This window comes from Anopheles marshallii, chromosome X, assembly GCF_943734725.1.
Source record: "Anopheles marshallii chromosome X, idAnoMarsDA_429_01, whole genome shotgun sequence".
NCBI classification, from domain to species: Eukaryota; Metazoa; Arthropoda; class Insecta; order Diptera; family Culicidae; genus Anopheles; species Anopheles marshallii.
Window position 1 is genome coordinate 12,160,246 of NC_071325.1, and position 60,948 is coordinate 12,221,193.

Consider the following 60,948-nt stretch of genomic DNA (forward strand, 5'->3'; position numbering starts at 1 on the left):
ATTTTTTTGGGGGAGAAAAGATCAGAAAAAAGACACTCATCCTATCCTGAACTATTCGGCTTCGGTGGTGAGAATTGAATAGCTGGAGAGACCTGATCAACTGGTGTTTTAAAAACTGCCTTCTACACGTCTAATACATCCGGTCTCGTATATATGTGCGTAATACTAACAAAAAAAAAGGTATCGACGACAAACGTGTAGTTTTCCTTTCCTTTAAAGAACAAACAACATCAAATCAACACGTGCTTAAGTACTACTCTACAGAAAAGAACTGTTTTTTTTGTTTCTTACTCGGAATCATTCGTTAACCTTTGCAACGTTTTCCAATGTTCGTCCATGTGCATGTGTTTCGTTCATATATATTCAGATAAAAGTAGATTATCCGTATTCGATTTGGAATCGAACTGCTGCAGGTTATGGTTTGCCATTACCACTGTTGGTGATAACCTTTAAGTAGTAGCCCTATTGTTGCCCATCGCTGTGGGTGTTTCGTCGGTAACATATTACGACTACTGACCGAGCAGTAAGTAGCATGTCTGGTATGCATTTACAACTTTCGTCCGAAATGTATCGCTTGAGCGGCAAACCTTGCGCATATACGGTGGCTAATAGAGTATGGACAGTAAAACCCTCTCTGCTCCTTTTTATGTCTTTTTGCTTTTTGTTCTATACACCTGATCCGTACACATATTTTCTTTAAAAGCACTATACACACATACGCTACTTAGTTTTGTTATATACACTTAATCACATCGCACTCAATCGAAAACATCCTACTGCCTGAAGCGGGCTTATGACAGGGATGAGTAAAATTTGTACGCGAAATAAAGAAATCAAGTTTAAAACGAAAGAGTAAAGTAGGCAGATGAAAGTACCAAACAAATAAGTGATGTCTAAGCTATGATGCTAGGATCTATTGATCTGCTAGAATCGGCAACTGTTACATTTGTTACAAGTTTGACGTGATGACCCGCCTATGCCTTTCAAAGCCTGTCACAGGCGGGTATACAAGACTTAAATTCTTCAGGTCTCGGACCATATGCAGGGCCCAACGACATGGCAGTGCATTGGGACCCGAACGCAGCTTCGTACGGCACTATGGGACCGCCATCGCTTTCGCGGGTTTGGATAGTCACGACATTCGCAACGGTCGTCGGACGTTGGCTTATGTACATTTGGATTTAATCGTGCCAATTTATGTCTACCTTTTGTGACGTACAACCTTTGCCCGGTGCACTGAATATCTAGACGACAGAACACGCGCAACAACGCAGCAAAGTCACTATTATTAACATTTCTTGTTCTTGTATCTGTGACGTTGCTTTTTATGCAGTTTCTGTAACCTCCTAGTTAATTTTGCTTTTTCTTCTCATTATCTTGAGTTATCTTAGTATTTTAAGTTTTTTTTTTGTTTGTTTTTCTCTCTCTTATTCTCTTATTCGCTGCCTTACCCTCTATTTCCTAACTTTTTCTTTGTATCGTTATTGATATTTTGTAATGTATTACATATTTCTTATTGTTAGAGCACAATTAAAAAGCGTTCGTAAAACAGAGAAAAATGTATATCGGCAAAATAATATGCCTCCCCCTTACTCTTTTGTTCACTGCCTTACACTCTATTACCAAACTTTTTCTTTATATCATTATTGATAATTTGTAATGTTTTACATACTTCTTATTATAAGGGTATAATTAAAAAGCGCTCGTAAAACAGAAAAAAATGTATACCGGCAGAGTAATATGCAACTGTTGTTGAAATGTTTACAGTAAATAATTCGATCTATTAACTGCTAATGTTACTGACGTAATGACTCATGAAATAGGCATGTCTTGCTATCCTAGTAGTGTAAACAAAACATCACTGTCTCCTTATTGGTAAAAGGTTAAAAACTATGCAAACGTTTTACAAAATTTGTTTCCTCTTTCATGATTCCCAGTGCTATTACTTTTTAGTACCTGTTATAACGACCACCAGATTAGCTTGTTGACGGTCACATCCAACACACTGCCTGCCTCATGCGTTTCAACACTAAAAACTATAACATATTTAAGTTACAACTCATCTGCCTAGGGATACGATATTTACGTATAGAAGCATATGGGGTTTGTTTGCGTTTTGTAAACATATTTCCACTAAAGGTGCTATATCTATTGAGATGTCTTTAGGAAAAGAAATTTTTCCGACAGACAACATCGCTCACCTTATGGTACACAAACTGTGGTTCAAATATTTGCTTAAGGTAACCCGTAATGTGTTTTAGTTGCGTTTGGGAAAATACCTGCTCTGCTACTTGCAAATTGGAAACAAAATCACAGTGAGAAGCACTTTGCAACGGGTGACAGGATCTACAACTGCAACACGAACCGACGGACACTAGCCGCAAGCAAACACCCTTTGTTCACCCTGCACTCGGCTTCACTGGTAACACCCAAGACGACACTTCGTACCGTGTTCGTATTGGCTGCGGAAAACATTTGCTTTGCATTCGCCACGATACAGTATGGCGCAAAAAGGAGGTGTGCTATTTTACTCAAATGTGTATGGAGATCATTTGTTACTCTCTTGCTACCTAACATGCTAGATAAGAAACATTGAAGCCTTCAATTTATGAAATATGGATGAATGAGGAAAACAGTGGCTTTACACTTAATTTGCATTGTCCGGAGTTGAAATAGCGAACCATTTCCCTGGGAAGGGAGAGAGTATATAGTTATAAGGATGCGTTGCTAATATCCAAACACCCGCGCACTTGAATATTCACAAAGAGCAGCATCCTTTTAAGACTAGCGCTATTTGTATTCTAATGTGATGATCGATTCGCTTGGGGCTCGTGTTCTGGAGACTCCGTAGTCTGAGAAATCGAACAACACAAAGCACGAAGGTATGCATACGCGATCCTAATTATACATAAAACTACTTGTCTGCAATTTGTATCCGCCTTACAAGCTATTTTGATTTTCTATGAGCGTTTTTGTATGATTTTCTATGAGCGTTGAGAACGGGTTGAAATATCAGTTTGCCTCGCTTTCTGTTTACATTTACTATCATTAAATAGTACATTTGTGGTTTTTGTCTGTTGGTACATTGTCACACCGGCATTATTTTTTCTATACAAAACAACAACTAACATGTAGTGTGCGGATATCGGTTCCCTTTTATAGAAGATTCAGTAACACGTTACACGTTACATATCTATTTCGAGGCATAACTGCTGGAGCGTGCCTATTTATCCCGCTTTACGTAGTAGTGACCGTATATCTGTGTGCCAATGCGTGAATCGTTGCACTAACAGCCAGCAAGTAGAAGCTTGCAGAGGCCTATCGAATAAGTTTATATGAATAAGTTGTGGGTGTACAAACATATTCCTACTAATCTATATTACCGTCTTAAAAAAAAGCTATCCACAAAGATTTTCACATAATGACGCCATTTACATAGTCAGTTTCGACAAGCAATCTTTATCGCGAACAAAGGACAGCTAAAATATAGTCTTCACAAGACCGGATCATATTCCCATTGTGGACAGGACTCAATATCCAGCTATGGGCAAATAAACATAAGAAAAGGCAGAAAATAGGCAGAAAACTTGAAGTTCTAGTAGCACAACATAAAAAATATGCTGCAAAATAGCAATTATCGCTATGCACACTAACTAATAATCTCTACGTTCGTGTACGGTACTCTTTATATTTAGGTGATTGTAAATATTGGCGACACTATCCAAAGTTTCATTCTGCAGTATGCTTTGATGACATAATTTAATTCATTTTCCTTCAGTTTTAGTATTTTAGTACTTGTTGTTTTAAGTCGAAGGCGAAGACAAATTGATGAAACATATAAAAAAGGATATACAAATAAAGCAAAGATGTTGGTCGTAAACATTTTTCGCACGGTCTAACATTACTAAAACGATGATTTTTTTTCTGGTCTTACTTCACTATATTTAACAACGGCGCGATGTAAATTGAGCAAAAACATAGAAATCTAATAAAAAAATGAAGGTTCAATAAATCTTACATACCCGATTTTAAACATAGGCATGTCATTCACCAAACCCTACTTTAAATATTCGTTCCCAATGTATGTTGACTTTTCGCTTCACGACACAATTCTAACAAGTTTAAAGCTAAGAAAAACAAAATGTCACACCCTGAATAATGTGTCTCAAACAGGATAGAGAGTACAGGACAGAGAGTGGGAGAAGACAGACGAACAGTGTGAAAACAGAGAAAATAGATATCATCGCTTCACCAGCTGCATAATACCGTCAATCGTACTCCATACCGGTGACCTATTAGTCACAATGAAACATTCAACGTTTCCTTGAACAGCTTCTTCACCGTGTTGCTCACGGACGAACCGCTCGGGCCGGCTGTACTAAACTTGAACTGAAACAGGTACGGCTGAACGTCCGGGTATGTCGTGTCAAACACCATGTCGAGCTCGGTCTGGTTCGGTATTTTCGGCACGTAATCGTGCCGGTTCATAATCTCGGTGATGCAGAATATTTTGTCCGTCAGCATATCGCTAACCCGCTCCCGGCACACTAACCAATCGTCCTCGTTCGTGAGGGTTAGCAGCTCGAGACGTATCGTCCACACCTCCCACGGTATGCAGTCCGTCTGGAACGGCCAGCGCGTTTTCTTTCGCTGGAAAAACTCCAAACTAATCTGACCGGTGCCGCCACTATCGTTGCTACGCAGCTGCCGGCTAAAGTTGCTAATTTCACGCCGAAGCGTTTCCTCCAACCGAGGCGATGTGCAACAAACGTAGGTAAAGTCAAAAAAATCACAATCCACATCCCGGTAACCGATCGTACCGACCGAATACATCGCTTCCTCGGTGTACATGAACTTGCCGAGGCTGCGATGGAACAGAATCGTGTGGAAGATGCTCAGGACGGCCTCATCCACCTGGCGGCCCTCCATGCGCAGATCAAACGTTTGTGAACGGGCATTCATGGTGCTGACGCTATGTACTTAATCCCTCAAAAAACCGACGCTATCCAGAGCTGTACTGTGTAATTTTGAGCCCGGCGATCGCTTAATCAAGCTAGTAGTTGTATCGGAACCAACAGAATCGTGCATGCTAACGTTCGCACCTAAATGTATCATCGTCTTCCAATTGCACCTGACGTGGATTCAAGCTGCAATAAAAGACGGCTTTCACTAGAAGCTCATAGCAATATTTACATTTCACTGCCTATCTGGGCAACACATCATATCAAATTGTACATTATTGTGTAGCCATGAATAAAAAGCTCGGATGCCACATTTTTAACATTCGTATGTCCATTTGCACTGTTACTTCGGTTACTACTACGTAGACTAGTACACGTTAGACATTAAACATAGACGGCTACGGGTGTTGCACGAACGAACAGATTGACTAACCCTAAAAGTATTAATATTGCTATTTGTTGTAGTACGTATGCTTCGTTACCCATATACTGTATCGTGCCGCAGAGCGTTGTAGTTCGATCGCCAATGCTAAGCCACTTGCTGAGCCCGAAGTCAATCAGTTTGATGTGAAACTGATCATCAAGTAGTATGTTTTCCGGCTTCAAATCACGGTAGATGATACCAGCGTTGTGGAGGAAATCTAAAAGAAATTTACGATACGAATTAGAATACAAGAAAAACATTTAAAATTAGCAACATTTACATAAGACTGACGTTCTGAAGTTGCTAGCCTCGAAGTAATAATAATTTAAATTGATAATAAAACACAAAAAAAAAACCAACACACAAAAATAGTAAAAAAAACTATCAGTTAAAAATAAAATATGCATCCATACCAAGGGCTAAGGCTAGCTCCGCCACATATAACTGAACCAACTGAACAGTGAAGGACTTTAGACGGTGAAATATTTCTCCATTGCTGTAGAATTCGCACACTGTAAGAAAGAAGAGCAAACATATACATTTTTTTACCGGCACACCAATATTAACATGTTTAATTCTATCTTTTCTGGATTTCTTTTACTTTATTTACACGTAACAGGATAGTCAATCATGCGTACGGGGGATAGGTCCAGATGGCATTTTGGACCGGTCTTGTCACCAACAGACCACCCCGCAACACATATAATAATATGGTTAATTTGACTGTTCAAAGATCGTAACAATTACAGGGATATTTAGATATGTGATTGATTGAACGTTGATTGTTCAAAATGATTATGTGTGTGCACAAGGGATTTTCACCAAAAATAATAATACTTTTATCAAACTGTAGATATAAAAAAACATTGCAACATCTGCATAACTTCATTAAATAAATATCAGCCATTAAACCAAAATATCTTTAAACCACTTTTTGAATAAACTTGAAAATAACTATATACTTACACAAAAATATGCTGGTACGATTTTGCCAATAATCGACACAGGGTACTATAAAGGGATGATGTCCACAGATTGTCTGTATCTTGACTTCGTCCCTTACCTGTCCAGCTGAATCGGACAGAACGATCTGTTGCAGACATAAATATATGATATTAACTTCCCGTACATCCTTAAATCGCTACGGTAACACTTACGTTGGATTTTTGTAAAATCTTCAAAGCGTACCAATGGGGACTGGCGTCTACAGTCGCATTATGACACGCGTCCTGTACGCGGTACACCCGACCGAATGCACCATCCGCGAGATGGGACCGCTCAACGTAACGCTCGGAGCGACGCTCATCCACCGGAAATGTGGGTAGAAACAGGCGTTCGGTTTGCGGTACCGGCCAACAGCTCTTCAGCAGCTGTGTCTCACTGTCCAATGTCGTTTGGTGCCACCTAAAACCAGCAGAAAAAAAAACAAAAGCGTCACGTCTCTCTCATAGTTGTTAGATAATCTTTACTGAACCATACCGTCTTCGGGATATGCGTGCTAGTGGCCGTATCCGGTGAGTACCGTTTTTCCTGTAGTTTTGCCGTAAGGTGCGCAGTACATTCGCGACCCTCACGACAACACCGTGCAGCCGGACGATGTAACTGCGATGTGCTAATGTTTCATGGTACCACCGTCCAACGCGGCCCAAATTCGCACCGTCAGCAGATTGTGGTAGCTGATAAGTAGCGGAACCATAATTGATCACACATATTAACCATGTTGAAACGAAGAATGCAGTTGACGTGAAAGAAAACAAAAAAGTAAATATCATATTAAAAAGTATACATAATTACAACAAAATATATTAACTCCCAACTTCTGTGAGATTTTACATTCAGAAGCGCACAGTTAAATCAACCGTTATTTAAACAAAAGAGATGCTCGTTGGTTACAATGTAACGTCTTGCAGATGCGCAATTGCCTTTGTGTTAAGCCACTTGTTGCACTTCGTTATTTCAATTGTTGACATGTTTTATTACTAGTACGTGCTTGCTTTGAATACGTTTTTAATGCTGTTGTAAGCTAATTGCTTTACTGTAAAGTAAGTATTGTGTTTTGTATACTAATTAATTTGATGAATAAATTTCTTATCCGAAATAAGGGACATGTTTCCCAAAAATATATATTTTTAAGGAATTCAAACCATTTAAATTACAATCCAATTGCATTTTACCAACTATAACAGTTTGCTCATGCTATTATCCTTCATATACATATGTCATTTATCTCCTTCCCTCTTTTATTACTCGCCAAACGTACCTGAAACGACACGACCCGATTGTCCTTGCGACGTTCCTTTCGTCCCGGTACCTTCTCCGGTACGTCCTGATAATGACTGCTTTGTGGTTGCTCGTCTAGTGCGGGATTGCTGTCACAGCTTATCGCAGGCTCGATAGCCCGGATGTCTGCGTTGCCCATACAGGCCGGAACCGTCAAAGAAAACGCTCCTTAACGATGGTCACCAAAAATCGGTCTTACTACTGGGTGGGAAATGATGAGCGCTAAAAGACATTAGACGAAATTATTAAAGTTTGTATATATGCACACAGTATTCGTGATGATCTTTAACGTTGTGTTGATGTGCTTTATTGTTTTGACTAGATTGACACCAATTATTGTAACATTGATTGAATGCGTGATGCTGCTGATTGGGGTTGATCGCATCGTATGCACCTGCAACTGTGTATGGAAAGTCTTTGGTGGATCGGCACGAAAAAGGTTATCACCTTCGATGTATGAAAGCGCGATCTCCAAACCCCCCAACTCCTCCCTATTTCACATACAAACACACTTACATGATGTGAATTGTTATTGATTGTGCGGGAATGATTGACTTTTGTTTCACACATCGTCATCGCGGCAAATTGAGCCCTTCATATGAACACGCCACCCCAAACAGAGTTGGGAAAAGGGATTCTTGTAAGCGCAGAGATAAAACATAAACACACACGAAACGCGCATACACACAAGGACACTAGCAAATCGTAAACACACCTAATGGCGAGCGTAACACTGCCATTCTTACGCAGCGTTTTATGCAATCCTCAAAACCACAGCTGGGAGGGTGAAGGGGATGTACAGCTTATTGCAAAACGTCACGGTGTCATCTTGCAGAGCAATACAGATGGCAGCTACACAGGAACCATGACATCGAATATTGGACTAGTTAAAATATTAAATTGTTCTTGAACAAAAGCACTGCACGTTTACGATGCGAGTGATGCGTGACAGCTTTCGTTTTGGAACAATAACAATTAAAACAACAAACCTTCTACCCTTGTTCTCCTTCTGTACACCAAGCGTACATGAGAAACCCCCTTTTTATACGTAATTGGCAGCAACAACATTTAGCGACATGATACTACGATGCACTTTAGATGACGATTGCGTAGTGTAGTCTTTGTTTTCGTTCATGGCTTTCACTGTACGCTGTTATTTTACCTGTCAAAGAAAACGATCAGCATACGCAGGCTCTCGCTGGTACGGACAGTCTGAAGCGCTCCTGTTCCGATGCACGGAATGGACAAAATGACATAGCACGAACGGTCCCCTCCCAGGACACCAGGAAAGGATGTTTCCTCCCGTATAGTGTTTAACGCACCGTCATCCGCCACAACACCCGAAGGCCAGCTGGAAACGGCTGACGAGATATCCGTCAATGACAGGTAAAGCTTTGGCGCTATCGCAGGTGATGTCGAATCTCTGGTCTGTACGTCGAAATACTGTCACAGCCGTTTCACATTCAAATCCTGTATCGACGGGACGAAATCGAATTCAAATGCATAGCTTTCTATATTGCATGCTTATTTCAGTTAAAATCATCCAAAGTTCAAAACAACAGAATGATTTTGGTTTTGACAAAGTTGTGCCAAATAACTGAAATTCGTACTGAAAAACAGACCAGTCAATGTAATGCAAATAAGATTACATACCTGCACGTTTTATTACATATCTTCTTCATAGAGTAGTGTAATAGTTACATTTAATGTACGCTCATTTGGAATTTAGAATCAGCTTTGAAAAAAAAACTTAAAAAGACCTTCGGTAACTATTAGAACACAAACGGTTGTGGAAGCAAACAATCACAGAAAATCGACAGATTCACATTATATCGAAAGGTCACGCAGGTTTATAAGAGTTGTCATGAAACAACTTGCTTAATCAGTTTTCCTAAGTAACACTCATAATTTAAATATTAGCGTAAATTTGGGAAAGTATCTCAACATCAATATTTCAATTCACGGACCACATTTCTGATGTTTTGATTATGATAAATAATAACAATACAAATTTTGACAGTTGACAGTTAAGTCGATGAAAAAACACAGCCATCTCCTGTTTCGTCGATATGTCGACGAAACAAACTGAACAGTGACGTTCACATCTGCATTTCGTTCATTTAAATACTCTATTATTTTGAAAAAACTCACTTTGTCTATACATACATAATGTTTCTAAATTTGTATTGATGTATATTGTTAAATTGAAATTAGTTTTAGCAATTATTCCCGAACCCCACCCTTCAAAATGTCATATTTCAAATCTGTACCAGGTTGTGCCTCCGAAACGTGTACGTAAATTACAGTCAAGGACAATTTTTGATTCACATAATTATACTTTGAAAAACAGAGTAGAACGCCGATAATCCGTGCACATCCGCACTTGACTTGAGTTACTCAATAACTGTATAACACAATTAATAACAAAAAAAACAAAAACTAAATGAAACAAAAATATCACGACATACTTAAATGGGTATCATCTCAACCGAAGTTAAGAGCGTGTACGAAATGATACAGATGGCATATGGCGAACATGTTGTAAAGGTAGAAATACTTCTAGCTTCAAGGTGATCGTCTTTTTCAAAATGATATTGTGTACGCGATTAGCGAAGTTAGATAAAATGTACTTCTTCCATCAGATATTTCCTCTACCGGGACAGATACTTCTCAAGGCAGCAATACACGCTTGCAATTGAGTTTTGAACATACAAACACGCATAGACACGGTCGCATATATTTTCAAGAAACGGCTGTAAGCCTCGTAAACCAACCAGTGACCAACATACAATGACCTTTTCCATTTCTGATGATGCATTGCCGATGCTTCTCGTTTTGGATCCAACGTTCTGAGTAATGCCTTTTAAATCAATCGTCCTAGATTAGCTATGTTGGGAGCTTCGAGCATCCTTCAAACATGTATCTATCGTACGTCGTGAGAATTGAAGGATGAATCATGTACTGTAAAACTATTATCGGACGGTTGTCGAGATTTCGTTGGGGTTAGATGTGCAATATTAATTCTATTGATTAGACGTCATCTTAACGTTGCGCGATAGATGATACTGAGTATGAGGGTTGATATATGCTGACCAAAGAGATCAGAAAGTATTAATCAAGGGAAATACCCAAAATACAAACAGTCTGATTGGCGGTTGTCTTATAATGTACTGAGCTCGTTTATTAGATAGCATAACAAGTCATGCTCGGAGTGACCGGGTGACTAAGTCTTCACAGATTTAATGCAGTTATTGCGTGTTGCAGTCTTATGTCCACAATTTTGGGATTTACATTTACTCCTTCGTACTCTTTGGAATTTCTTGAACCGATATTGACCAGTTCCTTGTTCACGTTGGTACCTCGCAATTGATACTTTAATGAGTTTATTTCCGCACATTTTATCATCACCAACTGCCATGTCGGTACGGAACGTACCAGACAGAATTGATAGATTGTCCCTATTCTACCCCTCATCAGGAGAATGGTGTTAAAGTAGAATATAGCAACAAACCCTCCAAACACGTTGTTCCTTTGTGCATTATCACACACAGACACGAAGCAACGAGTAAAACCGGACAACGGAAACTTATCCAACTGTTCAATTTATGGTATGAAGGTTAGGCAAGGAATAGAACCAACCGAAGCAACACACCAACCCCCATTACGATCAATAATTCAATCAGGTACACCGACGGTTTCTTCAACCGGGTTGCTAGACGCGGGCCTGTTGCATTGTAGCGTAAACGGAAGGTAAGGTAATAACGGTCAGTCAACTACAACTACGGCTGAAGAATGAAATCACCACCGAAAAAACGAGTACCCATCCATTCGTATCCGTAACTAGGATGAGTGGCGAGCCACCGCCCGGCAAAAAAGCCAGCACTTTGCGCATGAATGCACCCGGCAACCTTAGGAACCCTTTACAACGACAAACCAACCTGGTCAGTGGGGAGGGAAGCCTGCAGGGATGTAGAAGAAAGTCTTCGCGAGTGTGAATCTGTGACAGGTGCTGGTGAACTCCCCGGTAACGAGGGACAACAGAAGAAAGCGAGATAGCGAGCACGAGAAAGAAATGCGTACCAGGCAAAGAGGGAGAAGACTCGTCCAAGGTTTGCCACATGCGCTTCTTGAATGCACATGCACTCGTTTCCTCTGTAGGGCGCCCACTTTGCCTCACGCCTTGGTGGACAAGATTCCCCAAAATATATCGCGCGGCGGGCGGCACGCGAGGAAAAACGTGTGGTATGTTCTGACGTTTGGCGTTTATTCTACGCCAGCTCAAGCTGCATTAGATGACTCAACATGGGCTTCTTGTCTGTTCTAACTGCAGAAGGCAGTAGGTATAACTGCAAAAGGTATTAACGCTAAAATCTAATACCTTACTGCAGCCGTAAGAATTGGGCTTGACTCCAACGAAAAGCGATGCACCGGCTTTCGAACACTCCCACACGATGTTCTTCTGACTTTTTTGAACTGTTGTTCCACGTAAGACGTTGAGAACTGTCTGCTGAGCATTTCCATAACATCTCCACTAAGCAGAGTGCAGTAGCGGGTGCATTGAACTGGGCAATTTAAAACATGTGCGTACATGTTGCGACGACCAAACCGCACAACTATCGAACGTCAAGAGATGCAGAATCAAAACATTGTGGAAAATACACACAAAAAAAAACCTCTTCCATCTCCCAAGAGTAAAATCGGCTCGGTGGAGTTGCAGCAGGGGAGAATAAAAAAAAACACACACACACAATGTCTCGCTATGGTAGAGACAGCGAAGAAGGCATAAGTTAGGGCCGATTGCATTTTACTCCTACCACCTCCTCCCCTCCTTCCCCTCGACCCCCTTGATAATGCCCTAAATTATTTCTCCCTCATCAAAAATCTCGTATTTGGTACCATCATGGTTAGCCGGTTTAGCCGCACCGTTGACCGTTTTTGGAAAACGAAACACATTAAGCATTGGAGAACAAGGAAAGGCAAACACAAATTGATGCTGTGTGTCTCCGTGCGCTCTCGCCTTCTCTCTTTCTCTCTATCTCTCGTGCGCTTCTTTTCCATACATCAAATTAGCTGAAACTTCCAATTTACACTCGACGAACCCAATCCCCCATGGTCGCCATGTTTGTTCAGCTTCCGAAAGTCGAACGTTACCATCAAGGCTGGAGGATTGCATGCACACACACCCACACACACACACACAAGTAAAACTCACGCACACCAGCAAAATGTAGACGCACTCCCTGCATACAAACACGCGCAGCAGACTGTGTCGGACCGGTGTTACACTGTAGCACAGGGTGTATCGAACGCTGCTGGAGCAAAAAAAAGCAAAGCATTGCAAGCGGCGCCCATATGTGTCCGGTGGTGTGCTTGTGGTGGTACCGTCTGTCAACCGCTATGTATTCGACGGTCCGGCACGCGTCGCTTACCATTTGCAGTCGTGCTTCCGTGCAGTGTGGTTCGTAGTGAACAGAGTGATACAATCCCTGTGCTTTAAGTGTACATCACCCACCCGATATCCGGCAATTCAACTTTCAACTAGTCCTCTCAACAAAGCAAGGTGAATCTTCGCAGCAACTTACCAAATTTAATTTACCCTACCTTACCTACGGTGAGAAGTGTTCTCGTTTTTTTTAAATGTGAAATTACCGTACTACGTATTACCGTTCATTGCGAACATCAGATTATTTCCGCTGTTTTTCCATTTCCTAAACGTTAGAACTATCGGGTTTCTATTTCTGCATTGTTTCCGTGCTACGAATTCGCATTAAACTTTCAGAGGCATAAAGTATGATTTCCTTGAAAATTGTCAGCAGTTTTTGCCTTCTCATTCCATAACTCGCAGTGATTAAATTAAGTTATGTTTCTTAAGAAATTACGAGAATTGAGGAAAAGTCTTGTTTCGTGTAAGTCTTGGAGCAGAAGAACCAGAGCTTCTCTAGCGCTATAACAAAGTAGCAATTTTAGTTTTTCCCTTTGCGGACATTATAGTTGTATGTTCCCTCCCTTCAAACCAGTGAAACTTTAGGACGCCATCTTTATTGTCGATTATTAATCGCGACTGATGTTTCACTTTTATACAACAGTACATCTGTATATTTTAAATCAAAAATAGTTATTTTTTTGTCTCACAGAAAGAGTAGTAACTATTTGTACTTGTACCTCTGCTGGCATTATTTTCCCGGTAGCAAACCGTTTGCTTCTTCTCACAATCGCACACTCTTTTAGCCGGCTTTTTCGCTGAACTGTTTCCGTTGTATACGCGCACAAGCGTGCGCCCGTTTCGTTGTGTGCGTGTATTGCAATGTGTGCCGGAAGGAAAAGCTAGAAGAATTTGCGCACACACCGTTAATCTCAGAATGATTTCACTGTATTCCTCTTTCGCCGATTTATTACTCATCGAATGTTGGGTATTGGAAAGAGAGATAAATAGAGAGAGAGAGAGAGAGAGAGAGAGAGAGAGTGCATTCACCAAAGTGTGTGTTTTAATGTCATTACGCTTTCGGTGCACAGTTTTCGCCACAAAACTTTATGCGTACAGATGCGTGAAACAGAAAGCAAAGGCAATAATAGGAAAAGAATAATAATATGGCTGCACACATGTGGCGAAACATGTGTGCGTGTTGCAGAGTCTTTTAGCCATAAAGAAACCTCTTATTGCGAAGGTATTCCTTTTGTTGTTGTTCCTTTGTCTCTTCTATGCCGGTTCAAACTTTGCATGTGTATGTGCGGATGCATTTGCAACATGACTCATACTGCTTCTGAAGTAAAAAGAGAGAGCTGAGGTTGACACAAAGCAAGATGAGTCACTTTTAAAACTAGTAATTAAAAAAAAAACAAAATGCAGTATAAAAAAGGACTTTCTTCAATTGATTATACTATACTCGTTTGTTAATTCATTTACATTCTTCATTATATCGCGACAAAAGTTAGAGGTGTTGAGGTGTGACTCGACATCAACTTTCCCTTTTTGGCATTGCAATGCTACTCGTCACTTGGATAATAGAGTGATGGAGATGTCTGTGGTATATTGTAGCTATTGGAAATAAGAAATTCACAAGCCATGTTACTTATAAATGGAATAATAAGACCCCTATTGCTAATAATCGCCAATGTTAAGTGAGTTCCTGCGGAAATTCGTAACCATTCTTTATTTTTTTCTTACTGCAAGTGGGAACGTGTCATACGTCCGTCTGATTGACTTCCGGTGTACTTCTTTTGTTGATATTGCGTGATGTGTCAATTTTGAGGTATAAAATTTTTAATGTTAATTGGACACTTTTACAATATTTTAGGTACAAAATTTCTAAATGGAATATGCTTTCCGGACGACCAAAACGATAATAGGGGGAGAGCGAAACTGGCTTCACACCCGCTTTTGGGCGTGGTGGGTAAGGTTATGATGAGTCAACGAATTCATTACGCCCATGGCAAACACACAAAAAAACCCTCCCCATACGTCTGTATCGGTTTCGAGTTTTTGCCGGCGATTAATTTGGTTATTGTATTCGGGTGTGTGTAACCTTCCTGCTCTCTTCCCCATTTCGCTCAGCCCTTCGCCACAGTAGGCTTGTTTCCAACTTTCAACTTCACGATCGCTGGGATGCATGTGTGTGGTGTGGAGCACATCGTGACCCAATCTAAGGGCGTTCTTCATGCGGTGTGTGTTGCGTAAAAAAGGGTTAAAGTGGCGATACCAAACAATAACAACAAAACAGTAAACAAACCATTTTGGCACACCATACATATACGCCGTTGTCAGGCGACATTCCACACTGCTTAGCCTTTATCTGCCGGTTTTCCGGACGTAGCAACATATGTATGTTGCATCGATATATGTTTATTCTTCACTGTTCTCTCCTGCTTTACATATCTCTCTTTCTCCGGATGTGAACACTTCAAAGATTGGGGATCGTACGATATTAAAGCAAAAAAGAAATCAAACGGGCTATGGAGTGCATTGCTCATAGAACACCGACAAAAGTACGCTTGTTGTAGTAAACAGAATCTTTTTCCGGTTTGCAACATTTCAATTTGGGTGCGTTTCTCACTTGCCCTGGGTGAGGGTTTTAAAAGCGCATTGAAGTTTTTAGTTTTTCCTATAGCCCGTACAACGCATTGTATTGTGTACTTCTAGTAATTTGGGAAGTACCATTCTTCCCACCTTAACATCGCACGACAACATTTGCTGTCATGAATTAAATTGAAATTAGGTCTGAATAGAGGGGGAGGGATGACAATTTGACATTTTTTAAATATTTCTTTTTTAAGAAAAATATTTCTAAAATTTGCTTGATTTCTAAATCCGGATCATCACGATGGAAAAAATGTAATCAATTTGATTAAAAATAGATTATACATTGCTAAGCGTTGCATGGACTAAATTTTGGTGCTCTCTATCAAATGGGGTTTAGTGCGCATTATAAATTGATACCTTGATACTACGTATAACATCGCACACAACGGAAGTGTGTCACAAAATGCGCGAGAGATAAGCAACAAAATCCACAAAACACAAAATACGGACATGCATTTGCAATTGCTTTGTTTCCCTTTTCTTTTGTGGTGTATAATGTCTTATCGCCAAAACCGATATGTCTGGTGCAGTCATTTCAGAAGTAACAAAAAAAAACACAGTCACATTCATTATTAAACGTAATTGAAGCAAAAGACGGAAACGTTTTCGGAACACGTCACGCAGCGATAAGAAAGTGTATTTACTGTTCACCGTTTTGGTAACGGATCGAAATGACATTAGCGAACCGATTGAACGTGCAATTAATTAAAAAAAAAAACAGTGCAAAAATTTTAAAGTACTCCATAAAATATGCTACATAACCGTCGAAGAAATTGGAAGACGAAATTCTGTGGCGCATGTGTCATTCTCCTTTCTTTTTCGTTTGCTTATTGCAAGTAGATTTATACTCATTAAATGCAACACACTCTCCGGCAGTAGTGTATTTAGCAAAACTGAAATAAACCAAAGAGAAAGAAGCATTCTTCACCAACCGAAACCATCTGGTGTTTAATACAACGTCGATTGTGTATGTGGTGTGCCGGTTTGCATCGTTGACGTTAACGTTTGAATTTTACGACTGTTCATGAATTTTAACACAAAACTGGAAGGAATGGGCTCTGAAATTGGAACGGCATCGAAGTGAAACGGCTCGGAAACACTCGCCCATCCTTTTGGGCTGTTGTGCGGGAAAGGTGTAGGGATGGCGTGTGGAATTGCCTCTTCTTAGTATGCTTTCCATGGTTCTGGATATATTTTCTGTTCTATTTTCACTCTATTTTCATTCCGGTTGCTTTCCGCAAAGGGAAAATCTGATTGAAAATCCCCAAATTATAGTCTTGGGGGTTTCTTTTTTTTTGTTCATCTTTTTTCCTCAAAAGAAGAATACAGAAAAGCTACGGAATCCATTGACCTCCTGAGAGTTATACCTTCGTTTTCTTATTATTAGGCGTTGTTGCTATGTTGAGGAATGAAAAGTCGAAATTTAATTCGTGTTCAATGCAATTGAATACCTATATTTCCACCAGGGGAACTCTGTGGTGCATTTCGGGTAAAGAAAGCCCCAAGAAGAACTGATATAGAATCCTATAGGAGAGTTGCTCCGGGTAGCATGTTTGCGTGGATACAATAAAGTAATTAAAATTTGTATTATTAATGTGATAAAACGATATACTCCTGCAAGGCAATAAGAAATACGGTACAATTTTGATACACACAACACCTGCGTGCGGAATTCCATTTGCAATACATCTGCTAGTGGCAACAAGTGGCGTAGAATAATCATTGACACATTCCACCTTTGGGGTTTTTTTTAAGTGCTTCAAGAAAAAAAAACTGAACTGAACCTCCCTGGTATAATGTATGATCGATTCTTCTTTACCTCGCACACGGCCAACGCTCATGTTCAGCGAGGCTCAAAATGAGCTTCAAATTTGGCGATGGTAGAATTGTGCATCAAAGAAGATTAACTCACCGGTTGCTGTAAGAAAAAAAAAGGCACGAACGATTGGTCCAACGAGTCGATCGCAATCAATCGGAAAGCAGGAATATCACGAAGAGGAACGAACGAAATAGACAGACCTCAAGCTTCTGCAGTGTGCTGTACCCGTTCCGAATGTCTATCTTCAAAGAAAAAAAAAGGTCACTGCTTCGCCTTCTGGTACAGCCAGCCACCCTCAACGCCGTTTGCATCCACGCTTAGCGTGGAGCCGCCGAACATTAACGCTGCTCCATGGATTATAAAGTAGCGTTAACCAGCCACTCACCCAATACGGCCCATCTGCCCCAGCACACCGCCCAAAAATCCCTGAAGATGGTTTTTTTTGGTACCGAACTCTACGGCCCCCTTGCAGGAAAGAAATGCAGAAAACGATGTGAAACATATAGCGATGGAAGAGGCGCAAAGCATGATTAAGCGGCTTTTTCTACCGTGCGAAGGAGCCCCAAGTCGCTTGCACAGCATAAGTAAGCGTGCGCGCGCTCCCCCAGATACACTCTTCTGCTTCGATCGGGCTTGAAGTCAAGCTTCAATTCAGCTCTATCTCTCACCCCCACACCTCCCACCCACCCACAATCCTTCCATTCAGCTGTTCCGGTTCGATTCCGCTGATACATGGCAAGACAGTGCGCCCCGGTAGGGAAAGAACAGGAAGAACAGGGCACGGACAGCGGACACACTCACGCGTACAGGGGGTGTGGAATCTTGCACACGTATTTGCTGAATTATTATTCGGACCAAGAGTTGCCGGTCGCGCGTACGGGGTGAACGCGTTTCTGGCCACGAAGGAGCAGAAGCAACAGCGAAGAATTGGTGTGTATGTTTGCGTGAACGTGTGTACGTCTTATGCACAGGGGTTCGGGAAAGACCCGAAGAAGCCCAAGGATGGGAACGATAGACGCGGAGGTTCATCAGAAATTCTTGTTGTTTGTTAGTGTTGTTACTATTTCTGTTGCTTTATACATCCCGTCTCTGTATTAAGCTTCTTTTTTGTACTTTTAGATGGATGAAGTTGTGTTCGGTTGCTCATCTCATCGACCATGAACATGAAGCACATAAGCATTGGAAGGAATTGGCCTGACAGGTGAATTGCTGGCTTATGCGCATCCCCAGCCATATCGAATGGAAGTCAAATTAAGAGTAAAAGAATACGCGCTCATTCCAACACACCTTCGTAATCCAAGCTGTTTGGAATGCTGTACGTTGGGTAGGCGCAATTTGTAGCACGGTTGCCTTGCTGCCCGCCCGATAATCGAATTCTGCGTTGAAGAGCGGTGTTCTGCAAATTGAGTTTTAACCTACCGCCTAGACACTTTGGAATGAACCTGTGGAGGTTCTTTTTTGCATGCACATGAGGATCTGCTGGAGGTTTTTAAGCCTCTGTAGCTTGTTTTTTCTTGAATGTTATTGCTCGTTATTGCTGAAGATGTTATCTTATTGTCTGATTAAGCTGATTAGCTCCAAGGCTCTTGTTTGTACGCGCGAATAGAGTTGTATATTTTTTAAATTGTCTACCCCTGTTGAATTGGTTGAAGTTAGCCTAGGGTTATTTCTTTAGCATTCTATTGCTTCCCACTGCAAAAAAAAGATGATGAATGTGAAACTTCCATGATTTAACCATAGGATAGGATGTTTGCTTTCGTCAGATGAATGTTGTTAAATAGTTATCTGAGATATGCATCCCATCAGTGGAGCTGAGAACTTATGTCGGGTATACATTAACAACTTGCAGGTAATACCACTGCCGGATCACTCCATATGCGGTCTACAACGACACTTAGCCAGCCCATGTACCCAACCGCTCTAGTGCCCGCCAATACGCTGGCACGTTGTGCTAATTCTCCAAGTATGGTAAACGCGCTCACCAAATCTCATCTCCTACATTAAAATCTTATGCTCGGAACCTGTAAGAAAAGGGTGGTGCAGCAGAGCGGGTGCGACACTCCTTTCGTTGGTTGACCAACTCACTTTAAAATATCGCAAAACGGCACAACAAGTCTGTGTTTTAACGCCGCATAACCTCTAAAGAGGATGGTCATATAAAATGATGATGAGGGGAGGGAGGGAAGAAGGCGGGGGAAGGGAGGGGGGGTGGGGGGGGGGGTAGCAGCACACGACAGACGACAAGAGAAAGATGGCGTCGAAAAGAAAGACCTGAAAACCATGTGTGCGTATGGATGTCCGTGCGTGTGTGTGTGTGCAGACTATAAACGAAAACAACCACCCGTCGGCAGATGACCATATAAGGAATAAATCAAAGGAAACGGGGTGTCCACAATCCCCAACCGCGACAGCGACAGACTCTGTTGCCCATTACCCTATGGCCTGACCGAGTTTCTATCTATCTGTCCCTCTGCTACTCTCCCTCTCTCACTCTCGACCAACAGAGTCCCCCGCATCAACCCTCCTCATTCGTATCTCCAGTCCTTTTTTGTAACCGTTGTCCGCGATACCGCTTTTGGGGTTTGGCGGTGTACGAATGCAGCGGTAATATATAGTAATCGTCGCCGTAACCGATTGCCATATTTGTGCGCATCAGGTTCAGCGAGCGGGAGTCGGTGACGCCTGTCCGTTTGTGCCCCGGCCATTCGTTCGCTCTCTTCAGCTGCTCGCTACAATTTGCCTTTTTTTATTTATCTTTGGAACGCTTTCGTTTGGATTATTCCATTTTTTAAGGGTTGTCTCGAAGGGTGATTTTGCTTGCAGGCGCGACTGTACGGGTAGTGTGTTTCATTGGTCGTGTACAACAGACGACACGATGATGAAGTGTAGACCTTGACCAACATCCTGAACGTGGCCGGAAAGGAAGAGGGAAGGGGGGATGGTGGTGTGGGTAAGAGCGTGAGATCTTTCTGGAGGTGAATACATGGCGAACCCACCGTCCGCGCAACTGTTTCTATTTTAAATACTTTGCAGCGAGGTTAAAGTTTGAAAAACGGTTGGATAACATTCAAACGTGTTGTTGATGGATAACATAACTCTGTATGAATAAGTCTTCTTTTGGAGATACACGAGGACGATGCTTATGTCTTTGATCGTTTGACTCATGCGATTGATTAGGAAAGGTTGGCGTGAAGATATCTCTCTCGAGCCACAGTGTTCTTAATGATGTCAATGTCAAATTGTGATGGTTCATTAAAGCAGTATCAAAATCACACACCATCCTATGATCAAATATCTTGTTGAAGACTTATTTAAAATGGAAGAGACAAATGAAATACGTTCATCGCCATCTAATATTTGACCATTTAATGTAACATTATTAAATATTAATGGTTTCCATTTTGTTTTAATCATTTTTTTACAGAGACCAACAAACAGTTGTCCGCGACATCACCAAGCAGGGACTCGTTTTGATTTGTTCACCAACCTTTTCGTCAGCTAACAAGCGTAATACAGGAAAAAATGGAAGCTACCGGCCAGGAGAACTCTCCCACATCCTACCCACGCGTGAAGCCCGACTTCAAGTCGGAGCTGGAGTCGTTCCGCACGGAGACGCTTTCCAAGGCGGACACGCAGGAGAAGAACTGTCTGCCGACCGCCGCAGACGTACAGAGCGAGAAGGCCCAGCGTAGCGTGATCGAGGGCATTGAGGGATTCGATGCCTCCCGTCTGAAGCACGCCGAAACCAAGGAAAAGAACCCGCTGCCGGATGCGGAAGGTAGGTGGCAAATGGGGGTGGCGAAGGTAAAAAAAAAGAGCAATTACTTATCAGCTTTACTGCACTTTAGCTTCACGCGACTATCAGCATGGCTCGGTTTGATTTTGTTTCCCAAAGAATTTCGTGTTTTCGGTTTGGTCTTTATTGGAATTGGAGAATTTTTCAACATCAATGCTATTTTTCGCAACGATGGAGCAAAGATTTCCGTTTGCATTGCGTTGCGGCGCAATTAAATTTTGCACTTGTGCAAACAACGCCTGGCATCGAGCTGGTTCTCGCCCACACCACCGTTGTGTGTCGTCCTGTGTATTCCCGATTCCACCTGCTGCTGTTTGTGTGCGGTTTTAACGAATCAATCAAGCGCGTGTACACGCGACAAGATATGCATCGGCACGATAATTTTGCGGTAGGTGTGCGTACACTCAACATCTCCTATCCTCCCTGCTGTTTCCTCCTGAACCACAGAAAGGGGGTGCTTGGACCCCGGTGCATAAAGGCAAGCAATAATGGGCAAAGCACGACGCTTCTGTAACAGCAGTGATGCTTGATTGAGATGGAATAAAAACATTATTTACTCATCGATGCTCCGTTGCTATCGTCGCTTCCCGGGCTTGGTTGTGTATCGGGGTGGTGGGTTTTATTTCTATTTTGCGCATACCTCACGTCCCATGATACATCAGTGAGGAATTTCTTTATGGCTGCACTGTTTCCTTGTATTTGTCTTGTTCTGTCGTTAAACATGCAGTGCACATGTTCTTTGCTACAGTCTATTGCTTCGTGCATCTGCACATTGCACGTTTACAAACATGTTTGTGCTCTTTGTGGTGTGGGTTGTTTACCTTGGTGAATCTTTTATGATTTTTTTCTTGCATGAATGCATCTAGGCAATTCAATGTCTCGGAAATGCTGTTTGCAGTTTGAGGAATGTTTGTATTTTTTAATAGCTAAGGCATAACAACTAGTTATGAAGTGACCCGGTGTTTTTGGTAGCGATACCGTTCCCCAGTACTCGGGACTGCATATCCCGCTTCGGTTCAATAAAGTCAAAGAAAGCGAGAAGTGGCTGGCCTAAACATCTTGAAGTTGTTGTCCCGATGAAGAAGAGAAAAATGTAGTAAAATGTGTTTGTGTTGTAGTAAATTAGCCAATATTTAGCTTCTTGAATAGAAAAACAAACAAACCATTTAGGTTTGCAAAGAATTATTTTAAAATTCATTGAAATGTGTATGTGTTACTTAGTAATATCAATAATGTGATGTTAATGGTCTACTCATATTTTCAGCTATCCAGGCCGAGAAGGGCGTCCAGCGGTTCATCGAAGGTATCGAGCAGTTCGATACTTCGCGCCTGAAGCATGCTGAAACGCTGGAGAAAAATCCGCTGCCAACGCGTGAAACTATCGAGGAGGAGAAGCGCGCCTAAGCAGCATTATGGGCAGCGCCCAACATCAGTAGTCGTGCTCCATGTCCCGGGGTGAGATGGATAACGGCGGTGCATAAAAAAAGCGGCAGACGTACGATGGGGCTGCAACATGACAGAGGATTTATTAGTAGTAGTGGTAGTAGTACACGGGGAATAACAGCAGTAAAACATTCCGAATGGAGGCGATCAAGGCGAAACAGATGTGAAGTTAACAATATCAACAGAAGAAACCGCCACCCGAACACTCCCGGCCCCCCAAACGGCATGTTACAAGATCTCACACGCTTCATTTTGCGGATGTGTATGGGATGTATTTGATGCTAACGCGTCTTTCAGCCTGTGAATATATTAATGCTGTCCCCGGTTGATGTATCAGTGCCCGCCGTTAACATTCTTCACCATCATTCCTACCTCGTCCATGGCTGCGCTCTCTAAATTATACATAAATATTCTGCACATAATATTGAACTATCCTGCGCCGAAAACAGCTCCACAACCGACAACGAGTTTAAGAGCCAAATCAACACAAAGAAGATAATTTGATCGCATCCTATTGCAGGAAGGTCTTCATCCGGAAAGATCTGAAAACTGAAGCGTTCAATGCATGACTCAATGCAAAAACGATCGAAGCCTGTACGTGAAAGAGCATTACAACAAACACGTTTCGCTCACCAATTACCTCGAATCGCATCTTTATAGGGACAGCATTTACAAATACCAACAACATACGAGTACCAATAATTTGCATTCATTCGGGAAAATAGCATCTGTAGAGCGATGTAGTTACTCTTTGTTGCAAGAAAACAAGAACGTAACAATAGGAACTCGAAAAGACTTAAAAACATCAAACACCAAATGGAGGATGCAAATAGGAACTCTCCTCCAGCAATATAAATGAAGCGAATATCAAAACGAAAAACAGAACATTGTAGAGGGCATGAGCAGATATTTAAATTTTCATTATTTAGTTTTCCCAAACGCCTCAATCCATTTATCAATATTGTATGTTTTCGGTAGGGATAATAGGAGCACGACTATTACTTATAGAAATCATAATTATTATTAAAAAACTCGAAATCAAACGAAAAAAGTTGTGTTGGTGAAATCTAAAAACAATACAAAAAAACTGCAAAGTGAAGAATCAAGAAACGGGGGGAGAACTATTGAAAAGGTGGCTCTAGATTTGGTAGAGACGCTTTTATACCAAGCAAATCCTCACGCATTTTTATATACATGAAAAAGACTGTGTTGCTGCGTTTTGTCGGGGACAAAAAAAAGAGAGAAACAAAACGAACGAACGAAAAAAGGGGATGGAAAAACAGTGTGGCGCGACTATTTAAATTGCGTCCTCAGTGTATTAGAGAGTCGCGCGTGTATTTTGTCAAATTAATGCTATTAATTAGTATTTTCTACTGCAGTGAAAACGAAAGGATTCCTTTAGAAACATCAATGTCGATAACCGAGAAGAAGTGAGAGGGGACGGGTGATAAAAACAGTGGGACTGTTTCTTCCTATGCCTAGCACAGAAAAAGCATACAAAGAATGCGAATATGGGAAATATATTGATACTAATGTGCTGATACGAATTTCATAACTACACACACATACGCATCTGTAGATGAAACCAAAATATCGTAAATAGTGTGCGAGAAGCGAAGAAAAATCAGCTTAAAGTTTATTACAGCACTACCAGAAAAGCGACACTAAACTCGTACGATTGTACGGCTTGCCATAGGCAATCTGATATATCTTCAGGACCCTGCTGCCTACATGTGGAAAGCTCTCAGCTTCATTAAATAACGCAAAGAAGGAAAAAACACACACATTAAATGGATGTGGAAAACACATCATTCTGGCAGGTTTATTAACGTGAAAGTAACATCTTTAGACATTCTACGTGGTGGTGCCACACGGGTACCGGCTAGGTGGCGACATTATACACTCCATTCCCGCCGCCATCGAATCGGTTCGATAGAATGAGGAAGACGAAAAACGATGATTCGATTTAAAAAGATCCAACGCGATGCAAAAATATGTTTTTCATTAAGACAAACTCTCTCCAAAGGAAGCAGAAGAAAACAAAAAGCAGGAACATGATTTGCAAGTAGTCGAAATGGAAAAGGAAATTTTACAGGAAACAATTAACAACGAGATATAGCTAGGAGAGCACAGTGCCCGCAACGCGATAGAGATCGTAGAATGCTGCCAAGAAAGCAAAAAAAAAAGAAAAACCCCCAAAGCAGCAGGCAAAAGAGCGCGAGCATGTTGCGAGTTTTGCTACGGTTTTTGGCCCTCCAAAAAGGGCCAACAAGAAAATGGAAAAGCGCGAATGGTTTAGGAGGAGGAGGTATATGTGACAGTAGTGGGACAAACATTTAAGAGCTGTGACGTGTGTGAAGCGTAACTATTTTTTGTTTGGGTTTGTTTCGAAATGCAACTAATATCAATAGGAGCAGGGGGGCCCACACAACACGATTTGGAACACACATGCAAAATCAGAGATATACCCGCACGTTCGCGATCGAAATTGTGTGTTTTTGCGATGTTATGGTTTCCTTTTCTCTGTATCTATTTGTTTTTTTCTGTGTGTGCACATTATATGCACAATGAAGTTTGTTTGCTAGCTTATGTTATTACCCCCTACCGGAAGGGGTGTTTCTGTATGGATCAAAACCTACATTCCGCGAATGTGGTTTGCATTTATTTCGCAAGCTTTTCTCGAAGCAAAACTCACTCACTAAAACGTTGTGGTGTACCAACCCCCTGGGGGAGAGGGACGTCGTGCCACAGCTCTGTATGTTACCATTTTTGTTTTAAACTAACGGAAAGGAAAACCCTTAAAAGTGATAATGGCTGGTACGGCAAAGCATATAGGTAGTCTAGTGGGGAGAGAGAGAGAAGGCACGCTTGTTGAAGCATGTATCGATGGGGTTTGTGCAAGTCCCACAGACTTTATTTTATTTACCTACGGTTTTTGGACAACTCAAAGCATGGCACGGCTACAGAACATTAGCGCGGAATGTTTTTCCTTGGTTATTTTTTTTTCTCGTCCACACGCTTCAAGATTCCCCGAAGTTGACGAAGCTATGCAATCGTTTTGTATTCTTTTGTTTTTCTTTATTCATTAAGATATCATTTCCTGCGACTGGGAATTATTTTCTTTTCTCTCTCTAACATCCTAGATGTAGCCTCCTCATATTCTTTATACCAAACCCTTGCACTACAGTATTTTATTTCTTGGAGGTGCATTTTGTGAGGGTGCGTGTGTGCACACTGTTACACTCGATAGGTACACCAACGTTGAAAGACAGGGGGCCGAAGATATTCCAGCGTGTGCGAGACTTCTCTTGCTGGTTTCCGAGATTTGGTTCCAATACCATACGGCGCCGGTGATATAAGCGAAATGCAGTATTTGTTTTTTTTTCTTTTGAAATAAATTTTCTATATCATCCTCGTAAAAAAAAAAAACTGGTGTGGTTGCGTTGTCAGTTAATATGTTAAGAAAAATGGTACTAAAACACAGCAATTCAATCACCCGAGTGGTAGAAGTTGCGTGTTGTGATGTATATCCGTGTGTACACGTGATTGAAGCTAATGTCCGTGTATTTCCTTCCAATTTAGCTGTGTCGTATCGATTTACAACATTACGATTTCTTATACATACCATTCAGAGATGAGCATAGACTTTTGCAAGTGCATTATTTTTGTTTTGTTGTACTTTCCAGCCCAGTTTGCATTTAAAGCACATTTCGAGCAAGCGACACACACACATCGCACATCGGTTGTGTAGTACGCTAGGTTTTCAGCAGCGGGGACTGAGCGGGTTTTGGAAGATGTGGTTAAGAGTTCCTTGAATTTTTTTAACGCCGTTAGTCTTTTTGCTGCTTCTTCTCCCCCAATAAGAGGGGCAAACCATAACCTAACAATGTAGAAGAGGTGTATCTGTATGTGTGTGTACGTCCTGATCGAACCAAGTAAAGTTCTCGCTTTTATGTATCTTTATAAAGAAAATACCTACGAAGGAAGGGGGAAGGAACAATAATGAAAACAAAAACCAATCCTGGTCATGGCATCAAATGACGTGAATTTTACTGCTACTACTGCTAACAACTATCACTACTACTTTACTAAAAAAAAATAAATATTCTATAAAATATACAAAAACATGAACAAACAAACAAAAGACACGAAATTTATTCGAGCTGTGCATTTTATTAATATCCTGAAGGAAATTATTTGAAATATTATTTTATGTTTTTTTTTATATATAGAAACATCCGTAAATAAGATGTGTGGTGACGATGTCGTTCGGATGCGTAAAACTAATTTGTCACATTTAATCGATACACATTCCGTTAAGTTGTTTCATCACGATATTTATACTTCTATTTCGATGGTTGAATATGATCCATTTTGCTTTGCTCAACTGCCATCGGGGAATATTACCTGATTGCTTCTCACGCTCTCCGTGTCCGGGAGATTGCGAGACGTGGTCAGTGACAAAACAGAAAAGAAAAACGACGGCGGGGAAAGGATTGCTCATTACACACCGCTAACGATTATTATTAACGGTTTGATATTAATAGATTGAGCAACGCTCCCATCCCGGTCACACACAATGCCGTTCCCGGCAGGAGATCCAGAAGGTATCGGAGTGTGCAGATACAGTGGTCGAAATTGCTGTAAGGGAGGGCTCAACCAATGATTACGTAACGCAAAAATTTGTCAATTTTAAAACTCTTCTCTATTAATTACGTAACATTTCGTCGAAGCCACCCCCCTTAGTTAAAACATTTTTCGTGAAATATTCTTAAGTTATTAAGTAATTAATTCCATCGCATATAGACGAATGCTAAAAGAAACATGCATACTGCCTAGTAAATTTACTACTCACACCAGACTGAGTTGCTTAATCGTTGCTAATAAGTTAAAGATTAATAAATAATATTGTTAACTAATAAGTTAAAGAGTTAAAGATACGGACTGCCTGAAAACAAACATTGTTAATGAAGTGCAGTACATATGAAGTATGCAGTATCGATTCCTCCGATCGATTCCTCCGATCCGATTGAAGGAGGAATCGATACTGCAAACTTCATATGTACTGCACTTCATTAACAATGTTTGTTTTCAGGCAATCCGTATCTTTCATCATGTAATTGGTATAATTGGCTATCAATTTCCGGAAGACGCTTCGTATACAAGTCCTCAATGACCATAGATCCCAAACGTTGAAACATTTCCCATTCGCTAATCGTTCACCTCAAATATTTAAAGAAGGTAGTTTGACTTATAGTACCACCATATAGTACCCAGGAAAATCGATGTAATCTATTAAGAATTAAAGTTCGTGCGTAAATTATGTATCAGTAATGTCAGCACTAGCCACCATTCTTTTTTTGCGGCTTCTGTTCTGAGCCGCTTCTGAGAGAGAGTCTTCTGTTCATTATTAGTTGTTTATTTACATTTTAACTAATCTTTTTATGGATGATACCCGGATTCAAAGATTCTAAAAAAAAATAGGATTGTCTAATTACATTTGTTGATAAAGTAGTTTCAGTGACTCCATATCTGTCATTTAACACCCAATGAAACATCAGAAATTTAGAGTGTCTATAAAAAATGCATTTTGTTTGGGGGAAAAACGATTAAATTGAATTAATAAGCATTGTGGAACTCAGCACCATTTTTTTTTTTCAATTATTTTAGTTGGTATGATGCTTTTAAACACGGCTATACCAGCTCCAGTCATGATGCCGCACGTTCCAGTTGTTGCAAATTGATCATTGTTTCCGTAATGATCGTCCGAGCACTAAATGATACTGAGTAATGAACGGATGTGTGATGACAACAGAAGTTCTTAGAGATACCTTAGAATATTCAATTATTCCTTAAACACCTTGGTTTAATCAAAAGACAACGTTTATTTTTACAATTTTGAACAACAATTTGGCTATATACCAGTAGATTTTCAAAAATATTGCCGCCTTTGCTCAAACGCAAGAGGATTCCGAGACTGTTTAGAGCTCCTCAGGCTCAACGCTTGTTTTATGAGTCGACGATGCTTTTTATGTGATGTGAACTGGATCCACCAACATCTGGGAAGCCATCAGAAGGGTGGGCTTGACCTTTCAACATCAAAAAGTAGATAAATAGCATGGATTTTGTATTAAAATCTCATAAATTAGTTAATTTTTCATGCACGGAGTACGAAGCGGGAATTGAAGCGAAGGAAGTTTCAGCCTATTGTATGTTAGGTCACAACAAGTTAAACTTCCCCCAATGTCACTCTCTCTCTCTCTCTTCCTATGTAACAAATCGTAACGCTGGTACTAACGCTCTCCCAAGAGATATGAGCGATACGTAATTAATGGATGTTCCCTAAGCGTACCAGCCAGTTTGAACGTATCCACTGTCTATTGAGCGAGGCGAACCGCTCGGTCATGCATGTCTGATACTACTGGACTTCTATATGAGCAACGTTCGGAGCTGCTAAGATTCAACTCTCCTCTATGCGTTATGCGGTTTACTATTCGTAATAAGATTGTTTTCGTTTCCACACCGTACAAGACTGGATAACCACTTGTTTCGGCTGGGTAGGATGATCGTAGAATGATAGGAATCACTGTTTGATACACGTAATTATAAAACCTCACCGTCCCTGTCTGAGACATCGGTTTCAGCGCGGCAAAGCTTGTGGCAATTGAGTTTTCATGATTAGTCGGTTCTTGCGGTTACACCGGTGCTCCGGTTATGCAGTGCATGTTCAACACGGTGTACAGTGTGACGGTCGCGGCGTTCTAATCCGACCTAATAGTGTTTGAGAAGGTAATCCCGTAGATTGAAACCACTTACCTTAACCAGCCCTAGACGGCCGCAGCCTTTCGTTGCGTGCAGGTCGAGTGAAAGTAATCGGTTGCACAACACAACCTGGTCGCGTCCCTGCCTCCTGGTGCACAATGGCAGCGGAGGACCTCTAGCAGGTTAAGATTCGCTGCCCGGGGTTTGTGGAGGAGAAGGAAGAGGGGGAAGGGCAACAGAGCAGATTTGCAATGGAGTCTCAGTGGGTTTTAGTGTTAGAACCCTTCTTCGCATTACGTATCTTAGCGAAGAAAGAGGAGACGATAGCACCCCACAAATGTGTGGAGTCGTTCAATGTTCCCAACCACGCACCTGGCAGGCAAGGCGCCTACGGGTGCAATCAATTATAAAATGGGGCAGTCCTCGAATCTGTGTCTGGGTATCATCTCCTCCAATTCAATAAGGGGAACGCTGCCTTTAATGTCCGATTCTCAAACTTCCTCCCACAGCGTCAAAACCCTCCAGGAGAGATTGAGAGAGAGAGAGAGAGAGAGAGAGAGAGAGAAAGAAGTACATCGAACATTGGTGGTGGGTAGACTTAGAAAGAGATAGAATGAGATGATCTCTTTAGTTTTGATGTGGTGGCTTGAAGGAGACAGAAAGTAAACCTAACCTCACATACCGATACACAAAAAACACAGATCCACACACACACACACATGGGCATGATGGCGAGCGAACTGAGGAACAAAAAAAAACCCTCCCCCCACGTACGCAGTTGACCCTAAACAAGGAGCAGAACACATATCTAGTCTCTCAATTTTCCTACCCTATCCTCAATTTTTCATCTATCTCCGCTCCGCTCTCGATGTGTGTGTGTGTGTGTGTGTGTGTGTGTTTGTTTTTCCCATTTTTCCAGCTAGCGTGTCTTCCGTCCTTGGTCACCTTTGGGCGATGAGCGGGGCGAGATTCGACGAGCGAACGAAACCCACCAAAAAACAACAAAACAACTCCCTCCTCCCAAACCTCCCCTGCTCCCCTCCCCCCCTCCCAAAAACACACACACCGAGAGCCAGCAGTTTCCCGACACACACCAGGGTTTTGTGAACCCTCCCGGGTGCGCAGACGCACCATTTTTGTTTTCTTCTTCCTCTTTTCCTTTTTTCTCTTCTTACTGTTCTACCCGATTCGCCGATCCGAAGAAGCAACAAATTTTCCATCCATTCCATTCGAGCTCGACTGGTGTGCTTGGTTGCCGAGGTACACAAAACACGGCCACAACCGAGCGGACGGGCCCATTTCGCGGCGCAGACCAGAGCTAGGCCCACAAAGCCCAGGTGCAGAGGCCCCGGGAAGCTTGTTCGATACGCGGCACGGACCCCCAACCGACCGGAGAATTCGTTTCGGAACCTGGCAGCGAGAACACACACGCACACACACCGTGGAGAGGCGACCAGCTCTTGGCAAATCGACCTCCTAGTGGGCACATCTTCCGGCGGAGTTCGCAAGGGGTGGCACCGACCGGTGGTGGACGGCGGGGACAGGGCAGGACGCAACACAACAAACCGGACGGGGTGCGTGGAGTTGAGCCATCAGCCGATATCTGGAGCCAACGGTGCACGCAACAGCAGCCGAAGACACGTAACCGTGCAGTGGCGGATGTTCCGAAAGTGGCCCTGAGGGCACCGAAAACCGACCCGCCGCCGGATTATTGACGGTTGTGTTTCCCGTTGCTGCCGACCACCCCCTCTCTCTCCCCCCCCCCAAACCAGGCGGTCCCGGTTTGGTTGAAGCTCGGTTTTGCCCACCGGTGGGCGGCCAGATATATCACAGCCGACTACGGGCAGCAGTTGTGTGTGTGGTTGGGTGCAAGTGGGTGTAAGCAGTGTGCGTGTGTGTGTGGGTGTGTGTGTTTGAAGCAAGGATCACTTTCTCGGTGTCCGCTAGCAAGTGGTGATATACGCGCGGGATCGAAATCGTCGTTGCCCTGCATCATTCAACCGGTTCCAGGACGATTTCTCCGGGCACCCTTGGACCAACACAGTAATAGCCACCGACTGGCCCAAAAGGCCACCAAAAAAAACACAACAGCGAAGCACCCAAGGGTGGGTTTCGGAGGGACCCCCTGATCATTATATCAACCTCGCCAGCCAAAGAGTGCGCGCGTGTGTGTGTGTGTGTAAGCGTGAGAAAGAGAGCGAACGCGAGACCCCATGGTGGGGTGCCCATTTACTCAAACGCAAGCAATCAAACAGAAACGATACAAATCAAAGTAAGGGGGTGGCTGGTAAACTGACCCCCACTGAAGGACACACCGCAGGCAGCCTAGTATGGGCATTGGTTCGTCCGTGTGTGTGTGTGTGTGTGTGTATGTACTGCACCGTCCTGCTACAGCGTGAAGACAAGGTAATGGTTGTTCCAGGTAACCAAGATGGTGGAAAATTCGCCCCCCACCCCCCTCTGTGTGTGTGTGTATAGGGATAACACGCAATCATATAGCAATCTTTTCCCACTGTCATAAGGCCATCCCCTCCCCCCCCCCCCCCCCGACAATCGAATACCATCACTGGCTTCCATGAAATGTTCTAAAAAGCGCGTGTTAAAAGAGAGAGAGAGCGCACGAAGAACCATTTTGCTTGGTGCGATGGAGGCGCCTGGTCGAAGATGGGAACGCCAGTGTGTGTAGGTCAAGATGTGTCAAGTTTTTTTTTTTTCGGTACTCCGATCACCAATGTAAGGAGGCAAACCTTTGCACCTATTTACCCCACTGGCTGCGTGGCCGTCGCCGGACTGGTTTGGGGGGGGGGGGGGAACGCTATCCCCGGAGGTCGTATGAAAGTGAGGCTATAATTCGAAACATTACCGCGAGGTCGGTAATGCGAGGTAGCTTGAAGGATGTTTTTTTTTGTTTGTTTGTTTGTTTGCTGCCGAGAGGGAGTTACGGGCCACAGTAACGATTGCAGGCGTAATCGGAGCTGTTCCACGCGCTTCCTTTGACCTAAAACGTTGCACGAAGGTTAAATGCATTTTTAGCTTACTACACACGCAGCTTTTGTGGGGAGGGGGGGGGTCGAATGTTTGATAAGGGGATGTTTCCAGTTGCGTACGGTGGGCCCGCACACATACCACCAAGGAGGGGTTGATTATCTTGGCTGGTTTTGAATTCGCGTTGGGTTTTCTGCTTCGCGGCTCGTCCTCCGGAATATCACGTCGAATCGGGTGCCGAAACGATTTGCTCATCTCTTTTGTGTGTCTTTTGTTTGTTTGTTTTGTGGTTTCAATTATTTCTAATTTGCCTCCTAATCAGCTTCGCGTCCGTAAACGCTTTTTTTCCCCGTCTTACTGTCACATTTCCCGTTCCCGTTGGTAATAGTCAACGTTGAAGAACAACTAACAACATTAAACGAATGACATTGAAAGAAAGAGAAAGAGAGAGAGAGAGCAAGCAGGTAGATGGAGAAAGGATTAGAAAAAGAGATGGTTGTACCATTTTTGGTCTGGCCTGGCCGGTGGAAGGGTTTTCCCTTGGAATGGAAATGAGCGAATGCTCCGTTTCTGGTTTTTCGTAGTGTCACATGTAACGTGACGGTAAACGTGAAGCAACCCTGCCGAGTTGCGGAAACAACGGGGATATACATCGAGATGGAAAAGAGAGAATGTACGGGGAGGTTGGAGGCAAGGTGGCGTGGAGTGTGCTGTGTTGTTGTGTGTGGGAGAGAAATGGGTGGCACTGCTGGAAAATGAGAGTGTGCGAGCGTGACAGCTGTCATGTTTTTTCGCGCAAACGCATCGTTATGTTGTTCGGGTGCGAAGATTCGGTAGTTGTGGAGCCCACACAATCCCCTTCCCCCACTTCCCCTTCTTCACCCACCCACTACACATATATACTGTTATAGATCAAAGCGTTGAGTGGTCGGAACAGGGAAAACAGTGACGTCCTTTCCTTCAACAGTGAAAAAGAAAACAAACGAAAGGGAAGCTCAGCTGCTGTTCCCGTACCCTCCTGGTGGCAGTGCCTGCTCGTGAACGCGTTGTTCCTTTGAATTGATATGCCCTTGTAACGCTATCAGCAGCTACTGTACCCGAATGCACCTACAGGTTGACCTCCACTACCTTCTGGAGATTTCAAAACTACTGTTCTCGAGCCTCAATGCAATCTACAGGTTGGTCTCCCTCCCACTACCTCCAGGAGATTCGGAACATACCAAAATTGCTGTTCACGAGCCCCAAACGCAGCTACTGGTTGACCTTCACTACTTTAAGGAGATTCAGAACATGCCAAAGCTCTCTTAATAACACCATCTGCTTGAGATCCGGTGTTCTAGTACGCAATAAGCAGGTATTGTTTTCCCCCAGTTCTGATGCACCAACTGGTTGCTGTCCCCAATACCTTCAGAAGATTCAGAACATACCAAAAAATCTCTTAATTACACTATCAACAAGGTCGAGTCTATCTCGCTTACGACTTCCTTTTTTCCCCCTCCGCAATGTGCGCTCGTTTAATCGACCGGAGTGTTACCGTAGACGGATGCTTCGTTGCTGATTAAGAGTGTCGCTAAGTAGGTGATATACGCTTCATTACGGCTCCCGTTAGCCTGTCAGGCACGGTAGAGTCGCCCAGGTGCTAATGGTGGTATTGCGTGTTTCTGGTTGTGTATCTCGTTGCAACCAGCAGCAGTAGTGTGTGTGTGTATCTGCCGTGCACAGTATGGTTGTTGCTCGGTCGAGTGTACTTCATCCTGCCTTGGTAGATAGTCCCGTTACGTAACCATCCACCTCCACCACGATAGTATCAGCATCCGTCACGGACACTCAGCACTTGTCTCAAGCACATGCACCAGCAAATGCCCGCCGCGTACGGTGCACATGATTGTAAACAGCGTTCCCGAATCATCTTTTGCGTACACGAGAGAGGGAGAGAGAGAGAGTGAGTGAGAGAAAACGAAGTAACAACTGGTTCACTAGCGAAAGCGATCATTAATTGATGCACACTTATAAATCCGTCTCTGTGTTCTCAAGCTAGTAACTAGTGATGTGCTTTTCGGGGGATGACTCCGAACAAACGGCTCCGGTGCGGTTACGAACCCTTAGCTCCCAAATAGAAATGTGCATAATGAGTCAGAATGAATTAAATCTTATTAGTAAGTGAGCTAACTCGAATCATGACTAAGAGTTGTTTTAACTGTCAGCAAGGTGCACACCGATTTATTAATGTTGTTATCCTTTTACCTGCCCATTAAACGCAAATACGGAATACACGTTTTGCATGCCCAAAAACCCTGTAATAATTGACGAGGTATAAGTGAGTTGGTTTCATCACATCACAACACTCTGTGCAGCACATACTTCGATGCGCACGAATTATAACGCTTTGTATCGGCTATCAAACTAATCCATGTGTGGGTGAGCAATTACACACGCGGGTAAGTTGTTTGTGCACATGACTCTTTGCGGTCACTCATTCGTGTGTGAGTTGTTACGCTTTGTGACTATCAACACATTCGTGGTGGCGAGTGGTTTGACAGATGTGTTACCATTCTTTACGGCGTCTATCAACTCATTCGTGTGTTGATTTAGCAAGCTTTTTCAGCGTTTTTTGTTGTTGTTGGAATGACATGTAAAGGAATTAGAATCGGTACATATACCATAGAATCGTTTCAAATCGTTTTGCGTTGTTTTTTGGTGTGGAAGTAGGTCACAGTCTACAGTCTGTCTTTCTATAGTCTGAGGAAACTTTTCCACTCAAAACACCTGTCGCGACGAACCTGTATAGTTCCAGTACTCGCAAACTCCTCTGAGACATGGACTTTGTCCAAAACTGACGAAACCCTGTTTGGCGCGTTCAAAAGGAAGATGTTCAGAAGGATTTTTGGCCTCGTATGTGTGGAAGGACAATAGAGGGGCCACTACAATGACAAGCTCTATAAGTTGTACGGCGAACTTACTGTCGCACAGCGGATTAGATTCGCCAGGCTCCGATGGGCTGGTCATGTCATGAGAATAACACCGGGCGACCCAACCCATAAAGTCCTTATAGGTCGTCCACATAGACAGAAGAGGTGTGATAGGCCCAAATTGAAATGGAGCTTCAGTTTAACTAATTCACCTTCAGTTTAATTTCCAAAGTGAGTTGTTATTTACATCTCTTTTCCGAATCCACGGCACCGGACCAACGTTGACTTCTTAGCTGCCTCCCGCGTTGCTCAGTTTTTTAGAACTCTACACCTTTCCCCCTCCTCTCCCCGTTGCCTCACAAGACAAACAGTTCGGTTCGGACCCGGCTCCAATACGTTTTGGGAACCGTTCTTTCCAGTGCTAAAACCGTTTTTCCCATCACTAGTAGTAGCACGGTTCGCTTTTCGGTCGTTTGTATAGCTCTGTCCTCTTTGCAGTGTCGCGTGCTTGCATCTGTATTGCTTTTTTTTTGCTCTCTCTCTCTCTCTTCTGTCACACAGCATTCCCACACTGCGAGGCGGGTATCGTATTATTTCATCTCCTTTTCTCACCGCTCCACTAGCCACTGCGAACACGTAGTGGATGTGGCGAAGTGTGCTGCTAAACCTACAGCGCCAAAGCAACAGATTGACGCTGTTTCGTATTCGTGCGAAGAGCACGGACCCGCTTGGGTGGGTTGGAATGGATTGCACATAGCGCGTGCTTTGGTGAAGCCGCGCTATCATAATGTATTCGACTATGAAAGGGCTTGTAATGGAGTGCTACAGATTCATTATGTTCAAGAACGAGCCGTACCAAAAGGCATCATTCAACACAGCTATCAGATGCAGCGGTGGAGTACCGCAACAACTACACTTCAGTGTGAGGGAAAAACAGGAGAAAGAAAGCAACAAAAAAATGCCCCGAATGTGGGGAGTGTAAATCCACCCCCCCTTCTGGGCCGCTCTATTCAATGTCTATGCGAGAGTTACGTAAACGGGCTTCTTCTAGATAGAAAAATAGAAAAGTAAGGAGCCAAAGTACGGAGGATGTGGTTTTGGCGTGTTTGTTTTGTTTTGCAGGTCTAGAAATGATGTCCTTGTCGTGATTTAATCACAAACTTCAGTTTCAGTTCTGTAACTGTTGCGGTTGGAACTCTCGCCCGGTATCTCAGGAAGAAGTTGGTCTCCAGCTCAGCTAGATGACAAAAGAAGTATCTACTTTGCAGAAATAATATAGAATTTTTAAAACGAGTTCTTTATCTGATAGGAGTGTGGAAGAATAATACGTGAGATAAGTTTGTAAGGTTAATGAGCAACTCTTGAATTCCATGGACAACCGCCTTTAGTAGATATAATGTGGACTACACCGAGTAATTGAGCCTATATTCCTGTGTGCTACTTTGTCTGACCTTGATAGTTGATTCCTGTTCTTTTCTTTTGCACAACTCTCTTCCCTCATACAGCTTCTACGACGCAGCGCAGTGAGGTGTCTCCTGGATGGAGCAGAAGCGTAAACCTGCCCGTGGTTTTCGTGTGGACGCGTGTGGTTTAGTATGCGTGCGCCGCTGCACCACCTGCAGGTGCTGTAACGTAGACGGAACCGGTTCGGTACTGGCAGCTCGATAAACCCGCCACGGTGCGTACTCCACCGGCAGCCATTTTCTGTGTGAAGCGACGCAAAAAGTTGGACGGTACAGAGCGGAAAGCACCGAACGACGGCGACGACGACGGCGAGGACGGCGACGAGGAGGAGGAAGAGGGTGAAGTGAAGGACGAATCGGTGGGGCAGGACGAGTCGAAGCTTCTGCTGCGGTGCACCGCCAACCCGCAGTCGACTGCCGGTGCCCGTTCGTCCGTGTGTCAACCGCGTGAAAGTCCCAGCCGGAAAGCGACAGCCAGACTGTTCCGCTGCTGTTTGCCGTGCCGCGGCGACGGAGGCGGAGGTGGAAGTGGTGGAGACGGAGGAGGAAGAGGAAGCGGAGGCGAAGGGGGAAGTTCCCGGAGTAGTGGTAGTGGTGCGAGTGGTGGTACAGTGAAGGACGCTGACACGCAGAACCGGACAGCGCACGGCAAGGACAAGCGTACCGGGATCGGCCGAGGCCGAGACCGGGGCGACGGCGGTGGCCGAAGCGAAAGAGGACGAAGAGGAGGAGGAGGAGGACGAGGGCCCGGTGGAGAGGGTGGTGGTGGTAGCGGTGCGGGTGCAGCGGACGGTACATCGGCGAGCGGGCGAACGGCTAGCGCCGCCGGTGTCGGCGACAGCGGCGGCGGCCTCGGCGGCGGAAGTCACTGCGGCGTGGAGTCGGTGGCGATGGCAACGGTTGTGTCGGGCGACGGGAAGCAAACAACCGGTGGCCTGACAACCACCACCATCCTTACCGGTAATGGACGGCCGAGGAACAGTACGCGCGGTGTACTGCAAGCGTCCCTGGCCAAGCAGGAGGAAGACGACGAAGAGGCGGACACCGATGAGATGGAGCAGGACGACCCGCTCAAGGGACGGATCGGTCTCGACCGGGGCCAGGATCCGTCGCAGATCGCCGCACACCCGATCGGACTGCTGGCCGGTGGTGGTATGATGGGTGGTGGCCCGGGCAGCCGAACGGTACCGGGCGGTCATCAGCGAGCGGGCGGTCGGCATCGGGGTACCTCCGCCCAGCAACACCCACAATCACTTCCCCATATACGGGAGGAACGGAAGCGGAACGGCAGCTCGGATGCAAACGTGCGGAAGGATGGTGGTGGTGGCGTGGTGGACGATGAAGCCGATACCAGCGGCTCCATGATGGAGGAGGACGAGGAGGAGGAGGAGGATAGCGAGATGGGACAGGGTAAGGAACCGATCGACGACCGGGACCGGCTGGTACCGGACGACGAGGAAGACGACGACGAGAACGAACCGAACGAAGACGGCTACAGTGCGGATGAGGACGATTCGGCGCGGCGGGTCCTCGCCGTTCCACTCATACCGACGGTAGCCGGCTCCGGGAAGCACCAACAGGCTGGCGGCTCCAGTACGACCAGCAAACAGCAACTCCCACCGCCCCATCCCAAGTATCATCGTAACCGGCGACATACGCTAGCGAACGTGCGGTAAGTAGTCCAGATGTCTAGATGTCGTTTAAGCGTAGTCTTTTGTCGTATCTTCTGCTGGTGATCGCATCATTTCTAATTGAAGATATCATTGAGATTAGTTTTCCAGCTTGTTCAAGCTGAGACATACGGCCTGGCCCTTTTAGCCTGAAGTGTTCGCTGAGTCCAAGGTTTTCAAGGCATTTCAAAATTCCTTGTCGGATGTATATTTTAATATCAAAGAGTCTGATGTCCGCTAGGACGTTACCTTAGATTTGTGTCTCATTATCTTGTCTAATATTCCGTTTTCTACCAGTCCTCAAAATGGACTAAGGGCACTCCGAAGTGACAGACTTAAATATCTGATAGAATATCTGGTATATCTGAGTCTAATGCACGTTAGGACGTTACCTTAGTTACCTTAGAGTTTTGTCTCATTATCTTATCTAATATTCCGTTTGATACCAGTCCTCAAATTGAACTAAGGACACTCTGAAGTGAAATACTTAAATATCTGATAGAATATCTGACATATCTGAGTCTAATGCCCGCTAGGACGTTACCTTAGAGTTGTGTCTCATTATCTTGTCTAATATTCCGTTTTCTACCAGTCCTCAAAATGGACTAAGGGCACTCCGAAGTGACAGACTTAAATATCTAATAGAATATCTGGTATATCTGAGTCTAATGCACGTTAGGACGTTACCTTAGATTTGTGTCTCATTATCTTGTCTAATATTCCGTTTGATACCAGTCCTCAAATTGAACTAAGAGCACTCCGAGGTGACAGACTTAAATACCTGGTGGAATATCTGGTATATCTGAGCCTAATTGGACTATTGGCTCAAATTGGACTAAGGGCACTCCGAAGTGAAATACTTAAATATCTGATAGAATATCTGACATATCTGAGTCTAATGAATGCTAGGACGTTTCCTTAAACTTGTGTCCTACTATCTTGTCTAATATTCCGTTTGATAGCAGTCCTCAAATTGGACTAAGGGCACTCTAAAATGAAAGACTTAAATTTCTGATAGAATATCTGGTATATCTGAGCCTAATGCTCGCTAGGACGTTACCTTAGAGTAGTGCCGCACTATTTGCTCTAAGATACCTTTTGGTACCAGTTCTCATATTAGACGAAGGGCACTCTAAAATTAAAGACTTTAATATCTGATAGAATATCTGGTATATCTGAGTCGAATGCCCGCTTGGACGTTACCTAGGAGTAGCACCTCACTATTTGCTCTAATATACCTTTTGGTTACCAGTTCTCAAATTGGACTAAGTTTACTCTAAAATGAAAGACTTGAATATCCGATAGCATATCTGACATATCTAAGTCTAATGCCCGGTAGGACGGTTACCTTAGAGTTGTGGCTCACTATTTGCTCTAATATACCATTTGATAGCAGTTCTCAAATTGGACTGAGAGCACTCCAATATCAAAAACTCAAATACTTGCCTGGATGGCCAAAAATACATCGCAAGACTTTATTGGAAGTCCCTAAAAAGTTTACTTCCTGGTTTCGTACATGACCGTTCACTGCATTGATGCATCAACAGGGTGTAATCTTGGCAATTTTTAATGGCCGTTTTCGGTGTTCTAGCTCTATTCCCGCGCGCACTTTCTCGATCACGCTCGAGTTTTATGTGTGTGTGTGTGCCAAGGGCCGGATCTTTGAAGTGCCTTTGTATTGTGCGCGAGAAGAAATCGCCATCACGCCCTCGTACCTCGAATGCCGTGTGTTGCTCTCGCCAGTTGTTTATAACGCCAAATAGCCGAATAATGTCGGTTGCGATCATCTGACTCTCTCGCACACGGTACCCGCGGTGTGGTCTCCCTTGATGTTCACGTTGATTCGAGTGCTCGTGAGCATTTGGTACGCTTCATGTAATCGTATTCGCGTGAGGTTCAGCACGGCATGTAATGGATGGGATCGCTAAACAGGCGCGGGTTCTCTCTGGACCTCCCCGGTCTCTAACTAGTTAATGATGCACTGTCCCATCATCACACCGCGTTCGGTTCGGTGTGTGCGCGCGGGACATAGAATGGCATTCATTTGCGCTTGGCATTTAATTGGCAGGTTACGGCTCGATGCAACAAGTGCAACGATACATGGCGGGGGGGAAACAAACACAAAGAGCCTTAGACGTACGTATCGATTATTGGGTGCTGCCTTAAGTTGCGCTACTCGGGCACGGCACTGCGGTGACCCGCCGGGAGACGCATCTGTTACGCTCCGGTCAGATTTTGGAAGCTCAGGTGTCTATCCTTAACTAGTGTCACAAGTGTCTAGAATTCGCTGGAAACGTGGAAAATTGTCACGTGAAGGTGTCTACATCATATCAGATAATAATGGACCTTAGAGTCTAGCGGTATTGGGCTATTTATAACAAACACCTATGACTTCTGGACATCACTTAGAACGTAAGAGGTGCTTATGACAGTTAGGAGAATTGGCGTGTTAATTACAGATGGGCATGAATAGCATCTTTAATGTCATTGTTTATGATACAAAATTTGAATATTGATTGCATCTTTAATGTCTCTATTGATGACACAAAATTGGAAGATAAAATGCATCTTTGATGTCATTGTTTATGGTACAAAATTGGAAGATAGATTGCATCTTTAATGTCACTATTTATGATACAAATAATACAAATAATAGAAAATTGGAAAATAATTAACTTCTTTAATGTCATTGTTTATGATACAAAATTGGAAGATAGATTGCATCTTTAATGTCACTATTTATGACACAAAATTGAAAGATAGAATGCATCTTTAATATCACTATTTATGACACAAAATTTGAAGGTACAAGGCTTCTTTCATGTAAATAATAGAAAATTGGAAGATAATTAACTTCTTTAATGTCATTGTTTATTATACAAACTTTGAAGATAGATTGCATCTTTAATGTCACTATTGATGACACAAAATTGGAAGATAGGATGTATCTTCAATGTCTCTATTTACAACACAAAATTTGAAGATAGATTGCATCTTTAATGTCACTATTTATGACACAAAATTTGAAGACAGATTGCATCTTGAATGTCACTATTTATGACAGAAAATTGGAAGAGAGGATGCATCTTTAATGTCACTATTTATGACATAAAATTGGAAGATTTTATGGAAATATTGAAATAGCGTGACCCAGTGCTGTGCTTGACAGTTTCGTTGGTCCCACACGACCGAACCGAAACGTAAGTAAGGTCGTTCTAACGACAGCAAAAAATGTGTAGATATTCAAATCTACTTCTCTCGGATATCGTTGGGCAGTAACTTAGCGTACCACACAACCGGACCAGGCATTGCGCTACAACGACTGGGATGCACCAGTTTCGGCTGATTCGCAACGGGTGGGCCGTGACGCGTGACGTCGCGTGGGAACTGTTCCGGAGACTGTTTCCATTTCAATGCGATGGGGCGGGGGACGGTCTACTGCGTATGCCTATGATCATCATTAGCAGCATCCCCGCATCAGAACCCTGCAATCGCGGGCGTACATACAACCGAAACGCAATCGCACTGGACGCTGATTACAAACGCGATCGGGTGATTGCGTCCGACAACCAGCCCGGCCGGCGGACGGAATTGACGGGTTGGAACCGTTTCGCGCGGCGGGAACTCTGCCTCCATTGATTGGTTCGCGATCTTTTGTTTTCCGTTTCGTGTGTGCGCCCGGTCCCTTTCCTGCTCGGCGTTCGGTCGGATTCGGATGCACGGCATCGACACCCGATGCGCCATCGAAAAAACGGGGCGCGCGCGAACGCAGTGTTTTGATGTAGTTTTTCCCTTTTTTTCTTTTTTATTGCTTCTCCTCTAATTGAACACTTACTCGTATGATCGTGGCGTGGATGCGATTTCTGGGGAAGGAAAGGCGCGCGCGGGTTCCGTTGGATGCTGGTGGTTCAAAAACGCAGCAGTGCTGCTGATGATTGCGTATTTGTTCTACAATGATTTGGGGAGCTTGCCCGTGCCCCTACTCTGACGATCGGCAGAACGCCGGGGTTCCCGATGGCATCGGTACGCGAGGTATCCGCAGGTCCGACCCTTCGGCAGCGGCGAGACGTCGTGCGTCCGAGAACACTCCGGGTCATACCCCCGATTTGGTGTTGATTCGCTGTCCGCTTTTCCGTGGTAGTTAAACTTTTATGGGTGGATGGTTTTATGTTTACTGCCAACCAAATGTGCCGCCGAACCATGGCTGGAGGACGTCGGCGAGTGTATATAAATCGTGGTGCGTACCGGCTGTTCAGCACCTTGTTAAGCAGGTGACAGTGTGACGGCCACGTTCAGTCACGCGCTGCCCCGCGGTGAGAGTTCTTACGCGTTGGAAAAAGCGGACGGTGCGGCAGTGCTACCGAAGACTTCCTGTGCGAGATCTGTTCGTGAGAGACATTCCCTACGCGCTAGACATCTACCTGTGCCGTGTGCCTGTTTGTGTGTAGCTGGGCGTGTTTGTGTGCGCACGAGCGCACGCCAGCAGTGAAAATAGACACAAACCGTTCCAGAGATCCCTGCTGGTAAGTGTTTCCGGCGGACCAGCTACAACCAACACACTGGCCCCAGGGGGGGGGGCCAACCCACACACTATCAAACCGCCTGGCCGTAAAAAAAAAACAAAAACAAGAAACAACAGTGTAAACGGTCCAAAATCAAAACCCGTGTGACAGAGTGCCGGAGAAATCGCCCGTGAACGGTTACCGAGCCAAACATCTGTGCGCCGTGCAGCGACGAATGTCCTAGGGTCCTTTCCGCTTGGCAGGGCCTGTCTCCTAACGAACATCGCCACCGGGTAGCATTAGTGCCAGTGGGTGGTGGAAGCCAGGTGCGGTGGGAACTGTGCGTTGTGCGTTGTGTATGTAGCCATGTTTCGCAACAAGTACTTCTTTAGCAGTGGTGGCAGCGGTACGGGAGGTCCCGGTGGCAGTGGCAACAAGCGCAGAGGATCTACAGCTCTACCCCATTGGTATGTGTGTGTGTGTGTGAGTGAGTGTGTAATCTGTTTATGTACTCGCGTCTGTTTATCTTGTATCGAAGGCTAATTTAGGAAGTTGCGGTTTTTTTTGGGAACAGTGTCCAAAAGACCCAATTCTGCACAACCTCCGCCACCGGACACATCTACAATCAATTTTCATCCCCACCATTATCAACGCATTGTTCACACATCCCGTGCCATCCTCAAAAACCGCAACCCGTACGAAGCAAGGTGGGCAGTGTGTCCATCAGCGTTCATCATCAAAGCGCGCTCAGCGAACGCTCCATAAGCGGGTGTGTGTGTGTGTGCTCTTAATGCTCCTAATAATATCCGATGACTCCACACGCTCCTCCCCCGCCACCCTCCCCCGCCACCCTCCCACGCCGGCTCCGCCACGGTCAACTGTCACCACACGGCAGCAAAATTGCCCGCCGACATTCAAGGTTTCCTTCAAGGCGCCGTGGTTGGGAACGGCTGCGCGGGGTGGGTGGCGGTGATATGTTTGGCGTGGCGGGGGGGGGGCAAGAACAAAAAAAAAAACAAAACAAAAAAAAACGGATCGTCCCACAGGAATGGTAGCGACCACACCACGGCTAAAGAATGGATCGTGTACCGCGCACAGTGTGTGTGGAGCAGGTTGGAATGTACTCCGTGCTAGTGTTGCGGACGGATTGGAGGGTGACGGAGCATTGGCGCGTGCTGGCGCGCACTAAGCGCACCGCGCACCAGTAACGCGATGCTCCGGGCGCGACAAAACGAGCGGGAACGCGCGACGTCAGCGTATCCCAGGCTCTCCGAGCGGGTGGGCGAAGCGAAAACCCGGGGGGGTGCAGGAGTGGTCGGCAGCGCGGACGAATGCTGGCCGAATTTTTCTAAATATAGTTGACCACGGATGCTGGCACGATCGTCCCGAGCAGCCGACACATACACCGGCAAGCGCCGATACGGTGCTGCTCAAGCGAGATGCAGAGCGTCGGCGATGGTTTGGTGTGCGATCATCTCCGAGCACCAGCGAGAGCTGAAGGGCTGCGGCGATGGACAACAACGCCACAGCCGGGGGCTCCCTATTTTTTCCTACGGCACGGCGTACCGATATATCCCACACGTATGTTGTGGCCTGTTGCTGTACACATACATCTCCCTGAGGGGGTGGGGGGTGGTGCGGGGGGATGTGTTTTAGATCGTGGCGAGCAATTCTTAGGAGTACACACACCACCTAGCGGACGTAGGGGGTTTTTCGTTTCTGTGGTTCATTGGAAGTGTGCAATCACGGTTCGTGTGATCCGGTCCGCTGCCTTCTGCTGGTTCGGTTTCGTGAGGTTCTAATCCAACCGAAGGATTAGCAGGCGGTTCTACTTCTGCTGCTCGCGAGCTCGCAATCTCGCCCCCGGAAGCTCGAAGCAATCGGAGTGGAAATTAAAGTGTTGTGCATCCGCGCGCGTGCGCGCCAGTGTTTGTGGTGCGGAACAGCTGTTAGTGGATGCACCTGAGTTCTGGAGTCCCGGACTTCTAGCAGCCGAGAGTTGGGCGATGGAACCTAGCACGCCGGATGTGCCACCGCTCGGTGGCGCACTGCGACCAAAGGACTCGGCCCTGTACGAGTACCGAACCGTCCGCATCCAGCAGAACCGCCAGCAGGTCATTTATTCGTCCTCCACCACGTCGCACTCAGCCTCCGCAGTATCGGCCACATCCTCATCAACCAAATCACGAGCAAGCAATGCGGGCATCATGTCCAGTGTGCGCTCCATCACCGCAGCGGACAACGACCAACCGTATCAGCAGCAGCAGCAGTGCGCTCGGTTTAGTGCGACGAAAGCGTCGCGCATGATGATGACAACGTCAATGATGCGGCCGAACCCTGCGATCACACTGCTCGGTCCGGGAGGCACTGGCGGCAACTACCATCAGCGTTGCAAGCTGTGAGAATCCTTCCAGGGATTGGGGGGGGGGGGGGGGGGGAATGGGTCGGACGAAAGTTTATTGATTGCCACAATTTAAGGCACGCGTACACAACACACACACATACACACACACACCCACAGGCACTACATAAATGGACATTGATTCTTGGCGTGAAGTTCCCGGGCAGTGAAGTGCGGCAGTGGTGGCAGTGGACGTATCTTTCCACGTTATGCGCGTGTAATTGATTCAATTCATTACGCTCGTAGACAACACATGCGTGGCGTGCGGTGTTGCAACCGGAGACATGAGAACCCGGCTGGGGAAAGCATCGGGAAATCAGCCAGATTGTTTCATTGTGTGGAGTTTTTTTTGTTGTTGCCCCTCCCCTCCTGTTGGCCTGGTCGGTCTTTAATGAGCTAAAGCCGTGGGGTGCGTTGTGTCATCACATAGTTTCGTGTCCACTCCACTGATAGTACCCTCCGCCCAGGGTAGCCGAGGTATGAAGTATTTTTTCGCTTACTGCGATGAATGTTCGCGAGTCACCGGCCAGATGTCAACGCTGGTTGGTGGGTGACGTGCTTTGGCGATGGTCCCAACAGTCTTTCTAGACCAGACAACATTCTAACGTTCGCCGAACTGGTAGAATGTTTGTTCACTCTACTGCTTGCTGCCGGATTACTTGAGACACCCAGAACTATCGTTTATTTTCGATGCGAATCTATCTATCGGTGGGATTCCTCGTACACGATATTCTCGAAACCGATGTTCCCCTGCTTTCCTCCTAGATGATCGATGCGAAACAGGTGCATCGGCAAAGACACACACGCAGCGTGTTTGGACTAGCGATGGGAAAGAAGGAACGAACCTGATGGAACGGTTCCGCTCCTTACCTGTAGTAAACGACATCGGGTGCAAAAAAATTCGCTCTGCAATTGCTTTCTGATACTGCTCCAAATATCGATCGTCGCTTCAAAGATCGCATCTTTGGAACTGCGCTCCAAATATCGCTCCGTGAAAACGTGATCCAAACATTGCTCCTTGGAACTGCGTTCCAAATATCGCTCCTTGGAATGACGCTCCAAATATCGCTCCTTGTAACTGCGTTCCAAATATCGCTCCTTGGAATGACGCTCCAAATATCGCTCCTTGGAACTGCGTTCCAAATATCGCTCCTTGGAATGACGCTCCATATATCGCTCCTTGGAATGACGCTCCACATATCGCTCCTTTGAATGACGTTCCAATAATTGCATTCTTGAAACGATGTTCCAAATATTAATCCTTGGAATAACGCTCCAAATATCGCTCCTTGGAATAACGCTCAAAATATTGCTCTTTGGAACTGCGCTCCAAATATAGCTCTTTGAAACTGCGCTCTAAATATCGCTCTTTCGAACTGCGCTCCAAATATCGCTCCTTGAAATAACGTTCAAATAATTGCATTCTTGAAACGATGTTCCAAATATTAATCCTTGGAATGACGCTCCAATTATCGTTTTTTGAAACTGCGCTCCAAATATCGCTCTTTGGAAAGACGCTCAAAATATTGCTCTCTGGAACTATGCTCCAAATATCGCTCCTTGGAATGACGTTCCAATAATTGCAATCTTGAAACGATGTTCCAAATATTAATCCTTGGAATAACGTTCCAAATATCACTCTTTGGAAAAACGCTCCAAATAAGGCTCTTTGAAACTGCGCTCCAAATATAGCTCTTTGAAACTGCGCTCTAAATATCGCTCTTTCGAACTGCGCTCCAAATATCGCTCCTTGGAATAACGCTCAAAATATTGCTCTCTGGAACTGCGCTCAAAATATCGCCCCTTGGAACGACGCTCCAAATATCGCTCTTCCATAAGTCCACTCCTTGCAAGGGGTGAACGGATTCGTTCCGCTCCTGATTTTCGGAACTTTTGAGAATTCGCCTGACATGATTCGCTCACTTGCCGTGCTTCAGGTTCACTAATTGCATCTCATTCCTCCCTCCATTGCGCAGCTTCATGGACAATGCGGAGGGGTCCGGCAGTGGACCACCGAGCGGTGTGATGAGCGTCGTCGGAGGGTATACGAGCCGGCGCTCACCACTGCTGCTACCGTCGGGCGATGGTGGACCCGGCGGACCGGGTACACTACTCTCAGCCGCCCTACCGCAGCGTCGCGAATCGTTCCTCTATCGTTCCGATTCGGACTTTGAGATATCGCCGAAGGTGTCGTCCGTATCGCTGCTGGCAGCACGATGCAACGCCAACAGCGGGTCCGGTACGTCCAGCTCGAACGTGACCAGCGGCACCGGAAGCGGTGGAACGTTGACGTCAACCGCCGGCCGGGATGGCGCGTTCCACTGGAAGGAAACCACACTGGAGGAACCGACCGTACTGTCGTCGATTGCATCGTCACCGTCCAGCAGTGCGACGACCGTTATTGGTGCCGCCTCCACCGTGGTAACATCGTCCACGTCCGAGCGAACTACGTAAGTTACCTTCACCTCCCTCAACAGTCGTTCACCAGCGTCCTAACCCCTTATCTCTTTACCATGCTCCTGGAAGTGTCATGAGCGGATCTGGCGGTGGTGGTTCGGGTGGACATCATGACGATTTGATCGTGACGCCCTTTGCGCAGATTTTAGCTAGTTTGCGCACCGTACGTGCTAACCTGTACGCACTATCAACAGCCCTACCGGCATCGGTGGCGGACAGTGAGCTGACGACGCGAAGATCTTCCGCCGGTGCGGAGAGCGCTGAAACCGATCCGGGCAGGTAAGCGGTCATCGGGCTGGGAGATGTGGGTGGAATAGGGGGTTAATGTCACATGTTGTCTGACCTCAGTGGACAGGGCGATGATAGCCAACCGGACAAGGAAGGTGACCTGCGACAACTTACCACAGAAACGATCGACGAGCTTGAATGGTGCCTGGAGCAGTTGGAAACGGTTCAAACGCATCGGAGTGTATCGGACATGGCATCGCTTAAGGTAGGGTTGTCTTGTTGCTTTTTCGTCGCGTAAGGTGTCTGCCTCACTCTTGCAACATTTGTATCGCCACAGTTCAAACGGTTACTGAACAAGGAATTGTCCCATCTGAGTGAATCCAGCAAGTCGGGTAATCAGATCAGCGAGTACATCTGCACAACGTTCCTGGGTATGTATTGCCCTACTGCCAAGCAGAGAGTCTTGGACCCACACACATATTATTTACTTCCAAATTCTTGTTTTTTTTTTGTTCAACATCTGCAGACAAACAGCAAGAACCAGACGTACCATCCGTGCCGGTAGTAGGTAGTGCCTTGATCGGACGACAAACGGGGGCCGCGGGCCGTATGTCGGAGATCAGTGGATTCAAGCGCCCGTTGCAGCACACGAACTCGTTCTCCGGTGCAGCCGGTGCCGGTGCCGGTGGCAATAGTTTGGCGGAAAGATTACCGCCGTACGGTGTGCCGACGGCGACAGCGGCCGATGAAGCCGAACTTGGCGGGCTGCTCGGCCAGATTGACCAGTGGGGCGTGGATATCTTCCGCATCGGCACGCTCAGCGGTAGTCGCCCACTGACAGCGGTCGCCTACACTGTGTTCCAGGTGAGATTTCAAACGATCCGGGGTGAATTGTGGAATTTTGAACGCTAGAATGCGGGAAATGGGGAAGCAGCACGGGAAGAATTACATTCAAACTAATCTATTCTCGATCGGACTCTGTCCTGACACCAGGATCGTAACATCCCGCGAACGCTTACCATACCGCCGACGGTGCTGCTGGCGTTCGTCAGCACGGTCGAGGATCACTACGTGGCGGACAATCCGTTCCATAACTCGTTGCATGCGGCTGACGTGACGCAAAGTACGCACGCGCTACTCCACAGTCCGGCACTGGACGGTGTGTTTACACCGCTCGAGGTGTGTGCGGCACTGGTCGCCGCCTGCATACACGATGTCGACCATCCCGGTTTGACAAACCAATTTCTTATTAACTCTAGTAAGTGTGTTAAGATGCTCGATGCGTGGACAACCCTCCTCACCTTCATGAACTCTCTCGTTCTCAGGCTCGGAATTGGCGCTTATGTATAACGACGAATCAGTATTGGAAAATCATCACTTGGCGGTGGCCTTCAAACTTATGCAGAATGATGATTGCAACATCCTGCGCAATCTACCGAAGTGAGTATTTCGTTCGTCGATGTTTGAAGCAGTATCTGTACACTGTCTTACGCTTCTCAACCGTTTCTTCTACGCAGAAAGCAGCGTGCTACCTTCCGGAAGATGGTGATAGACATGGTACTGTCAACCGACATGTCCAAACACATGACGCTGCTGGCGGATCTGAAGACGATGGTCGAAACGAAGAAGGTGGCAATATCGGGCAACCAGAACCCGTCGGAATCGCGCAGCAGCGGTAGCGGTGTGTTGCTCCGCCTGCTGGACAGCTACACCGACCGGATCCAGGTGCTGCAAAACCTGGTACACTGCGCGGATCTGAGCAATCCCACCAAACCGCTACCGCTCTACCGGCGCTGGGTGCGCCGCCTGATGGAGGAGTTTTTCCGGCAGGGTGACCGGGAACGGGCGGCCGGTATGGATGTGTCGCCCATGTGCGACCGGCGTTCCGCGACGGTGGAAAGCTCGCAGGTCGGCTTCATCGACTACATCGTGCATCCGCTGTGGGAGGCATGGGCGGAACTGGTACGGCCGGACGCCCAGGACATACTGGACCGGCTGGAGGAGAACCGGGCATACTACCAGGCACTGATACCGCCACCATCGCCACCCTCGCAGGAAAAGGACGAGGAGGAAGACGATCAGCAGCAGCACCAACCGTCCCAGCCGGGTGCTTCCGGTGGACCTGAGGCGACGGAGAAGGAGGGTGGCAAGCGAAACGAACAGCAGGAACCCATGCCCATCGATCCACAAGCGCTGGCCGCAAGGTTACGATTTCAGGTGAGTGCTTAAACGATCAACTGGAAGCATAAACAAGATCATTGGAGCATTCGAAGTTTTGGTGCCGTGACCAGGATACAACTTGATGGTGGCTTAATCATGAACTGTTCTGTTCACGATTTACAAGGTTTTATTAAACTGTTTATCAACTTATTCCTGCTTCCGAGGTCCTAAAGTTAATCTTTACTTGTTATTTTGTAATTTGTCTTTAAATTCCTTTAATTATGTTTGGTTTTAAGTTTGATCCATGTTTGCCTTTAATTTCTTAGTCATTTTCGCACCGTACTAATAGTATTTGATGGTACTATTTTAGATGACCCTGGCTGAAAATGACGAGGAAGAGGACGATCTCGATCAAGACAGTGCCGGTAATCTGGAGCAGGAACCGCAGTGAACGGAGTGAGACAAACAGACAAAAAAAAACAACCCACATACAATGCGAAACGGGAGAAGGAACTTTAGCAAAGCAGCGACTACATATAATGAAGCTGACTATTGATACTGAGCCACAGGCTGTTTCTATCCTATTAACCTGGCTACATGTTGATCAACCAACGTCCCCGGCCCACATCAACCCCTTTTATGTCACGTCCTGTTATTGTTGAACAACGTTGAAACGCAGCAATACGTGTTACTGTTGCAATGTTTTGTTTTGTTTTGTACGTTCTTGGCCTTTTTGAATTGTTGGGGCTGTGCGTGTGTGTGTGTGTGACACGGCAGCCATGTAAGGAAAGGGAAACCGGAGAATAGGGAGGACAGGATGCACCCATGCACGGCGTGGAGCATATATACCTGGAGCACAAGGATCTTCTGCTGGAAAGAAGACAAGTATACCACTACTCTCCCCTTCATAGGACTGAGCGCATATGGCTGAAAAACAGGGATAATTGGGGATGTGCGAAGGAGGCGTTGGATAGACGCTTAGCAACAAGCAGAATGCAGACGATATTATCAAACAAACAAAAAAAGGCTTCTTCTGTGTTGTGTTAGGAAATTGCGATGTGCACTTTTACAGCATGCTTCGAGCATGCCCGTAATTGGTAGCAAAGTGTATTGGAATAGCATGCGCGAGGGAAGAAATGCATTAATCTCATACATAGGAAGCCCCTTCTTCTGCGGGAAGGAAGCGGGGGGGTTGAGGTATGTAGTTATGTGAACGGTACACCGGATTTGTGGGTTCAGGCGCAACAAATCAGTAGCAAAATTGCAGAGATATATATACACACATATACATATACCATATACATATAGGGAGAATGTTTGTGTTTGATAGAAGTATTTAGGCGTCGGGGAAAAAAAACACGGTTTTGCTTCTGGCCGTACGGAAACCGTAGCATAATCGCAGTCGCAGCCCTAGTGAGCCTGACTGGCCTCTGCTATAAAATTGATGTTTACCCTAATGGCTAATACCACCAATATTTACCACTGGCGCATTCGTGGCTGCATTATGTGTGTGTGTGTGTGTGTGTGTGTGTATGTGTTTACATTAGCGTAACGTTGATGCACCGAATGTGGTTACATACGAGTGCGTTACATTATGCGTAACGCAACAATAAAAGGCCGTTGCGCGCGCGATACACGCCGGATGAAAATCGCTTGTTGACAGAGGGCAAACGCATTATGCTGCCACAATGCAGTACACCACACACACACACACACAAACATAATGACAGCAACAAATAGTTTTCTATCAGTGTGTGGGAGGCCCCCGTTACGTTACGCCGTATCTCAAGTGCGCGAATCAAATCGAAACTAGAATAACGAAAGGATCGTGGCATATATATATATACATACATATATATATATATACATATAGTTTAGGAAAAAAAACGTGAAAAGTATCAATGTTACCATTATTATCGTTTTAGCTGTGGCGATTACTAGTAGTGGCGGGAGAATTGCGCGCCCATAGGCTACACATAAAAACCATTTTGGAAACAAAATGGGCGATGGGTTGTTCCCCCAAACAAAAAAAAAACGCAAGACGTTGTTGTATAGTGTGTGTTTGTGGTTGTTTTTTTTTCTTCTTTGGTTTTAATTGCAACAGAAGTGTGTGTGTGTTTAACTTCTGTTTTTCGGGGTTTTATTTTTAAATAAGTTTAGTGTGATTTATTATGATTGCACTCACACAAACACATAAACATACAAACACCACCGAGAAAGACGTAACGCTTTTATGTTGTCTGTACTTACTAAACACCACACACACTGCACACTGCAAGTGTGTACATGCAAAGCAAAAAAAGGGTGAAAAAAGGAGCAAAAAACAAAAATGGCTACAAGTAAAATGGCGGTATAGAACAGAAAGCATATCTAAATATTTAATTTTTTAATTTTTAGTTTTGGATGGGCGCATGAATTGTCCCAAAAAAAACAATCCATGTGTATACAAATAAATAATGGATGGGGGTTGCTTGTGCAGTAAACGTAATCTTGATATCATCAAGTAACTGGAAGTACGGATCCGAAGAGTTAATAAAATTTCAAACTCAGCTTAAAAATAGAAAAGGAACTCAAACCAAGAGAACTTCGCAAACCCGCAGCCACACATACACCATATGTACACACACATACACGCGCATAGAAAAGGCGAAAATGGTGCGTTGTTTTTTCGATGTACTGAGTGCTTGGTGGGAAAAAAAAGCGCTAGTGAAAACAGTGGGTAGTGTTTGTTAAGCAAATAAAAGATGGAAATAATAGAAGAACACAACAACAACCAAAAAAAAACAAAAATGGAAGAGAGAAAAGACACACAAAAAAAGCATTATATAGAATGAAGGAAAAATAAAACAATATCAGTGTATCTTAGAAAAAAGAAAAAAAAACGAAACAAACAAAAGGAGAAACACAAAAAACATCGGCAAACACAAACACAAAACAAAAAGAGTCTCAGTGCAAGCAAATAAAAGAGGATGAAAATATAAAATGGAAATATGAAAAGCAAATGATAAAAAAAAACCCAAAATGAATCAATATAAGAATAATTATGGATATAAATATTTATAAAATCTCCCATTGTCAGGCAGGTCCTAGAACCGGGAGTTAGAGAAAGCTCATAATCATACGTACACATGGACACACACGCGCACACATACACAATACACATACATGCAGATGAAAGACTATTCATTACTCTCAACGCTGTTTGGCTGGCTATCCTTACCTGTCGTTCCTCATCCGTCTAGGTCCTGAACGCAAAATCCTGAACCTGCAGGCACCAGGTACCCTCCATAATTCCCTTTATGAGTAATTTCACCTCCCACTATCAGAACCAACACTCCAGTAGAGCGACAAAATCGAACATCCCGAATACAAAACAGTGTACAAAAAAAACCTCCCCAAACACACACACACACACATATACACAGAAACATGTTTGCTGTTACCACTTAATGAAGATGCTAGCATGAAAGTGAAGAAAAGGGACAAACAAGAGGAAGTAAAAATACTGAACAAAAAGGAAGGGGCAGTGTGAAAAGCGAAAACATAACAATCGCGCGTCTGATACATATAGAAAATGCGAAGCAACAAAATTGGGAAAGAAACCCCTCTTCCAAAATCGTATCGAACGTATTTTTGTGCTTATTAGCTGGTTATTAAACTATTAACAAAAGAAAATAATCCTCCTATCCTTCCCAATAATTCCTCGCCCGCACCCCCTCCCTACCTTGCCCAGTCGTTCATGCTCCATCTGCAATCCCGAATTTTTCCCTGTTATCCATTTTCTCACTCTTCGAACTATTCGTTTAGGTAAATTAAACAAAGTTTATGAAATTAAGGCGAAAACAAAACAAAATCGTGACTCAAAAAAGAATAAAATGCTAATAAAAAGGCAGAAAAGAGCAGAATAAGAAGAAGAAAACACATTGTACACAAATACAAGAGCAAAGGAAGAACAAAAATAATATCGCCCAGACGGTAATACACTATATGAAAGATGAAAATAGTTGACTACTACGTGAGAACTTAACAAACAAACAAAGTGGCTAGTAACGCAAAAGTAAGAGTGAAAATGAAAAAAAAAAAATAAGGGAGAAAAGCAAAACAAATATCAATACGTGAGTACATCAAATCGAGTGACGAGAAATGAAGAGAAAAAAAGACGCAATATACTGGTTGTCTCATCCATAAAAAATACATTATTGAGCTAAATAAAGGTGAGGTGAAGAAAACAAAAACCAACAAAAAAAAAAACAAAACAACTGTAAAGAAATTGGCGAAACACAACGAGCGAGAACATACCATTTGTTATGTATTTCCTAGCGTTGATTCTAGAATTCCTTTGAAAGATTTGAATCCGAGAGTTAAAGAGTTAGAGTAAAGATTTAATTCTTAAACTCACTCTTAAAGATTTCAATAATTTCAAGTTAGCGACCATGATGAGTGTCTCGTGATTGAAATCGTGAGTTAAAGATCACCGTGAATTTTTTTTTTTTTATTTGAATGATTTAATTTGTTATGAATGAGTTAAATCGTAAAGAGTATTAAATACTCTTCTTGGGGATTCGAACTCCTTAGATGATTTTCCTAGATTTAAATCATTCATTCATTCTGAATCATTGTGCACATCACTAGTTGTGTCTAATGAGTCTTTTGAGAAGAATCATTCGAATCTTGAGTCATAACTATCAAAATGTTCACTATTCCTTAACATTCATGAACCTTTGATCGTTCTCGATTATTGTGTAGTCGGGAATATAACATCTAGTAACAGTGAAGAATATTTTTTAATTGTCTTGAATGATTTAATTCTTTATGAATGAGTTAAATCGCAAAAAGTTATAAATACTCTTCTTGAATATTTTAATTAACTCACTCGCTAGAAAGATTTAAATCAATTATTCATTTTGAATCTTTGTGCAAATCACTAATTGTGTCTAATGAGTCTTTTGAGAAGAGTCATACGAATTTTTTTTTTATAAAAGTGTTTATTAAAAAACAACTTACATCCTAGTTAACAAAATGAAGGGGAACACGTAAGGATGAAGTACAGAGTTTTACAAAGAACATTTAAGGATTGTTACATCAATCGCAGCATTGTTGTTTCCAACAATGTGGATGACAAACCAACAATGTGGATGTGTAGTTTGCAAACAAACGTAGGATAAGAGTCCTCTTACTTGAACTAATGTTACTTAAGACAGGTAAGAGGAGGAAAGGGAAGTTTAGGGAATGGTTCGGAACGATGACTGCAATTTCGTGCAACAGTATGCTCCAAGCATTAGAAACCCTCACACACTTAGCAAGTTTATGCTCCAGGGTCTCTGGCTGGGAGCACACCGCGCAGGCCGACGATGCTCTGTTCATCCTCTGCATTAGCATCCCGTGTGGCACCTTGTCGTTAACCAACAGGTAGAGTGCTGATCTCTGGATCGAGGACAGTTGGTAGTTTATATTCTTCCAGATCCATCGCCAATTTGTGGAAGGTGACTCCAGGACTACCTTTGGGTCTGGAATTTTCTCGACCATGCTTCGACGTATGGTTTTCGTACTGTAATTTGCCTGCGATGGGAAATACGCCAACTGCTGGATCACCGTTCTCAGGCAGGGATATGTCGACGAGATGGAGCCTATATTGGGAGGGTTACCAGCACGAGATATGTGTTGGGCTCCGACCCTCAGGCAATCCTGTTCGGCAACATACCGGTTCACCAACAGTGCTGTAGCGTTGATAGCTGGAATGTGCAGGTTCAGTCCGCCTCGATGTCTGGGGAGTGCCAACTGCTGCAATGGGATACGGAATCCTCCAGATCCGTCCCAGAGAAAGGATCGTATTGTGCTAGAGACCAAAGCTATGTCCATTGATCGGGCGCCACAGACCGATGCAACAAATGTTGTCCTGATCGCAACATATACCTTCTAATCTGGTGATGAGGGGATTAAGATAAAGGACAAACAGGTGCATGGATAAGGGATCGCCCTGTCTGACGGATCGTTGGATAGGAAAGGGTGTGGAAAGGTTGCCATTTATGAGGATGCGGGAAGAGGATTGTTCCCCAACCGTACGCAAAAGCCGCACAAGTCCTGGATTGAAGCCCAGAGAAGACATAGTTCGCCACAGAAAACTCCTGTTGACTCTGTCAAAGGCCTGTGATAAATCAAAAGACACGAGCTTGCCACACTTTCGCTTGTTCTTGAGATCAACCACTCTCTCCTTAACAGAGAGTACAGCTTGAAAAATGTTGCAAGGTTTGTTGCTACACTTTTGCGCTGTCGATATTATTCCCCACTTTTTGATAATCATATCAAGTCGCAGTTTGATAATTCTCGACAGTAGCTTATAATCTGTGTTAAGCAGAGATATAGGTCGATAACAAGAAATGGTGCCCGTGGTTGTGAATTATCTCGTAAGTACGAAGATAAAATTCCTTCGGAATCCCATCTGGACCAGGAGACTTTCGCGAAGCGGATTTCTTGACTGCATCGAGGATCTCATCAGGTGTGATTTCCTCCATGCAATTATTATTGGTGTTACAATCCTCTGGAATGATTCGGTTACAGGTAAACGTATCGTCCGTCGGTAAGTGTTCGTCGGTGTATAAATGTCTGTAGTATGTGTGTATGTGTTGTCTGATTTCCTCTTCCTGATCAATAACTCCGCCATCATCAGACATTAGTTTGTCAATCACGGTTCGAGTTCGCCTACGTTCCGCTAACTGAAACGTAGAGATACTTTCACCAGCAACTCGTGTCTCGTTTATACGTGAGAATTCTTCAGAGAAACGTCTCTGAAGCGAGACGATCTTTCCTTTCACACGATTAATGTTAACTAGCTCATCGGGATTTGAAACGTAGTTATCATATGAGTTTTTGAGCACTCTATAGAGGATATTCTGTCGCGAGCGAAACGCGGAGTATTTTTGATTCGTTTTCCAACGGAAAAACGATTTAATTTTTGGTTTGGCGAAATGAATCCACCAATCCATCCAGGAACCAAAATTCCTTCGTTGTCTTGTCCATACGTTCCACTTGCTTTTGAACTCCTCTATATTTTCGTGGGTCAATATATGTGGCCTTAGTTGCCAGTAAGCATTACTCCGCGATCTGGTGTAATTATTGGTTGGCAGGCACACTCGAACCGTCAGAGCTTTATGATCAGAAAAGGCCAGTACGTGTAAATCTGTTGTGCGTAGATGTGTCTTCAATGTAGACGTTCCCGCAATGCCATCGCTGTTCCTCGTTTATCAACATTCACATTCGCAAGCACTGTGTAGCCAGGAAGTGAAATGTTGCTGTCGTACACTTCTTGTAAGAATATAATGTCGGCGTCTATGTTTCGTATAAATGTTTGAAGAGCATTCAATTCAGTAACGTTGGAAATTGCGTTCAAATTAATTGAAGCAAATACATAACTAGCATGTGAATCCATCGCAAATAAAATGATTACCCCGCAGTGTGTGTGTCTGTTAGTGGAATAGTTTTTGGATTTTTCGGCGGACGGCCAGGCTTGCGCCTAACCGTTCCTCCAACCGACGCGTTAGACGCGTCGCTATCCGTTTCGTCATCGTTTTTACGCTTACCCTTTGAATCAGGATCAGGCTTTGAGGAAGGTGGAGTGGGGGAAGGAACTCGGGGCGCTTTGAAAGCGTGCGTAGAGAGTGCGTTCACGCTCTCTACTTCGAGCTTTGCTGGTGTTGATGCTGTTGTTGTTGTTGGTGCAGTGCTCGGTGCCGTTGGTGCAGTGCTCGGTGCCGTCGGTGCTGTAGCCGGAGCCTTCGGAGCTACAGCCGGATCCTTCGGTGCTATCGCCGGAGCCTTCGGTGCAGCCGCACCACTTTGTGCGTTGGCTGTTGTTGTCGTCGGTGCTTTCGGTGCTGGCACTAACGCACTTTTTTCGTGTTGTTTTGTTTTACCGCTTTGTTTAGGGCCTTGTGCTGTTGGAGATGCCTTGATCACTCCAGCATACGATACACCTTGTGCCTTGACCAAGCTACGCTTGCTCTGCATGCATCCCATGCCAACGTGTTCCGGCATCAAACAGTAGCGGCAGTATGGGTTTTGGCCACTGTACGCTACAGTGGTGCGCTCCCCTGCCACCGTGATTATTGGTCCGATTTGTAGTGTGGGTGATTTCAGGATAATCTTGACCAGGCGTATGCCCGTCTTTATCCCCGGCACTTTGCTTTCCTGGCCGTACTCTGTCTCCGTTACTGAAATCACTTCCCCAAAGCTGGCCAGCGCTGATTTTATTTGCTCCTCGGTGACGTACGGGGGCAGTTCGTGCAGTCGCATCTCCGTTGCACCGTCCTCCAGAAGGATCGGCAACGGGTAAGATGTCCCGTCGATCTCCAGGTGATGCTTGCCCTGATGCTCCTGCACCAGTTTTTGCGCCTGCGCAAGCGTCTCCGTTTCTACGTAGACCACTGCCGTTGACGTGCACATCTGGATCCGTGTAACAATTTCTCCGGCCTTCAGTGTATCGACAATAAAATCAATCACATTGGCTCGTGAAGGCCGTTTTGGGATGCCCTCGTACAATATCTTCAACGTTTTGTCCCTTATGGGCCTCACTCCTGTTGCTTCCATTTCAAAATGATGTTGTTGTTGTTTTGAAAACGATGCGTACTCTTGCTGTGAAAAAACACGACCGATCTACTTGACAGTCAAGAGCAAACTATTGTCGAATCATGAGCCTTTGAATCAAATTTTTATTATTTATTCCATAATGACGGCATTTGCAGTATTATATTTGATTCAAATTTTCGTATCTTCGGGAATCTAACATCTTTGAGGACTCTTGATTATTCGGAGATTCATGAATCAGAATCAGATTCATCCAACACTAGTAAATTTCTTACCGGTGAAATGTAGTGGTAGTGTTTCGGACGCAGCACGTACAAGCAAACCACGAATGCTTGATCTATTCTGTGTGTTTTGTTTTCTTATTTCCTCATTTTATTCCAGACGCACTTTTTTCCATCTGGACCAAAAAAACGATAAAGATGTAATTCGTGTTGCTGCTATCTCTCAGCCACCCCGACGTAACGTCCATTTTGCCACAGGGCCATACAACTAGTTTTCTGCCATGTTTTTTTTTTTTTGTAATCCTTTTTCTTCTTCCGTTCTCTCATCGTTGGCCTTAAACTTGCGCCTTTATCTTTCGGTTGTGTTTGCCTCTTGCATCCATTGTATTTCTATATTTATTTATTTTTCCTTTCAAGCCATTAAGCGCGCTCGAGCAAATTGAATTTTGTTTTACTGTTTTCTGTTTTACTGTCCAGTGTTTTCGTTTTTTTTGTTTTGTAATGTAATGGGTGTAGGAGATTTTTTATTCTTCTTGAAGTGTATACCATGTACACAATTAGTAGAAGATATTCCCAAAAACCAAACATGCACCAGGGGATGGGAACGATGGGATTATAAGGGAAGGAAGGAGAACGATGAAGCAGTAAAGGAGGGTAACTGATGTTTCTTATTCTTTTATTGTATGTTTGCGTGCTCTTTCTCTCTCTCTCTTTTTCTATCTGGTTTGAAAAATATTTTCTTTTACACATTTACATTTTTTGCACAACTTGTTCCGGTTTCGCAATCACCCTCAGCATCGACCAACCCCTCCCCCACACTCACACACACACTCACCAGATGTCGCATACGACCAAGGCGAGCATACGACTGTATCTCTGTGTGTGTTTGTATGTATATTATTACTTTTATATATATATACCTTCTAATTATATAATATTAAAATATTAACAAAAAGATCCATTCATTGTGTAGTCCACCTTCGACTCCTTACACTCCGCTCCCTAAACCGGAGGGCGGAGTTTTCTTTTTTGTAGGTGTGTGTGTGTGTGTTTATCGTGTGTGTGTGTATACACCCTTACAAAAAACATTTCTTACACAGAGGGTGTTGTTTTCTTTTTGCTTTCTTATTTTCGTTTCGCTAATGTTTCGTTTTCTGTTTGCTTTCACTTAGGAGAGATGCTTTGTACCACCGTTGCTGGTATACTAATAGATAGTGTCACACGGCCATTTTTTTTTTAGTGATCATCTTACGGCTGCAAAGTGTTGTGGAGCGGTGTTTAACCCCGCCTGCTGTCAACATCACAATCCTCGTAGTGAAACACATTAACACGTTTAACAAACAATTGTAGGGTGTGATTCCTTGGTGTAACAACAAACATTCAGTGATGGAGGAAAATTTGGGAAGGGAAGGGAGCGGGACACTGCCTGTACTGCGGTACGCACAACGGCGATAAAAATGGCCTCCTTAAAAATGGTGAAAGGTCGTTGTTTTTTTTCCTGTTTTGTTCTAGGTTTCCCCCCAACACACACGCACACGCACAAATACATCGTTTAAAATACGGACTACATGTACGCCTTGCAGGCTGACAAAACCGGTTTAAAGTTAATGTTTCGCATCGCACACAACTAACACCCGGGACAGTACTAAAAATCACAAATCGCTAACCTCCAAACCTGATGGAGGCGCCCGGTGTCTCTCCTTCGATCTGTGTGCACGACTACATCTCAAACACATACACATAGCACTGCCAGCCACACAAAACGTAGAGAAGAAAAAAAACGAAAGAATGAAACGTACAGTCACACGTA

At 44.3% G+C, this 60,948-nt stretch overlaps 4 protein-coding genes across 4 annotated transcripts in view; 2 read left to right on the forward strand and 2 right to left on the reverse strand.

Moving 5' to 3' along the window:
* LOC128710141 (serine/threonine-protein kinase S6KL) overlaps positions 1–7,804 on the reverse strand; it is a 15,680-nt gene extending 7,876 nt beyond the window's left edge. The window contains exons 1-6 of the mRNA XM_053805220.1: positions 7,646–7,804; positions 6,865–7,061; positions 6,543–6,789; positions 6,352–6,475; positions 5,799–5,897; positions 5,444–5,602 (exon numbers count right to left, since the gene is read on the reverse strand). Coding sequence (XP_053661195.1) covers positions 5,444–5,602; positions 5,799–5,897; positions 6,352–6,475; positions 6,543–6,789; positions 6,865–7,061; positions 7,646–7,804 — 985 coding nt within the window. The remainder of the gene's footprint in view (positions 1–5,443; positions 5,603–5,798; positions 5,898–6,351; positions 6,476–6,542; positions 6,790–6,864; positions 7,062–7,645) is intronic.
* On the reverse strand, positions 4,300–4,962 carry LOC128710355 (autophagy-related protein 101). Its single transcript, XM_053805445.1, has one exon. It carries the CDS (start codon positions 4,960–4,962, stop codon positions 4,300–4,302), a length of 663 nt encoding a protein of 220 aa, XP_053661420.1.
* Positions 7,805–21,083: 13,279 nt separating the features above from the next.
* Positions 21,084–22,761, forward strand: LOC128714001 (thymosin beta). Its single transcript, XM_053808879.1, has 2 exons — positions 21,084–21,339; positions 22,622–22,761. Exons 1-2 carry the CDS (start codon positions 21,084–21,086, stop codon positions 22,759–22,761), a joined length of 396 nt encoding a protein of 131 aa, XP_053664854.1.
* Positions 22,762–37,809: 15,048 nt separating this feature from the next.
* LOC128713493 (cAMP-specific 3',5'-cyclic phosphodiesterase-like) lies at positions 37,810–50,788 on the forward strand. The gene is made up of 10 exons (XM_053808356.1): positions 37,810–38,591; positions 47,469–47,942; positions 48,019–48,228; positions 48,298–48,442; positions 48,515–48,608; positions 48,704–49,041; positions 49,171–49,435; positions 49,503–49,617; positions 49,695–50,394; positions 50,708–50,788. Exons 1-10 carry the CDS (start codon positions 37,810–37,812, stop codon positions 50,786–50,788), a joined length of 3,204 nt encoding a protein of 1,067 aa, XP_053664331.1.
* The last annotated feature ends 10,160 nt before the right edge of the window (positions 50,789–60,948 follow it).

What these genes read in the sequence shown, in the direction of transcription:
- LOC128713493 (XM_053808356.1), top strand. Translation starts at nt 37,810, where the DNA reads ATGGCAACGGTTGTGTCGGGCGACGGGAAGCAAACAACCGGTGGCCTG. An exon ending in CCAATTTCTTATTAACTCTA is followed by an intron (nt 49,436 to 49,502) that starts GTAAGTGTGTTA and finishes TCTCGTTCTCAG; the next exon opens with GCTCGGAATTGGCGCTTATG. An exon ending in ATCCTGCGCAATCTACCGAA is followed by an intron (nt 49,618 to 49,694) that starts GTGAGTATTTCG and finishes TCTTCTACGCAG; the next exon opens with AAAGCAGCGTGCTACCTTCC.
- LOC128710355 (XM_053805445.1), bottom strand. Translation starts at nt 4,962, where the DNA reads ATGAATGCCCGTTCACAAACGTTTGATCTGCGCATGGAGGGCCGCCAG.
- LOC128714001 (XM_053808879.1), top strand. Translation starts at nt 21,084, where the DNA reads ATGGAAGCTACCGGCCAGGAGAACTCTCCCACATCCTACCCACGCGTG. An exon ending in CCCGCTGCCGGATGCGGAAG is followed by an intron (nt 21,340 to 22,621) that starts GTAGGTGGCAAA and finishes TCATATTTTCAG; the next exon opens with CTATCCAGGCCGAGAAGGGC.